The sequence below is a fragment of the Sinohyriopsis cumingii genome, chromosome 8, assembly GCF_028554795.1.
Source record: "Sinohyriopsis cumingii isolate HCF-2022 chromosome 8, ASM2855479v2, whole genome shotgun sequence".
NCBI classification, from domain to species: domain Eukaryota; kingdom Metazoa; phylum Mollusca; class Bivalvia; order Unionida; family Unionidae; genus Sinohyriopsis; species Sinohyriopsis cumingii.
The window spans coordinates 122,396,547-122,459,673 of NC_142968.1; the positions used below are offsets into that span (position 1 = coordinate 122,396,547).

A 63,127-nucleotide genomic window follows, 5' to 3' on the forward strand; every position below is an offset into this window, starting at 1 on the left:
CAATTTTATGTATGGTAATGTGCAAGCAATTATCACTAAAATAACAGCTGCCGTTGGGATCCCTCTGCACTTTTGACGGTTAAACCCTTAATTTTAAACAACAAAATTGTCTCTGTTATTACATCTCTGTGAGTTTAGCTAATCTTGTAAGCTGCTACCAAATGCTTCGTTTAAGTACATTTGGCACACACCGGAACGGTTCATCCTCTGATATAAACGTAGTTACGGCACACCATCTGAGTCACGGAGACGCTAGAATTAACTCCGGCGCAATCGATGAAGACAAAGAGTAAGTTGTCTATGGCATCTGTTGATTATCGTCACCCGTATCCTAAATTTGCATTTTTCGGTGACGCCACCATGTTTTTTGTAACATTTATTCATTTTTGCAACTAAAATTCGGTTACAGTTGAGATTTTTATGTACTCAGGTTGGAGATTAAGTTGTAAGTATCGGCGTTATCGCGAGCTCATTTTAGTTCCACCTACCGGATACAGCTCAACCCGTAGTCGTCAGGGACGTGTCTAAAACACATGTCATGTTTCAGATTATTGCTAGAGACTACAGTACAAGTAGACCAACATTGTTTTATCAAACATTCACATTCTCCTCAAGAAAAAACTAGCTTTTGCCTCAGTTTGCTTGGTTGTATCAGACATTGTATCCTATCTACGGGGTCTGTGAAATGCAGATGGACAGTTGTCTGTGGCTATAACGGGAGGGGGGGATTATAAGCTGTCAGTACGTGTGAACTTGATTGAAAAGATTATTCGTTTTGTGCTCATTCAGAATATGTATAAATATATATGTCGACTCTAATTGCTTAACATGACAGTTTGTAACAATCAGTTTTGTAGTTTGTTTAGTGACCCTTGAAACCCAGATAGTTACCTTTTCTCAAAATGTATACTTTTTTAATGTCAAGAGCAAGAACAGAAATTTGGACCAACGTTTAGGGTATAAGCCCACAAATGCACAACATGGGGCCATTGCTGCATCATAAGGATCAATACAGAATTATTATTTTCCATATTTCATGCTGTCTCCTTATTTTATTTGTTAATATAATTCAGCATTTCTTGTTGGAATATATGTTCAAAATTTCTAGATTCTACATGCATAACATCACATCAATCCAATAGAGTGTAATTTTATGCACAAAGCAAATTATAAGAAATAGTCACTTTCCTAACCACATTGCTCTCTATTAATATGTTAAAACATGAATCACATATAAGAATACTACATCTACATTATTAAATTTGGAGGGGTGTTCGCTTGAAATTTTCATCTCAGAATATTCAGGGTGTATGTATCGGTGATGAAATGCAAGCAATTTGTGTATTATACTGTTCTAGAAAGATTCATCAAATTTGATTATATGATTTATACAGTCTGCAGTCTACACAACTGTAACTAAATATTGGAATGCATATCTATATTCAGATGAACAAATTTAGTGCCTCTTACATGGTTTTAAGTTAGAACAATAACAGCGAAAAGATCACTGATCGCCATTACGCCGGTTTGCCTTGTCTGAAAATGGGCTGCTAACTATTTTTAGAAACTGATATCAATGCGTGTGATGTTTGTCAGAGGTAAAAAGTAAAAGCGCCATTGCCACCATATACAGTTGTGAAGCAGACTTAACAAAATTAATTTTTTATGTCTAAGGCAAGATATGTGTTTTCCACCATTGTCAGAACTTGGGGATATCTGGAAAAGGATGAATTGTAATCTATTTTTAAACAAAATAGGAATTCAGTTTGTGTTCTACAAAATTTGCATTTAATTTAGAATGGCCATGCTATTCTCACCCCTCATATGGTAGTTTCTTTTTCTCATTCCATGTCATTCTTTACATAGAGCTTGACCTTTTTATCAGTTGCAAAATGCCCCTTTTTGTTTCACAGACAGGTGAACAGTTACTAATGTACTCAGTTTAATTTCAATATTGTTGGTGCCCATAAGAGGCAGTATACTTATAGGTGAAGCTTAGGCTGTCCATTGCATAGGTGATCACTGCTGATAGCACCCAGTGATGCATCAAGAAAGCTTTAGTTTATTGTAACTGAACTGTTCCTGGCAGTATGCATCCTACTGGATAATGTTTTGACACACAATTAAATAGATATAAATAAAGGGATTATTTAGATATAATCAGTTTTGTGTATTCTAAATAATGTGCTGATTATTTCCACTTATCCAAGAAGTTACAATAATTAAATGTACAATTATAGGATAGCCTTTCAGAAAGAGTGTTCTTAAATTGTGTTGAAGAGGTCTTGGTAGTTTTCAGTTAATAATTTAATGACATATAGTTTATTGTATTAAATCAGAGCCAAACTCAAATTGAAAAAATTCTGCTGCAATTTTACTTTTAGTGCTTTATTCTTGACAGGACAAAATTGAAGCATGCCAATCTTGTCAAGCTGAGACCAGAATTTTCTTGACCATTTTCAATTACAGTCCATGGCTTGAATTCATGAACTTTATCATAACCCACAGGATCATGATAATAAACTTTTTACTAAAACTGCCTAAATTTCACAAATTGTTATGACTCAATGGTCCTAAACAAAATAACAACAAGGAGAGAAACCCAAAAAGTTTTGAAAATTCAAAATATAATTTATTTCCCTAAAATAGAAAGTGAAAAGTAAATAATAATATACAGTTGGTGAATGAAATTCTAAATAGTCAAAAAGTTCTGTCACAAATCCAAAAATATCTGGTGATCCAAATTAAGTTTACTGTATTGTGCTGATATGCCATTAGTCTTGATATATCAGTTATAATCCAAAATGTCTTTAAATGATGTGACTGTAGCTACTTAAACCAAAAAGTATGAGCACTTTGTAATTCCAATGAATAATTTAGATAAATTCATTTAAATGATCACAACTGTTTGTTTCCTCTATGACTGATGGTAATGCTAGGAATAACTAATTTCCAGTAAATCATCCCTTGTATCAAAACTGAGATGTAATACAGAAAGCAGAATGAGAGGCACATGTTCAGTCTATCTTGCAAACAAGGTCGAGTACATTAGCAGGTAGCCATTCAGAAATTAGATCCACTGGATTTCCCTTGGGGGAATGGATCATTTTGTGGCAATTTTGAATTATTTTTTTTTTATCCCTGTTCCATATTAAGGAATGACCATATAGACATATGGTTTACAATATACCTCATATCTCATCATGTATATGTAGTGGGTCCTAATACAATGATTCCAGTTTGATTTCCCAACATGTGACAGATCTTGTAATGATTATTTACCTAGATCTTGTAATGGTTATTTATCAAAATCTTGCAATGATTATCTAGATTTTGTAATGGTTATTTATGTAGATCTTGTCATGTTTACTTAACTAGATCTTGTAATGATTACTTATCTAGATCTATTAATAGTTATTTATCTAGATCTTCTAACAGTTATTTATCTAGATCTTCTAACAGTTATTTATTTAGATATTCTAACAGTTATTTATCTAGATCTTCTAACATTTATTTATTTAGATCCTGTAATGGTTATTTATCTGGATTTTGTAACAGTTACTTATCTAGTTCTTAATGTTATTTATCTAGATCTTGTAATGGTTACTTTTCTAGTTCTTGTAATGGTTACTTTTCTAGTTCTTGTAATGGTTACTTATCTAGAATGAATGTCCTTAACACCACTATTTTTAAAGCTGCATATTGTTTGCAATAGATATTTGTTCCTATATTAAAATTAAGCAGCTTACAAAATGGATATCATGATGGCTGTACTAAAAATATTATATGACTGCTTCCTCTGAATTGATGGTTATAACCACAAAGGGTATTCATTATAATACTAGAACAGCAGTAATCAAGTTCTGAATGAAAATGGTGCTCATCTGGCCTCTAACATGGCACCATAATCATATTGTTATCGCTACTTTTACTTGAATGATGTCACTGACATAGGTTTTTTACTAAAACACTTCTTGCAGTATTTAACTGGTTCTAAATTAAATTGGTGTATATTTGACTGCTAACAGCAAAGGAGTTAATGGAATTTTAACTGCCAGATCTATTTGACCTAGGGGTCAAGTCGAATGTCATTGCATTTTTATACCTCACTGAGCTTATGAACAGAGTGACTTGTACATATACAGGTTAATTTTGATCCAACTTTTATCTAGTTGCATTTTAATGAGCAGTTTGATTGTCAGCATTCATACATGAATTTTTGGGTCAAACTTCAATAATAGTACTTATGTTAACTTTTATCCATGATTGTAAATTGTACTTTAGATGATGGTCACTTGTAAGCAGAAAGTTTACATAACAGTTGAGTTCAAGGCCAGTCATATTTACAATTAGGCTGTTTTTTTCTGTTGGATTGCATCACATTCTCTTGTGTTATAGGTCAAGTGAAAGTGTGTATAAATAGGGATTTGAAAAATTTGATTACTCAGCCAGGCATCATTACACCAGTTGCAAGGACTGATGGAATAGTAGACTGGTTCCCCTGATGCCTTGAATGCATAGAAATACTGTTGTTTACCTTTCCTTTGCATTTTATTCAGTTTTGTAGAACGAAAAAAATATAATTTTCAAAAGCAGAAGATTTGAACTTTAAAATGGTATGGGGCTTTAAAAGCTGTATTTTTGTCCTACCAACAGTAGCATCACATGTATGTTAAAACGAAGTGAGCAATAATTATAGGCAATCAGTCAGTCTGTTGCCCATTCATAGGTCACAACCTTTGCTTTGTACACAACGTTTATTGTTTTCTATAGGTAAGTGTAATTTACAGGGATAAATACGAATAATTTACTAATTATTCAACAAAGTTGAAAATAGCTTTTATCAGCATGATAGAAGTTTTCTTAGGCAAATTATTTAAGGTTTTTTTCCAACAAACCAGGTGAGCACTTTGCTTAGAATACAGATGGGGCAAGATCTGAAATTGAGGAGCCCAGGGCGTTTGGCTGTCAGATTTATATAGCACTGGGCCAGCTAATACTAGTAAAGTTCTCAAAGTTCCCTCTTTGTGCCTTGGTTGTAACAGTAAAAAAATATTTGCTTACTTGTTGTTGAAAATTTTCATAAAAGTAAATCTGAATGTATGCTATCATTGATAAACAACTTTTATTATTCACATTTATTGTAGAAAATCAACTTGAACGGCACAAGAATTTACAATTTTTATTAGAGTTCCATTGATTAAAAATTAACAACCTTCTCATCAGAATTTAAATTAATGATCTTTTAAATATATTCTTTTTCAGGGTAGCTATCGTTCCTGGAAGGAAAAGAAAATAAATTCATATTTTTAGTCATCAATGATACTGCCTCAATATGATGTGGCCAGATGCACCCAATGATGTAAGCCATTATTCTTGTCCTTCGTTTTGTCTTTTTGGTTTAATTCATTGTTCTTTTTGTTTTTTTATATTATGATTTTCTTTTTTCTTTTTTGTAGAAGTCTTATAGATCTTTTGATAACATGCTCAGACCATTATCATAGTTACGTAATATTGCTTTAAGTAGAAATTTTTTTAGTAGGGAGGGCTATAGAGACACCTTAAACAATAGAGCCACTTTGCTTTGACACACACACACACACACACACATATATATATATATATATATATATATGTGTGTGTGTGTGTGTGTGTGTGTATATATAGTTTGTATAGGGACTGTATAATGGCAAGTCAGTATTATACTAGCTTTAAAGTTACAATTATACATTAAGATCTTATGTTGCAAATCCAAAAAATTGGAACAATATAGTTTGTCCCTTTTTTCAAGGAAAGGACATTTTGTTAGTCTTAAAGATCACATGTATTTGCAATCTAAGAATTTATCTGCTGCTGCCGATGTGTTGAAAATTGATGTATTCAAAATTTTAAGTATAAAATCATATTAAAATATTTATTACTGCATTAAATAATGCAGCATAAGAAAATGAGACAGACAGGAGATAACTTATTTCTGTTGATGTTCACTGATTTGTATAAGGACTGAGAAGAGGAGATAAAAGGTGGAGGGAAAGGCACTGATGGCAAAACTGAAAGCATTTGGAGCAGAATCGGGTGGGCATTTGGGACAGAAAGTGGCATGTCCCTTGGTTTCTATCTACTAGAGCACTGTACATAATTTTAAATTAATAAATCCAATCTCCACAGACCTACAGTATGTTGAGGTATGATAGGCACCTCAGGGTTAATATTCTGATGCCATCCATAGTATATGAAAACATTAGCGACTTGGTAGACAGCAATAGGCTTCTTCAGTCATTGTCCTTGAGCCGTAATGCAATATGGCAAAGCATGTCAATGAGCTGTGTTGATTTTCAGAATCGTGAGATCAGTGGAGATCTTACTTTTAATTATTAAAGTAATCAGTTTGGCAATTTGTAAATTATCCAGACTCGGTGGGAGATATACATTTTATTTAGATTTATCAGCTCTTCATATAATCAAACATTTCGCCTTGAGAACATGTTTTAAATTGACATGATTCATTTTACATTCATCTTAAGATGTATTCTTTTGATCTGTTGAGTAATATTCACATCTGATAAAACCTTGATATTGTTCTCACACTCAGACTGAACTGGAATATCTGACATTTGCTTGGATGACACCAAATCATTGACCTATCAAAATATCAGAACTTTGAGTTGAGTGTTAGTTTCTAAGTCAGAATTGACCTATTGACAGCTGAAAACACTGTTTATCATTGATCCCAATGGAATACTGATAAATTAGACAGGGCCAGGTGACACTTCTTACACAAGTATGTCCCTCCCTGCTACTTGTTTGTTTGAATTCTTTCTGATTAAATTCTGACGCAAGGAAATATCTTTCTGTAGCTGTGTGTTTTCTTGTTGTGCCAAAGTTTGTGTGAAATTTTCTGTACTTAGTCAGCATTGTTGTTAAACCATGTATGCCAGTTTTCTCTGGCATATGTAAATGAGTATGCACTGCTTTGTTGCGACTTAGTTGCATGAGTTCTTGGGGTATTAGAGTAATATATATTAGAGTAAGATTGCTTGTTAGGTGGAGAAAGCCATTCAACCAAGAGGCTTTGGACTTGGTACCCTGTGATTTCATAAGGTTATTTAGGGATGGAGTGTAGACACTTTTGTCAAACCTAAAATGATGTTTATTTTATCATTTTGAAATGAAAATTCCAAATTCAGAACAGCAAAGTGAGATGTAAAGTTGAATGTGTTCTTTAAATGCTTTCTGATTTTTTTATTTAATTAGGGAGAAAACATTATTTTCACAGGTACAGGAATTGATGGGGAGAATGCTATTCTGCACATCTGCATTTCAGGTTCTCTTTCACTCGCCAAGATGCATTATTTTGTTCAACAAATTAATAAAATGCATCCATATTGGCCAGTTTCCAGTCAGATTGGATGCCCGATTTCATGCCATCATGCTATTATAACTTCCTCAACATACGTTTTATATAGACCCAAATTGAACCAAATCTTTGCTGGCAGTCAGGTTGGTTCACTGCTGAATGCATTCCCTTTTTAGAGAGTTTGTGAAGAAAAGTGAAAAGTAGTCAGATTTCTAGAGCCAAGCATTAGTAATAATGAATACTGATGTAAGCTCTGCAGTACATCAGTACAGTGTGCTGCTCTTCATTTGTTTGTAGTGTAAATAAGCTGTTGTAAAGAATAAGATACATTGTACATTACAAGCAAACATTTTCGAGGATAGGAAGGAAAACTTGATTTTAGTTCTCTTAAATGGGCTAGCACATCAAATGATGTACAGTATTGATGGTAATGTTTGGGGAGATGACTTATTGTCTCATTTGAACTAGGACCATCAGCTTGTGATGCTGAATGCAATATGTCAGAGCCTGCTGAAGCAAAACCCCAAAATTACAAATTTGCATGTTCCCATGGACCTAGAAAATCTGGAAATGGATATACACATTTTTTATGGAATAATAGGTTAAATGGGTCCAAACATGATGAACTCCTGATAGTAGTGCTCTGACTGTAGTAGCCAAATTAAAAACAATACTAACTAAAATATACTCTACTGTATAGGTTTGTTAGATGAATCAAACACTTTAGTCACCAAGATTAACTAAGATATGCTTGACTGTATAGATCTGTTAGATGAATGTTCTCACTGTAATTGAGTATTTTTATTGTAGGCAGTTCTTGCTGCAATTGAATATTTTTATTTGACACATGTACAGTACACATAATTTATCCAAATCACATAGATTATATAGGTCAATTTGTTTTAATTAAATATTTTCTGTTGAGCATATTTAAAAATTCTTTATGTGAATTTAGTGAATTTATATACATATATACTGTTTATTTGAAGCACTGTCTACATCTTTTCAGAGGACCTAAATCAAAGTAAATAACATCTGGAAAAATTGATGTTTAACAATATTTGTTATTTAATCAGATCCTTTTCCATGTTGGCTGACAGGTGCTTGATCAATCATCATGAAAGTTTTTGTGAAAGATGAGCTGGTTGAAATAATGTTACTTATCACCATATGCATTTCCATAATATGATCTAGTCTTCTTTCTCCACTTTTAAGATCCAGCTACAATCTACAGTATCAAGTCGCATGGATATGTCCACCATGGTAAAGGCCATTACAGTTGATTGATTAATTTGCAAAGATATCATGTTTAATATCAGGAATATTTTTAAATATTTCTTCACAGCTGTAATATCTTGAATTGATCATGTAAAATACCTCAGTGTTAAAAGCATATTAATCTGACATGTACCTATATTGACAAACATTTGATGCTTTCTTATCTTTATATTTGTATATGTTGTCCATCTGTCCATTTGCATGCAAATTTAATTTCTTCATCATAACTCCAGTATTCCACCACCTACTTACTAAACTCTGTGGATCGCTTGCACTTGTGGGAAAGTAAGAATTTTTTTATTTCAAGTTCAAAGGCCAAGATCACCTGAGAAAAGATAAAATATTTTCGACACGTCAACTATAGTTTTTTTACTATCAACAGTTGCCAAATTTTATGTTTGCGTTGTGCATGGGATAAAGAAGAACCCTATCACTGCAACTGAAAGATGAAATATGGTTCTGCACAGCTTTTAAAGTTCTTCACCATCGACAGTTACAAACTTGTGAATAGCTGGTACTTTGGCTAAGGAAGAAGCCCATCTGTTTTAGAATAAAAATTTGAGTGGTCAAAAGTCACTATGACTGAAAGATGAAAAATGGTTTCTGCAAAATTACTCAAGGTGTCCACCATCTGTTGTTACTAAATATTTTGGATGGCATGTACATGGGGTAAAGAAGAAGCCTGTTGATGTTGGAGTCAAAAGATCAATGGTCTTGGTCACTGGCTTAAAGTTGAAACAGATTTCCATACATTTAAAGTACATTCACAGACCTTGATTTAACTTTGTGCATGGCTTGAACTTAGGGTAAGGAAGATGCCTATTGGTTTTGGGGTCAAAGATAAGTATCATTGTGTCTCAAAGAAAAATGGTTTTTGCAGAATAATTTTTGTTACAGTCAGTTCCATGACCAAACTATGTAGACGTCAGGTACATATAGTTGTAGAGAGACGTATAGATTCTTGGTTTTAAAGGTCAGAGGTTATGGTCATAGCATGTTCATTAAGAAAATAATGGTTTCTGCGCATTAAATTTAATTCAAGTGCTGCATACCATAAGTTGAGGTCACTGAATTTGTTGGGTATTAATAGTCAGCCATACCCATATAGTGCCTCACTACAGGGCTATTAAGGATGGGGCAAACATATAATGTGCTATTTGTGGTACTGTTTTTATTTTAATTCTTTTTAACAGAATTTAAAACCTTACATTTTAAGAGCATAATAAGTGATCTAATTTACAATTTGATACTCAGATAATCTAAATGCTATATAATTTTACACAATTCTAAATGGACAATACTGATGCCTTAATTTCTGATGAAGACTTAAACAAAAGTCATTTCATTTTGTTGTGAAGGGATGAGTTTGTGCTTTTATAAGCTTTGATATCACATGGTTTCTCTTTGATTTTTAAGGAGAATCCCTGTGTCTAAGACATCAGTTTTCTGAGTCATACCCCTTTTTTTCAGCACCAGAGGGTGGGAACCCCTGGGATTCCCTTCTCAAGGTTGATTGGACCCTTTATAGCTGGACAGGGTTATGCAGAACAGGATCCCTCACACGGACACCCCCATGGACATTCCCATGGACACTCTCATGGGCAGCAGACTGGAGGACAAATGACTATTCCAAACTACCAGTAGGTACAGTACACACATTGTGGATTTAGAAGAACTATGCCATCATGATGGTCATTTTATCTGTCCACATTGTGTTAACTACAGATTTGGAATAGTGGTCATTATGAATGTCCATGCCAGGGCACATAGTGAATGGATTAAGTTTTATTGGGCTTTACCAGAAAGTCACAACATTATATTTTTATTTAATGGTGGTTGTCCATTATGTAATGTGAAACTTACCTGTCAGCAGTAGCCAGTGCAGAATGCTCATTTAAACTTTTCAGTATGCTTTTTAATTTTGAGAGACTTGCTTGCTAAAAGACATTGACTGGTATTAAATGTATTAGAATATTCAGATACTGATTTGCTAACACATATTGATATGCATGCATCATTAGAATATTTAAAGACTTGCTTGCTATAACACATTGACTTTTTCATATTATTATAATATTCAAAGGCTTGCTTGCTAAAACATAGTGATATGCTTGTATCATTAGAATATTCAACGACTTTCTTGCTTAACTTATTCAGCCCCAATCCCACCTGTAGGCGTGATGAGGCTGTACCTTATTTCCGAGCTCTGCAGGATCAAGGTCATTTAAGATACATCAGAGTGGGTGGTATTACAAAAAAGCAGACAGATATAGCTCTACAATGATACCAAATATTCTGGAAGTTCTAGTTGCACTACAAAATACAGAGGGAAAAACCTAATTTTTTGGATGTTTTTTTTTTCTTCACCTAAAATTCGCTCGTGGTCGGAATGCGATTTTGTATCTTGATTTTAGACCTTTTGGCCTCAGATCGAAGGCAGACCGGTCTGAACTGCACATAGACAGGTGAACCTTTGCAAAAACTAGGATACGGTGGGCATTTGGAATAAAGAGTGGTCTCCATATGAAAATGATGGGTTCATTAAACAAAAACAAAAAAAGGAATTCCAACTTTTACCCTTCTGTTCATGCGCAAGCAAAATAACCATTGGAAAACTATGTTTCTAATACAACTAGGCATTAGTCTCATGGAAAATCTGTTGCAAGACGATGTATTCAGAAATGGCCCCCAAAATGTCTTTCCTACTCACATTTCAGGCAAAAACGACAAAAACCTCTGGGGCCGAATGAGTTAAACACATGGACTTTCTTGTATTATTAGAATATTCAAAGGCTTGCTTGCTAGAACACATGGACTTTTTTGTATTATTAGAATATTCATAGGCTTGCTTGCAAAAACACAGTGATATGCTTGTATTATTATGAATATTCAGCGATTTGCTTGCTAAAACACATGGACTTTTGTATTATTAGAATATTCAAAGGCTTACTTGCTAAAACCAGACTTGATATTTCTCCGTTTTAAAGCAGAATTCTGCTTTTCTTCTGACTTGAATCAGTTTTTTCTTGATATAGTCCGTTTTTTATATTATCTTTGATCTGGTTTTTTAAAAGCGGTCTGTTCGGTCCCATTCTGCAACAACCCTTGTAAATTATTCGTTCCTTATATTAGTTAGCATATTACTCTCGTAAAGAGTATTCTGATTTGTCAAAGGTTTAAATTCATCCAATGAATATTCATGTAATGGAAACTGATGGCAATGGAAAGAAGAAACATGCTTGCAAAACATGGTGTTCCAGATTGTTGAGAGAGAGACCATGACATGAATAGTTTAGATAAAAGTTTAAAAAACATATGGAAATGGGAATGGCTGGAGCAAAAAGTTGACGGAAATTTAGTTGGTCAGTTTATAAGAAAACTGAATGCTAGAGGTCAGGCATTTTGTGACCTTTGCAAGAAAGATCTGAATTACGGTAATCACGGTTGGAAGAGTTTGGAACAGCACCTACAAAAGAAGCTGCATACAGAAAAATAGAAGCACAGAAGGCATCTGGAAAAAAGTGCAGTTAATTACTTTAAGAAGAAAGATTTCTTGCATGAGAGAACAGATGTAGCCCTCTGTCAGAATATGTGCACTGCATGTTGCCAATACAAGCACCAGCTTGAAAGTTTAAAGGCTGTCATTGAGAAGGAAAAGAAATGATTGTTGTTGTTGTTGTTGTAGGGTTTAACGCCATTTTTCAGCACACGATAGGCTATACATGGCAGCCAGTATTAATGGTGGAGGAAGAACCCAGGAAAACCCCGGAGAGAACCACCGACCCACGAGAAGCTACTGGCAAGCTTTCTCACATACCCACATTGGCTGAATCTGAGACTCGAACCCATGCAGACAGAGGTGAGATGGCTGTGATCCTTAACGGACAGCGCTTTAGACCACTCGGCCACTCCGGACCCCAAGAAATGATTGTACATTGAGCCAAAAAAGTCAGTGGTGACTAAAAGGAAGGCTAAAGAAATTTTTCCAAAGCCGCAAAAAGAGCTCGACTGGCATATCAGCAGGTTGTGTCCATTGGAGAAAAGGACATCTGAATGTATGGGATTATTTGTATATAGTTGATGTACTTGGGTGTTTATTTTACAGATTTGTTATGAAAAGAGAGAAGTATAGTATATTTGCTGCAAAAATTGACAAATTAATGTGACTTAATTACGATGACATGCACATGAAATAACTTAAGCATCAATAGTATTGGAGAACAAATTATGTGACAATAAATATTGTGAAATTATTGAAGTAAATTTGAACATTTTTGGTAAGTTTATTAGTTTTTCAAATGATTAGTTTGGTTTATTTTATGATCATATGTTGCACCAAGAGCAGTTTTTTATGAGTTCTTGCTAAAATACAATGATATGCTTGTATTATAGAACATTCAAAGACTTGCTTGCTAAAACACATCAACTTGCTTGTATTATTAGAATACTCAAAGACTTGCTTGCTAAAATACATTGATTTGCTTGTATCATTATAAATTATGTTAACATGAAATCAATTTAAGTTGAAGATTAATCCGGGGGATACCATTATTATTAGAATATTTACAGACTCTCTTGCTAAAAACACCAACATGCTTATATTATTAGCAGTGAAGTACAAATAATTTCAAGCAAAGAATCCTATGAAAATAGTTAGAGATCTCCTAAAAGATAAAAAGTGTTGTGATATAATGACTTTCTTTGTGTGGCTCTGTAGAAATCTCAGGGGAGTTAATCTTCTTTTTAAAATTATAAAATATGCATCAGCATTAGTAGCTTGATACAAGGAGAATCAGTATGGAACATTATTGCAAGGACTGTTCAAATAATTAAAGAATATGGGAAACATTGTGATCATTCTATTACTCTGCCAGCCACTTTATGATCATTTGCTTAACATATTCCCACCCATTGAAATACACATACCAATATCCAGTGTAGATCCTTTAATCCAGCCTCTGTAGCACTTAAGACATTCCCCACACATTGAAATAAATGTACCAATATCCAGTGTAGATCCTTTAATCCAGCCTTTGTAGCACTTAAGACATTCCCCACCCATTGAAATACACATACCAGTATCCAGTGTAGATCCTTTATCCCAGCCTCTATAGCATATAAGACATTCCCCACACATTGAAACAAATATACCAATATCCAGTGTAGATCCTTTAATCCAGCCTTTGTAGCATTTAAGACATTCCCCACATATTGAAATACACATACCATTATCCAGTGTAGATCCTTTATCCCAGCCTCTATAGCATTTAAGACATTCCCCACACAATGAAATACATATACCAATATCCAAAAATGAATTATTTGAGCACATGATAAAACGTTTATTGCAATAATGTAAGTGTTCAATGAAAATATATTACAATGTAGATCACAAGTAAAAGTACCAAAACCTGTTGAAGCAAACAAGATTATGAAATTTTTTAGCTCGATTAGTGCATTATGTGCTATTTTTTCATTTGCCCCACAAAAATGTTGTCCCCGAAAATTTGGAGGGTGTAAGACACTGTCCCCTGCCCATGAGATCCCATGATCAACACTGAGCTGAATCATTTAAATATTTTCAGTTACTTGTTTTAAGCTGATGCAGATGCAGGTTAGTGTAAGTGGGGGACAAAAGAAGAATTACCGGAATGGAATGATGTGTGTTTTTGTTCTTGTATGTCCAGAACAATGATTTCAAACTGATTTTGCAGTTAATACTATGTATACTGTTGATTAACTTGTCTGTTATCTCAAGTGTAGAGCTACAGTAACATGCAAGCAAAATTTGGTTCACCTTCCAACATATGTACTAATTTTCCAATGGGTCATCCAGAAGTTACAGTTAATCAGTGATGCATTAGGCTTTACAGTCTTGCAACAGAGAATTTTGTAATTGTCAGTATTCAGTAACCAGAGCAAAACTCTAAATAATAGTAGTATTGGAAGTATGAGACAGGATTCTTGTATGAAATAATATTTTTGTGTGTGACAGTTTCTTGCAAATCATTTATTTGGATAGATGGAGTTTATCATCTGTATCTGTTCATTACCAGTTTGATCATGGTAAATGTATATCACAATGCTTGGGTAGTGGTACAACACATACGACAGTATGTATCATTCAGTTAGAAGCCAATACAATTTTCAAAGTTGTACCTAGTTTCTTAGCAGCGAAAATCCCAAATTGAAACAGCACTGTATTGAAAATTGCACTGAACTCCCAACAGTTTGAACACGTGAAACAGCACCATTGAAAATTGCACTGAACTCCCAACATTTTGAACATATGAAAGAACACAATATTGAAAACTGCACTGGCAACATTTTGAACACATGAAGCATCACTGTGTTGAAAATCGCACTGAACTCCCAACATTTTGAACACATGCTCTGGTTTTGCAATCATATTGATCATATCACCAATTGATGTAGTCCCATTGAAACTTTTTACTGGTTTGCATAATTTGAAAAGGTCATCATATTTTGAAATCAGACTGAAATGCCTACCATTATAATGATTTAGTTGTGAAATGACTTTTATGCAGAAACCAATATTGCTGTAGTAACTGTAAATTAAGGAGTCTCTAGGGATTTGCTTCTTATTTAACTTGTAATGTTTTATAAATAAGCTGAACACATTTTTTCTATCAGCAGTGCCTTGCATATTTTCCCAGATTACAAAGCCACATATTTGCCATGTCTATCAAATCTATTACTGCACTTGCTTCCAAAATGCCTTATATATTGCCCTGGATTATAAAGCCACCTGTTTGCCAAGTTTATAAAATTTATTACTGCATTTGATCAATAATGACTTTATTTTTACACAGCCACCTGTTTGCCATGGCTATAAAATCTATTATTGCACTTGCATCAGTTGCTCTTGGTCTGCAGTTTCATATTTTTTAATGGCTTAAAACAGGTACCCCTGGTTGGACTTTTTAATTACTTCAGTGATTGTATATCGAAATTCTTTCTTGTTTCTTGTGTACCTTTAGGATTAATTCTAGGGTTCTTGCAATTATTGTCATAATATATATTATATTATTCATTCAGGTCTGAGTTCATTCATTAACTATGTTATAAATGTTTTAGTGACTTCATAAGACATAAGTGCTGCTGATTTTCATAATAATTCTAGGGACATGCTTGAATTTAACTTCATATAATATCTGGAGGGGTCATCATAACAATTTATTTTCTACACAGAGAAACACGGTAATAGCATGTTAGTAAACTTGCTATTTTCATAAATTTGTTTATTAATACAATAATCATTTTAAGAAGCAATTTATTTATTTATTTATTTATTTATTTATTCAGCATAAAGAGAGGTATCACATTTTTACAATTTTGTCAATAGACATGTTCTGTAATTGAGATAATTCAAGCACATTTAGAAATACACTGTAATAATTAATGTTTTACATCTGAGTGCTTGTAGATAATGCTACAGAATTCACCTTCTATCACTGTTCGAGTATCTTTTTAATTATTAGCTTCCTAGCTAATGGCCAACTCATTGTATGACATGGAACTGTTTTAATTATGCATAGTGTTCTGTATGTATACCAACAATTTCTTATTTAAATATCTTCTCAGAAACTGTTGAACAGAATTTGATAAAATTTGACATAAAGCATTCTGGCAGGAAGACCTTGCACATGTGTACAAATTGATTCCAGTCAGCTGCCTGATCTGACCGCATTTACTAAATTTAGAAGAGCTGCCATTGTGAACAAAACTAGAAAAACTTTAAAAATTACTTCTTTTCAAAACCTGCTGAATAGAGTTTAACCAAACTTGACAGAAAGCATCCTGGTAATGAAGACTGGTTGGATTTATGCAAATAATGGTGATCTGCCAGCAAATGTAGCTAATGTTGTTAAAATAAAACAAAAGTTTAAACCACTTTGTCTCAAAAAACAAGTCAACAGAATTTGATATAAAACCTCTTTATATTGAGGGCTTGCAACTTTTTACTAGTGTTATTGATCCTCTATCAAATATGTCTGCCATTAAAAGGAAAAGGAAGAAAAGCAATTTGCCTGCTAATGCAAGCAAACCTTGAATATTTTGATTGCCAATTATGTTGTATAAAATGGAAATTAATTGCAGTCCTAATTTTATCACCATTGGGTGACTTTGGTCATTGCTAGCACCAACAAAGATATGAACAGCCATGCACTAGGAAAAAATTATGGGCAGGTTTTTCTCATTCTCCATTATGAAAAGTGTGACTATGGGATTACAGGATTCTTTGATTTTGGGGAAATATCATGAAAATAATAAGGAGAATTTGCATACTGACTAACAAATAATTCCAGATTATCTTAATGTTGTGACTGGATTTGATTTCATTTGTAACTAACAGTGTCAGACATCAGTCTTTTTTGCATGCTTACTGTTTTTTTAATATATTCCGTACCTCTGGGACATAAACTAAAAAACATGATTCAGTAATATAAAACATGATTCAGTAATTGTTGCATTCGCATGCTGTTTGCTAATTATGGTAAGTTCAGAATAACAGAAATTTATCACTGACTGATGTTAATTAAATAATTATATAGAGGGTACAAATGTATCTTTAAACATCATATTGTTGACTAATACTGACAATATATTTTCTTCAAGGAATAAAATTAGGTCATGCAGCTATGGTTCACTTTTAGCAAATAGACAGGGAATGTTAAATTTTTTTAAAAAAAATCTTATTTTGACGAGCCTGCCTCAAATGTTTCTTAGAATGGGACTGGAAACACTTATTCTTTTGCGCCTAATCGACAGTGTGGTAACTGAGTACTCCAGACTTTTCTTTCCAATCCTTGGTTTCACTACATATATCAATCTGCTTTCACAAGCTTATATATATACATATATATATATATATATATATATATATATATATATATATATATATATATATATATATATATATATCTTTGAGGTGAGCAATATCAAACCCACGTATGCCTCTTGTTTTAATGCAGGCTGCCTTGTTATCATTGTAAAGAATTATGACATGCATGTCTATATGCAATGTTTCCATCTTGGGAAAATATTTGTTAATGAAAGTAATGGCAAAGTCATGGGAAATGGCAACAAATTGAAATGTCATGGATTTTCAAAATGAGCAGCAATTTCAAGTTGATGGATTTTCAGAATCATGGCCATGGCAGTCTTCCAGTTTACTGATTTCTCTAAATCTTGATTTAAGTGCAGTTATCTCCCTTTACTTGTCAGTCAATAGTGTTGAAGTACTTGTATTCAAACGGCTGTATGGTTATCTTTTAAAAAAATGCGGAGTATGTGGTTATCTTTCCTGTTGTGTTGAATAATATTAAAATTATTTCCTGTGTACAAAATCCTGCTTTTGGAACTTTTTGCTGTAAACATTCAAGAATTTAGTGACAGAAATAAAAATCATATTTGTGTAGGAGCCCTGTGTATTTCTTTATGTACCGTGTACTTGATCATAAATGTATGCTATAAATGGTATGACATGTAATTTCAGTTTGTCATAATTATCAGTTTTAACTTACATCTTCTTATCAAAATGTTGTATATGGCTTTCAAAATGAAAACCGTAACTATGCAATTATAATAACAATGACAAAGAAGTCCGTATTAATGCAGTAATTGGATTTGACATGTTATTTTATTGTACTGGAAAACCTGACATTATTGCAGATTTTTCTGATGCTGAAGCTTTACAAAATAATAATTTCTAAGGGTTCTGAAATTTCTTTAGTATTTACTTAAATACGCTGTGTACATTATAAAGCTTGTTGTAAGTCTTTACTAAAGAATGAAAGCATCAAAATCACAGCTTTCTTATGACTGCATGAATGTCTTGTGTACATGTAGACAGTTTTTTTTTTACAACTGTTTATGCTCATTCATTAATGTGCTAAATTTGAGTCTTGAAAACTGTAAAGAAATTAAAGGGAAACTGAAAAATTAAGAATCTGTACAACAGGTACTTGTATGAAATATCATTTTTGAAAAAGAGCATTGGAAGTACTTTTTGATGCAGAACAAAATAGAGACTTCTGCTTATGCATATGCTAGCATGTAATCGATAAATGGGGGTTATTTTCTGATGTATGCACTGTCATAAGGCAACAGTGAGGGGATATCCAAGAAATCTTTATTAATTTTTTCAGTGTTATTCGCATTGTATCCATGCTTTTTTCAAGCTCGGCCAGTGATAAATGCCACTTGTTATCTAGATTGATAATAATTTAATAACACGAATTTGGAAAATACCAATTAAGTATCATAGTCACATGGATGAAAAGATTTCTGCTATGTTAATCTTTTGGGAATAAATTTATTGTTTTGTACCTTTTAGGAAAAATATTTAAAAGTTAACTTGACCAAACAAAGTAGTTGTTATTTGTGTATTTCTAATGCACACCAATAACCACATTATAGAAAAAATACTAACTAAAACCATTAGGTAAAACACCATAAAACCAAACCAGAAATGTTACATGTCTTTGATGAATACCAGTGAGTTTACTTAGAATTAAAGCTATGGAGGAATTGACAAGTAAGATGCATTGTAACCTCTGGGCAAAACAACTAAGTGGGTTTAGCCCAACTAAAGTACATACATGTATTGATTTTCTTGGCATACCAATAAAGGTAAATATCAGAATTTATTTACATATTATGTGTAAGAATTTTGTTTGGGGCTCTAAGGGTATATTTCTTGCAAAAACATGTAAAAGTTTATAAATGTATTTGCAGAGAAGTTTTGCTAAAATCTTGACAACTTTTGAAATTTTGTAGTAGTTTCATGCTAGTTTATTTGGCTAAATAGAGTGTCCTGTTTGCTTCTATCACCATATTAAAGTGCCCAAAACATTTGTTTATCTGTTATCATTTGGGCATTTTTTTAAGCATTTAATATACTCATTATCTTTAGTCACAACTTTATATATTGTATTTTTTTGCTTTAAATGAGTTCAGAAAGGCTTTAATTCAAAAATACTTCCAAATTGAATTGCAAATAGCAAAGAGATTCACGACCTTAAATTTAGGAAAATCAGGAGAACTTCATTATTGAACCAGACTGATCGAATGGTGAGAATCAAAGTGGCAACCTTCTGGTTATGAATCCAGTGCTAAACCTTAGAGCCACTGCATTGCTCTTGAGTGGGAATCTATGGTTCCCAAGTTGCAGATACAGGGGCAGGGCTACAAGTGAGTAAGGACAGACCCCGTCTAAGGCTGTTGACACAGATTATCTTCCTTGCAACATGAAGTCATTTTATATACTGTACACGTGAGGCTATGAACAGTTTCTAAGTTTTAAATTAGAGCCTAGTGCTCAGGATCATGAAGAGATTCAAGAGACAATGCTGGTTGTACAGATGACTTGCCCTTTTTAAGCTAGGAAGTGTTCCTGGATATATAAAGTCTAAGAAAGAAGGTAAATGGTGCCACCCATAACAGACATGGTAGCTACTGTGTGCTTCAAGCATGTCTTTACGGTTTCAATACATGTGTGAATTTGCCATCAGATTATATTAGCAAGCCCAGTGGGCAATACCAGACTCAATACCTCATGTGTTAAATGGTTATTGTAAAGATCTTGCAATATTTACTGTTATATGAAGGTGTTCAGAAATCTTCCTGTGATTATATCAAGTTTAGACCCACATTTGAAACTTCAGTAAAATATATATGCTAGTATATCCAAGCTCCCAGCTAGGTTCTTTCAACATACCGCTCCAGTGGCCTAGTGGTAAGAGCGTCTGCCTCGGATGCAGGAGGTCATGGGTTTGATCCCCGGCCAATTCATACCAAAGACTTACAAAAATGGTACTTATAGCTGCCTTGCTTGGTGCTCAGCATTAAGAGGCTAGTGTTAGGACTGGCTGGCCTGATGTCAGGATAATGTGACTGGGTGGGACATCATGCTACATGTCTGCGGCATGATGCCCCAGTGCTAGACATCACTATAAACTACCACACTGCATAAATCTTAGCAATATGACTGATTTTTTTTAAAGCTATGTTAAAAATCCAAATCACACACACACACACAGATATATATATATATATTTACCTGTTACGACTGACAAATGAGTTCCAATAACAGGATAACAGGTGCTAACTTAATGTCTTGGACACTGGATATAAGATGCCCATAATTAATCCCATCCAATAGTGTTATTTCTGAATTATTTAAACACTTATATAGCAACAAAGCACAGAAAAGAGAGGTGTGAAAGCTTATATCCAGAAAATAGTTCTCTATTTATTTAATTTGTATTCTGTGCTTGACCTTTGTTCATGATTTGAGAATATCATCCAGACTTTTATCATATTTTACAAGTTGTTTGCTAATATTAAAATTTAAGGTCTGGCCTTGTTTACTTACTTAGACTGTTCTGGAAGTGAACTTTTGGCCCACATCCTGGTCATGTAGTTATGTCTTATATCAGGCTGAAATGAACAAAATTAATTATACATCATAGTTCGGTCTGTGGAATAATTTACTGTTGTGTTCAGATATAATTTGAAAGGAATCATTATTTAAAAATTACTTATTGGAATTAAAAAGTGCTCATTGTCATTTTGAATACAAACACTACTTTGGGATTATTGTGAATTCATTCAAAGACATTCTGGATTATATCATTGTGATACATCAAGACTGTTGGTATTTCAACCTTTCAAGACTATTGGTACATCAGCTTATTCAAGACTATTGGTACATTGGCACATTCAATATTGGATTTCATTTGGAACATTCTTTATGCTTGACTTGTGAGAGAATATTTAGGATTATTTGTGATTTAATTCACAATACTGTTAGGTCCTCTTAAATTTTCACTGTAACATAGAGAAAATGTTTTTGTTTTTTTTTTGTACTAAACTTGTTTGTTTTGCTTCTTTCTGTTACTTATTGTAAAACCTTAAAGTTTTAACACTTACGAAAATCCTAAAACTTAACAATGGCCCCAGGTCTTGTCCACAAACATTCCATCATTCAAACTCTATTCCATGACCGTGTGTTAAAGCACTTATAAAACCTTCATAACATAGTATATGCAGCCTTAACAATAATTAAAGATAAAAAGATGCTAGCAACAAAAAAGTTAGATTGAATTATCTAAGACTCGATTGAAGACCTGGTCAAATAAAACTCAACCATAGACTTGACTAGAAAATGCCCCATAATTGTTATGTATCTTCAAGGTTGTAAATCTCCTGATTGTCATTTATTAATTAATTTTGAAAAAAGGGTACTGTGCTATAAAATACTGTTGTCTAGTAAAACTCTGTTTTCTGAAAGAAAAAATCATTGTTATAAATAAAAGAAAACAAGTGAAACATAACACAAAACCTGAAGCAACAGAAATCTGTAACTAAAATTGACAAGTTTTCTGGTACATTTATGAAGTATATACATGTTTTCTTTTTTTCTTGTAACTCATTATTTCTCTTTTAAATGTTTGTATATTTACTTTCACAAATATCTGGCTGCAATATTAATTTTTGTAGAAATATCTTGTGCAAGAATGTCTGGAATTTTATTATATATGTGGAGACTGACACTTTAACCAACTAATTGGACATGGGAGTTTCTGCTATGCTTTAAGAATCTCCTATTCAGACTTAATAAATGTTTAATTGATACTAATAAATGGGTATTGACCTCTTTTATATGTATGATGTACATTGCAATAACTGCTAAATGGCCATGTGTAAACAGTATAAAGTAACCTCTACCACTGCCAGGTACCAAGGAACTAGTTCCCTGCCTCAGCCAAGCTTGGGAGAAGACAATACAGTTACATGGGTAAAGAGGAATTCCCAACAACAGTTAAGTCATTTTCAAAAAGACATAGGAAAGGTAAAGTGCAATAATGCCCACATAAATTAAAATGTTGGCTGATGACTATTGCTTTCCACAAATGAACAGAAAAAAATGGAATAAATTTCTATTGTAACAGCAAACTCCTTGACTTAAATGGTTCTATTCTAAGGACAATGTCCAACTATAATAATGTAGTCTTTGCTTACAACGTAGACTGGCTGATGTACCGCTGAGTCTGCATTGCTGACCTTTAAGAAAATAAAGAAAAGGATTGCATCAGATTTTAAGGACATTGGTAGTTTTTGTAATGACTTCAGTACTTGAATTAAAGACAATGTGGAAATAAACTGTTGTTATCCTTTCTGAGGTAAGATAATTGTTGGAACAAAATGAATATCAGACAGAAGTTTACAGATTTGTTCACAGCTGTAAAATATATTCTTAATTACTCATCGAATTGACCTCTTGCTTACTGTAGCATTGTTTTATCCATATTTTAATGTATATACTAGGGTAGAATCTGACTGATACACTTGCAAAACCTGTATATTAAAGAAGATATTTTACCCTCCCCAACCATAACCAACCCGAAATGTACGAAAATCTGTCTACTTCTCTCCATTCCCACCCCCTCCCACACTTATGTGTGTGCAAGTGCCAGACGTAGACTGTAATTATCCCATTTGATATTGACAATGAACAAAAAGTATCCAATTAAATGCAAATTTGGGGAGAAAAGTACCAAAAAAAGTGTGAGCTGTTGAAGATTTTAATCCATATGGCAATGTGATATTGCTGCAAAACTGGTGTTATAAGAAATCTTTAAGTCTTATTATTGAATCTATGAAAAAGATATTCTCACAATCTCATTTCCTGTATTTCATAAAAAAAGCTGTGGTCTGGTCTCAAGTATAGCTGTACATCCTTTATATTCCGCTGGAAATTAAAGTCAAGGTTCAAGAATGCATTTTTGGCTTTTGCTATCAGTGAATTATTTAATTTATGTTCATGTCTTTTTCAGAGACAGCCACTCCCATGGACAACCAAATCACCCACACCTGCCTTCCCTACATCCCCCATCATGTCCCCATCCAGGACCTCCCATGAGCCAGCCCTCTGTCAGTCACCATCATCATGTACCACAGGCTGCTCATCAGGGACCTCATCAGTCATCGTCTTCACAGGTATTTTAACTTGGTTAGAGAATTCCCCTGACAGTGCAATTCCAGATTTACATTGTGAGATTAACATCATTTCTTGTCCACTTGTTAGTGCTGCAAAGGCATAAAATTACATTTTAGAGACTGCTTTATGACACTAAAAGTGAAAATCAAAGGGAGGACTTTGTTTTCTTCCTAATTTATAATGCATCAGTTTCATCATCATGGGGCATGTTTTGGACTGAACATTTTGATATATTTCTGCATAATCCTGTTAATGTATGAATCTGACATAGCAGTTACATCATTATGGGACATATTTTGGACTGAACAATCTGACACATTTCTGCGTAACGTTGTTAATGTTTGAATTAATGCATCATTTATATCATCATGGGACATGTTTTGGACTGAACATTCTGATACATCTCTGAATAACACTGTTAATGTTTGAGTCTTGACTCCAACTGTTAACCATTTTTACCTATACTGGTCATTGATCAGTACAGTATATGGGATGCTCTTTTGTCTGTCATCCATTTTCTGTCATCTGTTAACCATTTGTTGTCTATCCAACCATTTCCACAAGTGTTTTTTTTCTTCTCACTACTACTCCAAAACTACTAGAAGGATTGCCATGAAACTTGACACATATTTTCATCCCATGGTCTAGTTGGTCTTGAGTGACAATGGTGCTGATTGAACATCTTGAAAATCTTGTCATTGCTACTCCTTCCGAATGGATCATCACATCACCATGGAGTTTTGACGTAAAGATTTCATATGTCTATTTTGTCCTAAATGAAAATGGTGCCAATCTGATGTCCAATGCAGCACCTTGAAAGTACTTGTATCACTACTCCACCTACATTGATGGTCATATCAGCATGATGTTTTGCTAAAAGACTTCTTATGTCTGCTTGGTCTTGAATGAAAATGGCACCAATCAAATGGCCAATATGGCCACAACAGCAGCCATTTTTGAAAATTGTGTTGTGGCTACTCCTGATGAACAGAACATTATATTGACATGTACTTTTCAGAAAAAGACTTCCTATTATGTTGAGTTGGTCATAATGATATGGCACTGATTAAAGGTCCAATATGGTTGCCACCATGGCCGTCTTGGACATTTTGTTATCACTACTGTTTCTGATTGGAAATTCGTATAAACACATCGACAAAAGATTTTTTATGTTGTCTAGTTAGTCCCAAATGTCATTGGTGCTGATCTGATGTGAAATATAGCTGCCACGGTAGCCAGCTTGAAAATCTTGTTATCACTACTTCACCTGAAAGAATGGTCATATCAGAATGGGGTCTTCACTAAAGGGTTGGTACATTGTTTTGTTGATCCTAAATTGAAATGGCAATGATCCAACATCAGATATGTGGCCATCATGAAAATCTTGCTACTCCTTATAAATGGAAAGTCAATTTGACATGGGTTTTTATGAGAAGAGATTTTTTTTGGTGCAGATTGAGCCTTAATGAAAATGACTAACCCTCTTGGTGGCATGATCATTATGACATGGGGTTTTCAATGGTGCCACTCTGACATCCAGTAAATGCAGCACGGCAGATAATTTAAAACTCTTGTTATCACTGAAGAATATCAGATTGTTTCAACACTTGGCAGTCTAATGGATCTTGAATTCCTGGATATTGTTTTCCCCCAGTAGAGTGGCAGTTTTTTTTCAGAGACTCTTGTTTATAAAAACAAGTACAGTACACTTGATTACTTTTTTTCAGCTTGGATTTTTTCTTTCACCTGAGGATTTCCTGCCAGCTCCAAGCCAAAGATTGATGTACCAAAATCAGAATGAAGAACTGAGTAGGACTATCCCAACAACCTCAGCTCCTTCATACAACCCACCACCTCCTCCACCTGTGAAGGTTACCCCCCGAAAGCGAGAACCTGGTACTACAGGAGACCGGCGGTATAAATGTGACGAGTGTGGAAAAGCTTTTCTTCAGAGCAGCCATCTAAAGCGGCACAAGAGGTCCCACACTGGAGAGCGGCCTTATAGATGTGAGATCTGTGGTAAGGCATTTATAAAAACTGATGCATTGAAAGTCCATCTCCGCATTCATACTGGTGAGCGACCATACCTCTGTAAAGTCTGTAATAAAAATTTCATACAGGCGGGAGATCTCAAGAAACATGAAAGAACTCACAGTGGAGAAAAGCCATTTAAATGTGAGGAGTGCGGCCGACCGTTTGCAGAGATGGGAAATCTGAAAGCGCACATCAGGCTACACCGAGGAGAACGACCTTTTAAGTGTGATGAGTGTGAGAAAACATTCACAAAGTCGGATCATTTAAAGAAACATAAGAGAAAACACACAGGAGAGAGACCATATAAATGTGAAATTTGTGACAAAACATTCACGGAGTCCTCCACTTTAAAGGGACATCTCCGTATTCACAGTGGAGAAAAACCGTACAAATGTGAAGATTGTGGAAAAGCATTCACATTGGCTTGTTCTCTTAGGAAGCATAAAAATGTACACTCTGGTAAAAAGAGGGCAAGGTCATACCAATGTGACACTTGTAACAAAACTTTTAAGAAGGAAATACTTGCTCTAAAGGAACAGGTGAAATCCAAAAATAAACTTTTAAGAACCAATAAATCTAAAATACAGAAAATGGGAATGGAGGTTACACAAGCCAAAAGAGATACCAGTAATGCTAAATCCCGAATTAAAGCCCTGGAGAAGGATAAGAGAGATCAGGGAAAGATGATAGAGTCTCTCAAACAAAGGATTTTGGCATTGGAAGATGCATTAGATGAACAGCAGTTTTTGAGGCGGACAGCAAAACGGTCTTTCATGCGTCGATCTGCAAGAATGCCACCCATGGAACACATTCCATTGGTTGAAGATCCTGTTGAGGAGCCAGGAGAAAACAGTGTGCAGACACAGAATGAAGAAAATCATTCTTTGACTGAGGAAACAAATGATCAAGAAAATAACAACCATGAAGAAGAGGATAGGGAGGAGATACAAAACCAAGAGGAAGAACAGCCAAATGAAGTAGATGAGGACACAGAGGAACAAAATAAAGAGAGAAGAAAACGAATTGAGGTGGAAAATAAACAAAAGGAGGAATTCCATATCAAGACTGAGAACAGTTATTCAGATAACGATGAGGAAACGCTGGAAAATGATAGTGATGAGGAGGATAGTATGGAGGAGGAAGAGGAGGAATCAAACTCTGAAGAAGAGAGTGAGGAAGAAGATGAAGATGAGGATGAAGATACAGACTAAAGGGCAATGCTTGATGGATCATCACATGCCTCAAATTAGTTCAGCATTTTTCTTTTTGTTTATAACATCTGGAATACAAGTCTGTGTGCTTGGTGAAAGTGGTTCTTGGGACCAAATTCAGCAGTCAGATAGATGAAATCATAAGTTTTGTGTATTATATAAGAAGCTTTATGCATTAGTCCTAAAAATTCAACACTTCTGACTTGGGTTTTGTTTTCTTCTGTAAACAGAGTTATCTTGAGTACAAAGGTAGCAAATATTTACCACTAAACTGTACTGAAGTTGATGACTAACAAAACGGGACAAAGTGGAAAAGCCTCCATTCATTTTTAATTCAGATTTTAAGATATGTAATTTAAATGCTGATTGGCAGCAGACATGTCTTTAAATTAACCTCTTTTACTAGATGAACAAAACTATGTTCTTACAGTATGCACAAAGTGTATTGACCATATTTCACTCATGCTGGTGGATGGTGCAGTAGAGTGTAGTTCAGTGAACTGTACTTCTCCCTTCAGTTGTAACTTTTACTCAACTCTCCTTGCAGAGCACATTTTACCTGGCCTATTTATTGATTACTTCGGTGTTCTTCAAAGACTTGCTGAAGGTAGAAACATCATGGATCATAAATTAGTTGTCAGTTACCCAGAAGTACAGTGTAGTTCAGCCCAGACTCCACCTGTAAATACTGAAGATTTCACTGTGTATTTGGTTGTATCTGAGTCGATACTATGTAGGCGTCAGTGAAAAAGGGTCAGTATTATGTTGTGTCACCTGAACTTGATATTGTCAATGCCAGACTCTAGTCACACAGTCACTATGCCGTCTGAGTTGAAACAGACCAGTAAAGATCCTAAGTACCTCAAAGAGACAACTAAAAATGACTGAGATTCTGGTGTAGAAATCCTATCATAATATGAGGAAACTGCTGCAAATAGGCAACTTTCTGATGAGTTGTACATCATAAAATGTCAAACTGAGATACACCATTTTAGAATTCTTTACCAAACACCAAAGGCAGGAACAGTATAGTTGAGAGAGGTGATTGCTTACGGATGGTACATTATATGTGTAAAACAAGATATAGAAGAAAAGAAACCACTTCACGTCAGCTGAATGTGAGATTTGTGGCTGTGTTGAAGGGGTGTGAGAGTGGGGAGTGGCATTGATAATCTTTACATGAAAAATTCTTCAGTGTGAAATAGGCAATGTCTTGGAAATCTAAGTACAGGTTCACTAATATTTTTTACTTATTGAAATAGTTTTTGTACTTACTTGGAACTTCTCCATTCAGTAATTAAATGCACCTAGACAAAAACAGCAGTTCTTTTGGGTGATATCATCAGGCCAGCAATTTAACATAAATTCTATTGGGTGATATCATCTTTATTTGCTGCCAAAAGGACTAGTAGATTCAAAAATTTGATAGTCCTACTCAGTCATCACTAGTCCTTCCTACAAATTGCAGATTGGCAGTAGCTGAAACTTTACCAGCCATCATACAGCTGACATTATGAAAGTTTGTAATACAACAGGAAATTTACTTGCCTCAAGCTAAGGGACTACCATATTTTCCAGCCTGTATGTTGATGTGTAGGATAGATTGAATTTGATAATTTTGTAAATTATTCATCCCTCATCCATATTTAAGTCACTTTTGGTGTATAAAATGAAGCCATATCAAAACCTTGGCTTCATCATTTTTGCTAGTAACTTCTAGTTTCATGAATGTTAATGGCATCACTGTATGCTGTTCCAGAATATTTGGGAACTGCAGTCACTAATGCTAACATGCATTTTGTCTCGTTTCATTTTGGAGGGTGTTGTGAGACCATTGTTATCTGTAATGTTAAGTTATGTGACAGTTGTAATCTTCCTCATATACAAGGATACTAATATATTCCATTATCAATTGACACCTCAAAATAAACAGTTAATTTAAACAATGATATTCACTCTCAGTAGAAGTACATCGCTGTTCAGTGTTATTTACTATGTCTAGAGCTTTTGGCCAGGTTATTCCAATTGACACCTTTTTGAGGTCAAGATTCAGCAGATGAGATCAAATTATTGAGGTTACCAATAGGGAAATGAGGAAATGAAAACTGTAAAGAAAATTAACGAGAAATTGAAAAAGTTTCAAAGAAAGAGAGATTATATATATCATAATGAAATTATTACTGTTACTTGAAGCAATTTCATTGATAGAATCCAAATACAAAATTGATTCAGAGCATAAGACAAAGTCCAGACTTCCAAGTCAGAAAGTATCAACCTTTAGGCTGGAAAATACAGTACTACTAGTATTGAGCCTAGAATCATTGAACTATTTTGCATAGGGGCATGCATGCATTCTTCATCTGTGCAAAGAAAGAGCTTTTGTGTTGCGCTAAAGATTGATTTCTTTTATAGATATATTAAAAATATTCGAGTGATAAATTGGTATGAGGAGTAATTGGTCTTCTCTGCCATCTTTAATGTCACTGTTTTCATTACATTATCTGTGTAATTTATCATTTGTAGGCGGTGGACAAGTATGCAGCATTTATCATTTACACAGAGTGGAAACTACTTTAATTCCTATACTTGTAAGATTAATATAATTTGCTTTTTATTCTACAAAAGTTACTATATTATTTTCTCCATTCATGAAAATTCTTTCCTTGTAGGTAGAATTGTGAGTGAAAATTATCGATTTTTCTGTTATTGCTTTTTCATTTGTCGTGATACTTTTGTCCAGAATATTTTGTAACCGTCCTGTAAAAGAACAAAAGCTCCTTTCTTACATTCCTCAGAAAAGAGCCCTACTGTATTCACTTAAGGATTTAATCAGATTTGAGGATTGCTGCAACTTTTTTTTCCCAAAGAACTAGAACATCTTGGAGTGTAAATAAATGATGTACAAGTTTGATCATTTTTTCAGGACTCTAAATTAACTTTTATTCAGTACCAGCAAATGAATTTAGTATTTTCAGCTAGCACAAATCAGGCTCTTTTCAGTATCCACCAGCATATTTCTTATTTGAATACAAAATATCACTAGCAAGAAAGTTTTAATTTTCTACTTTGCTTGTATTACTTTATAGCCATGATTTTTAAGTAGATTTATATCTCATTAAAATTCTAATGTTTCAAGAGTATTATATATTCTCAAAATTGACAAGAAATTGTATAATTTTGGTAATCGGCTTTAACCTGTTCTAGATTCAGATTGTTGGATGTAGTTTTTTAAAACTATATATAAATGGATAGAAAAAATGGGCTCTGTTGTTGTTTCAGTTCCACAAAGCTAAAATTGTAGATGGCTTTAAAGAATACGTAATCCAGGTTGTTTTATGTACAGTACCAGCTTTATTTCAGTATCATAAAAGATGATCTGTTATAATTTAAAATTTTAAACAAAGAGAAAACAAAACACCTTGATTGGATAAATCTAGCACCTTTTTTTGTAACAAAAATGAGACAGCCATAAGCTCTGTTGAGGGAGGGTAGTCTGAAATCATGTTGTACATGTATGTCATGTAACCATCTATGATTTTATTCAGCAGTGATAAAAAACAAATGTTGTCAAGGAATTGATTATTTCCTGATATTATGTCATGTGTGTATACAGTTTGTGCTAGTATATTTTTCACATTTTTAGTGGTTTAATTTTTAGGCATATTAATTTTCAAGAACAAGTAGTAAAAGTCCATATCTGTACAGTTTAGATGTTGATTTACATGCATATAAGAGTTCAGATATCAATTACAAGTATCATTGTAATTAATGTTGTATGATAATTACAGTTAATTGGTAAAACATGCCTTTTTGTACGTGTAAATGTGCATATTTTTCATGAATGATGTATATGTTGTTTTATAAATATTTTATATACATATATATATATAAATATCATTTCCAAAGATCTCTTAAATGCAGCATGTTTTGGAACCAAATTTTTATTGAAGCATTGAGAACTTGGATAAATGCTTTTACATTTTAAGCCTGAAAAGCTGTGAGAACACTGACACTTGATATCACATTTTAAGCCTGAAAAGCTGTAAGAACGCTGACAATTGATATCATATTTTGAGTCTAAAAGGAATGAGAACTTGGATACATGATATCACACTTCAAGCCTGAAAAGCTGTGAGAACGCTGACACTTGATATCACATTTTAAGCCTGAAAAGCTGTGAGAATGCTGACACTTGATATCACATTTTGAGCCTGAAAAGCTGTGAGAACGCTGACACTTGATATCACATTTTAAGCCTGAAAAGCTGTGAGAACGCTGACAATTGATATCACATTTTGAGCTTAAAAGGAATGAGAACTTGGATACATGATATCAAGCTTCAAGCCTGAAAAGCTGTGAGAACCTTAAGCCATAAAGCAGTGCGAATTTTGGCCCTTGATATCACATTTTAAGCCTAAAAGGAATGAAAACTGGGATACATGAAATCAAATGTCTAGCCTGAAAAGCAGTGAGACCTTTGATACATGTCACATTTTAAGCTTAAAAGCTGTGAGAATTGAAACCTTAAAAATGCACATAGAACTGCATTTTCATTTTACCTACTGTTTCATTTGTGTGCTATAAAAGCAGTTTCTTATCAGCTTGTTTTTACAGAATTTAGCAGTACCGAAAAAAAGCATGTACGTTTCATTCAATACCTCAGCCTGATAGTAAGGTTTTTTTTAAAATATCTATATCAAGATAATAAGCCTTTCTCTTAAAGTTGCATTAATTGACAAAATCAGGACTAATTAGGTAATTGTTTTCATTGTAGCTGATGACTAGTTAGAAAAATTATGCGACCACTAAACTCCACCTAGATTGTTCAGATTTGCTACATTTTGTATCTGGGTAACCCTAGCAACAACCAAAATCCACCTAAATCATCCAGTTTGATATATTTAATATTTTGTTTACCCTTATGTTGCAGACCAAAATGGTATTAGAGAAATGAAGATTTTGAAAATAATAGTAACTTTTCCCAGATTGTAAGCATGCACTGTGCTCAGATGATTGTTTTGGTTTCTGATTGGTTGAGGTAGTACAAAATTTATTTTGTTTTTTGTTTAGGTGAGGTAGTTGCAGGATTTAGATGGGGCACAAATCTCCTGACACATGGACATTAAGGGTATGTGCTTGCACACTTTGCTTGGCCTACTTGCAAGTTGATTATGTGTTATGCCCTTTTTGCTGGTTTGATTATGCATGAATGAGAAGCCACATACTGGGAATTACCCTGGCTTATGTACATGCTCTCTCATTTTCCCAGTAGTGTGGGACCCTTTTCAGATAACCCCTTTTCTCTTAAATCAGGTTTACTATTTTGTTAATTTAATTATTTCTTCTCTAGACAGCCTCAAAATAATGGCTTGCCTTTATCTCAGTTGTGTGTGTGTGTGTGTGATTTAAACATGCAGTGGTTATGTGCATGTGTGTGGTTTTAACATGTATGGTAAATGGTGACTATTGGTGTATCTAATGCACTAGAATTTGTGCACCAGAAGCAGTCTTTCCAGCAGTGCATGTTTGTCATACTTTTCTAACTCTTTTTCAGACTCCTTATTTTTTCATACATTTTCTGAAAATGACCTTACTGTCACAACTTTCTTATAAAAATATTCACATATAAAAATTGCTCATGTTGTGAGGCCTATATTTTGTCAAAATAATTCTCTCTCATTACTTTTTCGTAAAGGAAAGATGGATGATTACGAAATGAGTTTGAAAGTAGTATCTGTGAGTATTAGGTGCCTTTGTGGGTGACAGGTACAAGTTGGACCCAAGAAATGTCAGACTCCTACAAAAGCACAATTCCCTGTGTTCTTTATTACATGCAAAAGCATGAATTAGGTCAGCCTTTAAGTTCTATGTACCAAAATTAAGGTCACTTGATCCATCATCAAATCAGGAAACTTCAAACAGGTCAAACACAATAGATTTTCTGTCATCCCATCATATTAACCCACACATTTTTTTTTAATGTTTGCCATACTTTACATCCTTGCTTGACTTGTTCCATTTGTTGGAGGGCCATTTTCCTCTCGGGGGGGGGGCAATGCTTTTGGGATTTGCCAGTGGATGCAAAAGTTGCATAAATTCATGACTCATCATTATTGCTAGTCATGTATTTTGGAACAGAATCATGTGCAAAAGTTGGTTCTTGCTTCAATGTTCTTGTTAGTGGCTAATTCAGCCATATCATTTACATATCAGTCACACAATATTCACAATCTTATCCATCAGGTATTACAAGTGTTGCTGAATAAGCCTTCATGTGAAACATTAGAATGTTCTCTTTCCAAGTAACAGGACATAATCTCTTTGAATGAGAATTAAACTGTATGTCTTGCAGTTTTGATATGCTAATGAATTGGTACTAAAATCTAGAGGAAAGAATAGCAAATACTTATTCTATGTTCGTACACAATGTACTGTACACAGCAAAACATTGGTACACTTTGAGTAACATTGATTGGATTGGACCTTTGCAGACATCTGTGTCAACATTTTACACTTATTGAAGTAACAACTTTGAGACTATATATATGAATACTTTGAATCTTCATTTTCTTAAGGAGGGGGAGGTTCAAATGACTTTTCACTGAGCTAACATTGATTGGATTGGACCTTTGCAGACATCTGTGTCAACATTTTACACTTATTGAAGTAACAACTTTGAGACTATATATATGAATACTTTGAATCTTCATTTTCTTAAGGAGGGGGAGGTTCAAATGACTTTTCATTGAGCTAGGAGGTCAGATGGTAAAAATTGCAGGATCTTGACCTTGGACCACTGCTATTTTCAGGCCCTGAGGAAGATATTGGAAACCTGGATTGAAGTGATAGCTAATACATACCTGCCAATCCATACAATTGAATTTACCTAAATGTCCCTTAAATTACAGGCTTGTGGAGTCAAATCCAGGCCGGCTTGTCTGTGTTTGATCTGGATTCAGGTTTCATATTAGATTCAATGGAGCTTCAGTTTTACTCAACCAAACAATATTTACAGAAACTATATTTTTCATGCTAAATAACTGCATAATCAGGCTGTTGTTTATAACATTTTCTAGAAGTGGCATCCAACAAACAAAAATATTGAAGGTGAACTAGACGATAAGCCTCATAAAATTTTTCAACTGTCAGCACAGAAGTATAAACAATTTTTAGATTATTAGAGAAAAATAAAGGAAGGCAACAAATACATTTATTGGACATATCATTTTGATTTGAGTATGTCTTGGCTGAAGGAATGATTTCCATCACCAGATGAAATTGAAAAACACCTCAAAGATTGTGTCAGGTTGAGAGATTGAGCAGGAATCCTTGAAGCTCCATGGGTTTAGAACTCCAGTTTCTCAAACAACTGTAGGTGATGAGTATACACTGTACTTCCCAAAGTTTTAGCAGAACATAATGTTTGTCTTTGCCATAGTAGTCTCTGATTACCTTTATGAACTTTAAAAATGTATTCTTTCCAAGTTGACAATAGCAGTAGATATTTTGGTACACCTTGCTGAACATATTCACTGTCTTACTAAAAAGGTCTTGTTAGGGTTAACAGGTCTGCTTATAAGAGCATGCTTTTGTTTAAGTTACAAGCTGAGTAAAAGATTTTATATTTCAGTAATTTACATAAATTTCACACAATTTGTCTTGATCAAATACCCCTATTTTTTCTCTCTACCTTTTCTGGAATTAGTTTTATTCCTTCATTTTCACAACATGTAGATGGAAAGACTAAGGAAGGGAAATAATTATTGGTCGCAAAAAGAGATACTTCTACAGACATGCACATCTCTATCATGTATAAAATTAATTTATTTGTTGTCATTATGACACACATCAAACCTTTACTACTGATGGATGCCTTTTCATAATATTGAAATCTTGTCTAATTTTGTATCAAGATTCTTGAACCGATCATTTATATCTAATTGAAAATTTTTATATGCACACTATTTATATAAACATTTATTTTAGATTTAACTTTTACATCTTTAATTGTATAGTAGTCATCATTACTGACTCTGTTGATTAATATTATTTTGGGCAGTGGATGATGAATGAATTATTTTGTGTGTAATAAGATATTTATGATCTGTTGTATGTATTGAAAATTTAGCTTGCATTTTTCCATTTAAAAATTCAAAAGTCTATTCAACATACATAATACCCAGTGATGGCACTTTTAAAAAAAAATGTATGCCAGGTTACTATGATTAAAGAATCAGTTTATATTTAAAGGATACAAAATTTTGAATTGCATCTTTGGGTGACTACTTCACATAAAATGTTCCTTTCCTGAGTCCCAAGTATATTTCACTGGAGCAGCCCTATTTATCTCTAGCTTCATGGTTTAATTTTTAATCTCTGTGATAGTACTGCCCACATAATGGAGCAAATTGTTTTGCCTTGCTGTCATATTGCAGCACCTATTCTTAGTGGGTTACAAATTTTTGTAGATTTCACAGTTACTCAAAACCACAATTTAAAGACACAACAAAGAATGATCCTTGTTTTGAATTTAAATACTGATGGAAATGGTTATTCTGGAAAACCACCAGACTGTATACCCTTAATAAAGAATGAATTCATCCCCATATTTGATTTTAGTTGATTGTTACAAAATATTATAGTTTTTCCAAGATATTTTAATTGACTTGGCTTTTGAATAATTGTTTTTTTATTATACACTTAGTTGTGTGTTATAGAGATTTATTCTAGGAATATTTTTGTTACCTTTTTTCATTATTAGATTTTCCATAATTTCATGCAATGTGCCTCCAGAAGGTCTTGCATCAAGATAAAGAGCAGTAAATAGAAACAGCTTTGCCATCCAGACATGGAAATTATTGTTGCCAAAGATAACTGACTTGCCACCATTCTCATCTTTGAAATTACGTCCTCTGTACTACCATGTCAGAAGCATTAAGACTGAAACACATGGTATGCTGCAGCAATTAATTTGACTCACTTTGTAGTTAGAGAGGATAAGACAGTTTGTAGAATGTCCCAAAAAATTTAATTTATTGGAGCAGATTTAGGTTATTGTATACCTATTGCTCTTTTAAATCACTGTTTTAGTTAGCCGCTGAATTTAATTCAAATTACTGGTAAGATGAACTTTTTAAAAAAAGGCAGGTGCTGGAGAGAGATTCGAATCTATTAAGCTTTGAGTTGGGAACAAGTTTATTATATAATAAAAAGATAATTGTATTTCCTCTATAACTAGTGCATATTGTGGTGCATCAGTGATATATTTTAACTTGTGGGTTCAACTATTAGCATAGGAAAATGTTTTTTCTATATATTGTTTTGCTTTCTATTAAACATTGAATTAATTTACTTTTGTTGCTGATATTGTGATTTTATCTGAAAAAGGCATTATCACTGATACCATAGTCTAATTCACAACATGTAATTTATTGACCACGGTCCTGATTTTTCATACGGTCATCAGATTTGTGGTTGTAGCTACAAAATCCTTGAAAATTGGTTCCCCTGATATAAAAATTTATTTGCAGTTACATAATAACTTTTATGTAAACTTGTACATGATTCTTCTGTCTCGTTAAGATTTTGCTTTGTGACTTCTCAGTTATCCAGCATTATATTGGAAACTAGGAGCTGGGTTTGTGTCCCATTTTACAATATCTTCTTGAGCATATCTATAGTTGTAGCTGTCACATTTTCGTTATTTTAAAAATATTCTTGCATAAGTCACAAATGTCTTCTGGAAAGAGTCACATTACCTGTTTTTCTGAAACCATTTTTACACTAGAATGCCAGCAGTACGATCTTTTTTATATTTTTACTTTTATATAATTATTTTTTTTAGCTTACCTGGCCATTAAGGCCTAATGGGCTTATGATGTGGCTCTGCATTCATCCAGTTATTTAGCATTAGTCAATCATCCATCAACAGTTGCTGTTATTTTCAGCCACTTCTGAAAGGTCATTTAACCAGTTGCAACCTTAGTTTACAGGAGGTATTTAGGATTCAAGATCTAATATCACAAATACTGCCAGTTTTCCATGAAGTATGGTCTCAGTTTCTAAAAACATAAAGACCTTGAAACAACTTCTAAATTATAAAATTTGTCATAATTTAAGAGAGGATTTTGCATCAAGGTTTTTAAAGTTTGCACATGTATAACAGTGCGAGTCTCCTGCCATATATTGGCACTTTTCTACAAATACACACAAATTTAAATAATTTTTTCTTTCAAAAACTTGATGGGGGGGCATTTTAGAATAAAGTCCTTTCAGTTTTGTACAGATGATATGGTTGCATATATATTGCATTCATTACTAAAATTACTTTGCTAACTGCTAATACATTTGGTTAATAGATCAATTTCAAAAAGGTGAGTAGTCATTGAGGCTGACATGGGCCTTATGTTTGTTTTTTCAACCCAGCCCAGGTTTCAGTTGAAGCTAAATGCTCTGTAATTTACACCTCTAGCAGGAAAATAGGGACATGATAATTTTGCTTAAATGACTAAAGTATTAGGACCAGCTTAAAGCTTTGTTTCCTTTGCAGATATGTATCTCAGTATGATCATGTCCTTGATAAACTTGATATTAACCTTTCATACATTATTTATACTATAGGAGGTTCCATCACAATGGCTACTTTTCTCACATGCACATTTAAGCTGTGCAACATTTAATCCTTTAATCTTGACTACTACATTCCATGCATGCCTGACAAGAATGACTTGTCCAGTTGAGCTTTTGGTGGAATACTTATGAGAACCTGATCCACTCACAAAATAGGCATTGGGTTACATACATGATGCTTGCTTGGTGTGCAAGAATAAGGCATTGGGTTACATGCACGATGCTTGCTTGGTGTGGAAGAATAAGGCATTGGGTTACATGCATGATGCTTGCTTGGTGTGGAAGAATAAGGCATTGGGTTACATGCACGATGCTTGCTTGGTGTGGAAGAATAAGGCATTGGGTTACATGCATGATGCTTGCTTGGTGTGGAAGAATAAGGCATTGGGTTACATGCATGATGCATGCTTGGTGTGGAAGAATAAGGCATTGGGTTACATGCATGATGCTTGCTTGGTGTGGAAGAATAAGACATTGGGTTACATGCATGATGCTTGCTTGGTGTGGAAGAATAACGCGTTGGGTTACATGCATGTTGCTTGCTTGGTGTGGAAGAATAAGACATTGGGTTACATGCATGATGCTTGCTTGGTGTGGAAGAATAAGGCATTGGGTTACATGCATGTTGCTTACTTGGTGTGGAAGAATAAGCTCATGTGTATCCATCATGTACAGTGCATGCAAACAACCAAATTTTTACTAAAGTGGAATATAAATTTTTACTTTAGGGTAATATACCCTGATGTCTGTTTTAAATAAATGTCAGACAGAAAGTCATTTCTGTCCATAAAAGCAAAGTTTCATGCTTTCATTGAGGCTATATCAGGATGTATTCTCTCTCTCTCTTTCTCTCACACACATACACACAAGAAATGAATGTGATATAATTTCATATCTTGTGTATTTTGAGTTTCAAAATGGATTCAGGCATATATACTTTATAATTAAGGATCTGAATGATAATATACATACTAAATGTGGGGGAAAGTATTTGAAAAAATGTCAGCAAACATAGAAGTTTGAGCTTAGTTCACGAGGCATCTTAAAACAATTTATCCATAGGCAGTTCATTAGTGAAGAGTCATTTAAATGTTGAGACATGGAAGGAACATTTTATACACATGGCCTTTCACTCTGAGCCTGATTTGGCACATGTAAAGACATGAAGGAACATTTTATACATGTGGCCTTTCACTCTGAGCCTGATTTGGCACACGTAAAGACATGAAGGAACATTTTATACACGTGGCCTTTCACTCTGAGCCTGATTTGGCACACGTAAAGACATGAAGGAACATTTTATACATGTGGCCTTTCACTCTGAGCCTGATTTGGCACATGTAAAGACATGAAGGAACAGTTTATACACGTGGCCTTTCACTCTGAGCCTGATTTGGCACACGTAAAGACATGAAGGAACATTTTATACATGTGGCCTTTCACTCTGAGCCTGATTCTGCACACATAAAGTATTTTAGAGAGTTATTCGGTAAGATAAGTTTTTATGTGATATCTGTATTATATACAGATCTTCAAATTATTCTTGGCATTCTACTTCCCCTTGATGTACAGACGTTTTTTATTGTCACCTCAGATGTAACATTTGCTGATTCATGTTATCTTACAGTGCATAGTATAAAAAATATTGTAGTTAACAGTTTGTGAATGTATCCAGCAATGTAACATTTTCTATTTGTCTGGAGGTTTTAGAGAAAACATAACAAAAGTTGTATATGATACAGTTGAAGACTTGGACCTCAGTGTGTTACTGAATAAAATTGGAATATATTGTGTTGAATAACTGTTAAATCTGTACATAAAAAAATATAGCTTTTATCTAAATGAATGATACCATTAATAAAGAAGATAATAGAGCTTGTTCTTTGTGTGTTAAATTTTCTGTCTCTTACATAAAGCTGCATTTCTTTATGTTCTTGTCGTGTTCTGAAAATGGCACCAAATCACAATAATGCACTCCATAAGAAATATCACAGTAAATATCAAACTTGACAAGTATGTTATGTCAGTAGTATAGATATTGCCAGCAATAGAGCTGTATACTTTTGAACACAGATATGACAAAACTAACATAAAAAATACAACATTTGAGCACCAACACAAAAACTGAGATTCACTAGTTCAGGCCTACTGTCTATGAGATGACATACTACAGTTGTAGCACAGAAAAATCCTAAACATACTGAATAAACTGCATGATACTAGCACAACTGCTTAGTCTAAAGTGAGGTGCAAACTCTAGTGCAGCAAAATCATGAACACAGGAGAATGAACATAATTTTTAATTTATGTCATTCATGTACATATAATGTTGCTACATTGTATTTAATTAAATTGTTTTCAGAGAAGGTGATATAATTATTTCATAAGGTTAACATGAAAGCCAGTTTCTTTACAAGTTTGGACAGGATAAAAATGGTCAAAGCTACTAAATGTTGGAGAATAACATTAAATAAAAATAAAACTTAATTATTAAATTACAAGCATGAAAAAGATCAACTCCAAATTTCAAAAAAGATGCAGATATAAAAATTACTTCAGTGATGACAACATTGTAATAAACTGCATGTGACCAGATAGCAAAACAATTAAAAGAAGAAATATTACGTAATTAATGTGGGTATATATGCAAATATGTATTTAGCTAAATTTACAGAACAACAACATTAAGATCTTGAAATATTACAAGGCCAGTCTACAATTATTCATGAATGACTTTATAGATAACATTTAAAACAGTACATGGGGCCTGAATGTGAAGAAGGCCAGTCTACAATTACTCATGAATGACTTTATAGATAACGAGTATTTAAAACAGTACATGGGGCCTGAATGTGAAGAAGGCCAGTCTACAATTACTCATGAATGACTTTATAGATGACAAGTATTTAAACAGTATATAGGGCCTGAATGTGAAGAAGGCCAGTCTACAATTATTCATGAATGACTTTATAGATAACAAGTATTTAAAACAGTACATGGGGCCTGAATGTGAAGAAGGCCAGTCTACAATTACTCATGAATGACTTTATAGATAACAAGTATTTAAAACAGTACATGGGGCCTGAATGTGAAGGTCAGTCTACAATTATTCATGAATGACTTTATAGATAACAAGTATTTAAAACAGTACATGGGGCCTGAATGTGAAGAAGGCCAGTCTACAATTACTCATGAATGACTTTATAGGTAACAAGTATTTAAAACAGTACATGGGGCCTGAATGTGAAGAAGCTAATTTAGATTCAACCAGATGAATGGCAAAATATGAAGTAATAATGTGTTTGACATAACTCAAAAGACTATTGCAAAAGCTGAGAAAAGTACCCATTTATTCATCATGTTGGCTTTTGATAACATGTTAAGCCAGTTGATGTAATGTATTCTCCAGATCATTTCATTTTGTTTTAAATGACTGACAAACATTTAAGACTTCTTTACTACGATCCAGAAAGCCAAGTTGCTTACACATATATCAATTAAATGGGGCAACAACTTAAACATGATTGAAAGAATCATCAAGGGATAAGTTTACTTAAAAATTACATAAGCATGCAAGGAATAAATACCTATGAAAAGTGTGCAACTCGTGTTGAACACCAGTGCCAAACAGTTGCAATGGATACGATGCCAATACTGACTGTCTTTTTTAAATGTACTTAGGCTCTACAAGTGAAGGGAAGATGACATACACATTGTGGTTATGGAAAGGAACAAAAACTTGTAAAGAATAGTTTGATGAAAAGTTTTACAACCAAAAGTTAAGAACTTGCAAGAGAAAATTGTCATAACAAGCATGTAATATTTCTCAACATACTGTGATAAAAGACATTTGTTCTGGAAAGGTGTAACTCTAAATACTGCAAAGTGGACGATTTTCACACAAACTGAAATCAGACAATTATCTGGCATTTTACCAATTTGTTTCACACAGCAAAGCTCATCGTACATCAGTAGATACGTTGCTGGTTGAAGCATACATGGAAGGAAACGGATCAAAGTATGGACTAATAACCTGAGAAATAATACATTTGGAATGCCTAAATTAAAAGTAGTGAAACAAAATGTATAATTACAAACAATTTTTGAAAAGGGCTACTTTCCTCACTTTATCGAGGAAAAACTAAAAGTCAGGCGATTTTTTAACGTGATCCACAAAATTGAAGACCACAAATTGTGGTAATCTTCTCTTCACTTATATAATTTAAGCACATTTAGAAAAGACAGTCAAAATGGCATTGTATCCATTGCTTCTATATCATATGCTTGCCTTTTAGCTGCTGTCTGGCACTGGTGTTCAACAGGGACTGCATACTTTTCATAGGGATTTATTCCTATCTAGCTGTGTCTGGCACTGGTGTTCAACACGGAATGCACACTTTTCATAGGGATTTATTCTTATCTAGGCTAGCTTTATTGCGATATGACAAACAAGGTGACATCTGCATATTATGACTAACTGAAGACCAATCTATATATATATATATATATATATATATATATATATATATATATATATATATATATATATATATATATATATATATATGTTGTTACGCATATTTGATTTAATTTATATTTGATTTGATTTGATTGTTTGTGGGTTTTGGAGTCTTTTTATTTTCTTTACATGTCAATGTAATGTAATTTCGTTTACTAGGAATTTTATATTCTCCAGAAAATTCAGTTTAACCTGAATTTTTCCTTAGATAACTAATAATAGAAAAAGTTTATATTTTTGGCTTAGTTCCTGGCCTTGATTGAGGGTCAAGTAAACAACTTTTATTCATGGAGTAAAATGTTTGGTTCTTATCAAGGACATACAGGGGCTACATAATTTTTTTAATATGTAAACATGATCATGTGATCCTCTATTTTGCAATTAGGCATTTCCAAACTTGCAAAATACTTTGTATTTAGTATTAATAGTGATGTTTAGAGAGAGAGAGAGATCTCAGAGTCCAAGCTTTTAAACACTTGATGTCAAGTTGTTTTCTTCTGTTGTGACCAGTATTGAATTATTTTTGTTTTTTAGTTATTTGTTAAGTTTTCATCAGATTTTTTTGGACTCTAAAAGATTAATTCGTTTCTCTGGAAATAGTATTGTATTCATACAGAATTCTTGAACAAGGACATTTCTTGAAAATTTTATTTGGATTTCCTAGATCGGAGGATTAATTATTGGCGTTTCTACAAGGAACTGTTGACTCCAACACAGTACAAGTTACAGCATACGTCATCGCCTTCCATCTTGGATTCTTCGTCGGGACTCGAACTTGAAATCATTATTTGGACTTCTAACATTTTATTCGTGGATTATTCTTGGATTATTTTTGGATTTGATTCTTAAAACCATAAGTTCATATTTGTTTCATTTTTACAGTATTTTTCCAGGAAAATAAATTATTATTTTTTTTATAAGCTTGTTGTTTTCACCCTTTCTTGTGTTACTGTTTATTTGAGCATAACATAAGAATATATATATGTACATACATACATACATACATACATACATACATACATACATACATACATACATCACTTGTTGAACGGAAATGATGTGATGGATCATTTAAGAGATAGAAACCAGCTGAAGATAGTTTGCAATTTAAATAAATGCAGCAAGCACACAATGTCCGTGCAGAATAAAAAATGATGTCACTAGAAATTGAATGAGATAACGTTCAAGATACGAAATTAATTCCAACAACGTCTTTTAAAGGCTAAAATTAAATCAAATGTACAAGACCACAGCTTGTCTATGAGACAGGAGAGACCACAGCTTGTCTATGCTTGTCTATGAGACATGAGAGACCACAGCTTGTCTATGAGACATGAAAGAAAATAACTGGTCATGAAAATCTTTTAAATTTAGTGCAATCATTGCGACAATTGAACTTCTCGAATTTCGTTCCAAGAATGTCCAAGCAACTGTGCCAACATCATAAACTGTAATTTTCCTGGAACATTTATACCATTTATTAATTCATAAAACCTGTCTGCAACAATTATCACAAACTGAAATCGCCGTAAGAAGAGCTCTTACAAGATATACATGAAGACTGTTTGATGTGTTCAGTAGTTTCACTGGATATACTGATTTTGAATATACAATTTTCATAGAACATTCTCTTTGAAATTTAACTACACAATAAAATTATGTAATTGTGTAACAAATTTCACGTTTATATCATGATGCGATAATTTCTGTGTTGCTATAAAATACAATTATAAATAAATTTAATCAACAATACCATGGATAAGAAGAGGAAGAAATTTAATTTGATCTGCAATGTTAAAATTCCATTAAATCACTATTAGATATATCGCAAGGAGAATTTTTTTTATCACTGACAGCAGGTATTTGCAAAACTTTGTTCAAATATTTAAGAATTACCGACTATAGTTTTAATTACAGTAGTAAAAATATGGACATGAATTGTTTTAGAGAAGTCATTACAGGGTAACAAAAATGGTTTTTCTTTGAATCCGCGTCGTTTTTGTTTTTGGTTGTTCTATTCTAATGAAAGCAAAGAGAAAAATTTCCTATTGAAAGAGGGGCCTCGGGTGGCCGAGTGGTCTAAGGCACGGAGTGACCGAGTGGTCTAAGGCACTGAGTGACCTAGTGGTCTAAGGCACTGAGTGACCGAGTGGTCTAAGGCACTGAGTGACCGAGTGGTCTAAGGCGCTGAGTGACCGAGTGGTCTAAGGCGCTCACCTTTACAGGTCACTCACGTCTCATTTTTGTCAGCGTTAGTTCCAGTCTTTGACCCGTCAGCAAGGGTATGACAGAAAGTTTGCCAGTAGCTACTTCTGGGACTGTGGTTCTTTCCGGGGCCTACTAGAGTTTTCCTCCACCAAATATACTGGATGCCATGTATAACTAGCCTATCGTGAGCTGAAAATGGCGTTGAACCCGTCAAAACCAACCACTATTTTGAAAAGCATCGGTCTGACATGTTAGGAAAAATGTAGATTTAATCAAAGCAATTTTGAAAATAGGACATCTAATAAACAGTCCAATACACATTTGAATAAAATATTATTTAAAGAACAACACTCAATGAGCAAAGTTAAGACTGGTATGAAAAATTATAATAGGATTTCATCATTACATGAACGTTGTTAGTTCTGACAGTTAATAAATTCAGTTAAACTCAGTTTAAACTATACTACCAATACCAACGTCTTGTAGAATATTCTTCTGAAAGTTAATTCACACTCTGTGACAGTACGACGAGAAACTGTACAGGACAACACAGACGAAGTGAGTAACAATTATGAGGATAAGAATGAATATGATAATGATAGTCCCACTGTAAGAATTGCTGAGCATGTTACGCAGCACTTCTGCTAATGTAATTGTGAGTCCGGCGAGTAAAGAGCGCATACTCGTACCTTCATTAAAGAAGGTCTAATTGGAAGATATGAAATAAATAAAGAATCGTTTATACTGAGACTAACTGAAGGAGCCACCATTGTTTACTTGTTGAGACGGTATTTTCGGATACAGCAGCAATTTACAAAACTCCAATCACTCTTCACCGTCTCCAGCATGTATTTGGCATTCATGATACAGCCTTACTGTGGTTCAAGTCCGACTTGGTCAACAGGACACAAATTGTGTCTGCAAATGGAATACACTCTAGCCCAGTTGATCTATGTTGTGGTGTTGCACAGGGGTCTGTTCTTGGACCTGTTCTCTTCATTCTATATACTCAGCCGCTCTTAAGTGTCATAGATCATCATCCAGTGTCTCACCAATTGTACGCTGATGACACCCAAATATACAAATCTAGCCACCCAACTGAAGTTGATGCTACCATCCAATGTGTAGAGAGGTGCATTTCTGGTGTGAAATCATGGATGACAAGTAACAAGCTGGAGATGAATGATGATAAAACTGAGGTCATTCTGATTGCAACACAAAGACTTTCTCATTCACATCCTTTACATCAAACAATAAATATCAGCAACACCAACATTAAATTCACACAATCAGAACGAAACCTAGGTGTTACTTTGGACAGTACTCTCACATTGCACCAACATGTCATGAACATATGCAAGGCTGCATATCTTGAGCTGAGACGCATCAGATCCATTCGCAAATATCTTTCAGCTGATGCCACTAAAACACTTGTGTGTTCATTAATACTTTCAAGACTGGACTATTGTAACTCAATTATGTCTGGTTCATCTCAATATCTACTCTAAAACCTTCAAAAAGTTCAAAACACAGCTGCTCGGATCATACTTAGAGTACCACGATCAGAGCACACCTCCCCGCTGCACTGTAACCTACACTGGCTATCCATTCGATCCAGAATCAAACACAAAATTTGTTCTCTGTGCTACGTTTTACTGACGGACTCTAGTCCAACATACATATCCGACCTCACCCATGTGTACACACCAGCAAGATACTTACGCTCCTCTTCTAATAATCGTATACTCATCATTCCCACTATGAAAACAAAGTCATATGGACAGCGTTCTTTTGCATACCAGGGCCCAGCAACGTGGAATGAATTACCCACTGAACTTAGACACAAAGACACAGTGATCACATTCAAGAGTGCTCTCAAAACTCACTTATTTCGACTGCAAGAACAAACTTAAAGACCTAATAATGTTTCCTACCTTAAATATTCTCAGCATGTTTTTTCTTCTTCTATGTTTTCTAATTTCATGGTGTTTGTGTTTGTAATCATGTCATTATATATGTTTTTTATCTTATAGGTGTTGTCTAATGTTGTAAAGCGCTTAGAGCTTCTAAAGATCAGGCGCTATTCAAAGTCATTATTATTATTATTATTATTATTATTATTATTAAAATTGAGTTAAACGATTGGGTAAAATACCTGTAAACAAGAAGGAGTTTGATGACTGTCCGGTCCAAAAATCCTATCCGATTATTGGATGTTAAACGGATAGATAACAACCACGAAGTGTGGAAAATGTTGAATTTCAAAAATGCCAAAAGCAATATAAACCTCAGTATGCAAAGTCTGGCCATGAAATAAACGATCATTTATTTTTATATTAATCCAAATGTTTACATTCGGCTCATTAATACAAATATGTTAATGAGGGCTGTGTGTGAACAATGCATCCGAAGTACACAGTTTATATGCGTGAGCAAAGAAAAATAACAACATAAAACGTCTCATGGTAATGAGGTACTATCACATTCAATATATGGATGTTATATGAAATTAACAATAAAAATTTATATTTATTACAAGAAAATGTTTAATTTTCATCAGTTCCAATTTTGAAAAGTTATATTGTAAATAATTAAACGATACATGGTACACATCTCTGCTGTAGATATACTTAGTACAAACTGTAAGAGTAACATGTTGCATTAGATTATCCATGGGTAATTAGAGATCTGTGTCACTATCTTTTATACTTCTCCTTTTCCTTGGAGGAGGTGAAACTGTTTGTGACATACTTGTGTTGTAATTAATATTGATTGTAAAATCACCCCCGTGTATGAAAGACCCTCCAAATACGGACCCTAGAGGATAACCATGTGCTGAACTATCACTGATTCTTTGAAAATTTATTGTTCTGTCTTGGAAATATGGCAAGTGCTACAGTGAAATTTGCGTTTGGATTAATGTGTGGAAGGATAAATGATTCTTTCTGGCTGATAAGTGTATTATTTGTCATTAAAGATTGTAGATATATTTTGGATACAGCTGGAGCACCATGGATACGCTTAACAAAATTAGAAGAAAGCCTGTTTGACATAACACATTTATGAGTTACTAAGTTTTCTATAGTTGTTGAGAGAGTTGGGACTTTTGTGGCCGGTAATGTGTATAGCCTGAGTGTCCCTTGATTAAAAGAATCTTTTTTGGTATTTTGGACCAAGACAAGGAAATTTCAGTCAAGGGGTTATATCAGGGGTCTCAAACACGCGGCCCGCAGTCCGCATGCGTCCCTCCAAGCAGTATCCTGTGGCCCGCATAATGATTGGCGTAACAAGGTGTTATGAGAGATAACAAATGTAGTGCGGCCCCTGGGCCATCGAAAATGCCCTCATGCGGCCCTCAGGGTGGTTTGAGTTTGAGACCCCTGGGTTATATTATTTGTCTCTCCACGAGGCTTTGAAGTGTATATATCAGTTTTTTCTGTCATAGTTCATTCCACACATCATTGAGACGTTTATCCTATCTGTAGCACAGTCAATTTTAGGTCATCGTCATTAAATGGTGCTAACAGTATATAATTTGTTTCACACGAAGTATTTAAACCTAGTTAAGTAGCTTTAGCTACATTGAATGACGCTGACCTGAAAATGTTATGAGTTACGCCTGCATATAGGATAAAATTGGACATGCTGTGTCAAACTAACAAAATACCAGATAGCTAGACATCGTGTGCGTGTGTGTGTCTCTCTCGATAAATGTTTCGTATGGTGTGTTCTCAAAGATGGATTGACCTTAAGTTATTTATGCTTTGTGTTATAAATTTGTTATTGTTATTGTTGTTTGTTTTCAAAACAACTACGTCAGGCCACAGGAGTCTGACGTTTTATCAATAAGGTGATTTCATGTTGTCAGAGATTTCCTCGTACTTTATTGATAAAAGTCAGACTCCTGTGGTCAGGCACAGCAGAAGACAACAAGGTTTTCTCTTTTTCTGAAAGTAGTTCTGAGCGTGTGGACACCTTGATTGAGACGACTGGTCTGAGATTACGAGACTGAGATAAGAAATGTTAGGTTAGCAAAACAGCTCGATTTATTTGGGTGAGAAATCGCTGTAGCTTAAAAAGCTGCTTGAGCCTCTCTTCCCCATAATGTTTGAGTGCATCATCTTTTTTCTCTAAACTTTGCCCTCCAACAGTATTTTATGTTGAAATAATTGCGCTTATTTAGTTCAAAACTTTCCAATTATTCCAAAACAGCGTTTTCTTTGTGTGGCTATGTTTCGTTGCTAATGTTTTCTTGTAACGCTTTTACCCGTTTTGATATGTTTCAATAACAGATTTCATATATTCTAGTTTTGATGTGACAGTTTCTATAGGAATTACGTAGCCCCATAATTTTCATTCCTTTTTTGGAATTAACAATCATTTCAGCGCAAGTGGATGTTCTCCGCCTTTAATTCTTGGATAGCAAAACGTCAATTATAGACTCTGCAGTTCTGTTTTTCTTTTTCCTGCCTTTATATAACAACAAGCTTAAGCAAATATCCTCTTTTCTCTTTCACGATCCTACGCAATTGAAATTTGCATATTCTCGACCTTGGAATCTTGATGCGCAATATGAATAAAAATACCCTCTATCACCTTGTTTTGTCCAGCCTTGTGCAATTCACAAGCTCCTAGTAGCTTTACTTCCTATAATGTGTGAGCTAGCTTAGACTCAGTGTTTTCTTACTTCAAAATCTGAACAAACTTTCCTTCAAGTTATTCATATTAGAGTACCTTGTTTTGTAATCTAAGGTTCTTTATTTCGCAGTTTCATTATAAGTCATTCGTAATAAGACCTTTGTTTGGGTCTTCATCGTACAGATTAAGACATTTGGTTAAAATACTTTATAAATTTGCTTTCAGCCACATCTTCAAACGTCCTTTACCTTCATCTGCAAAACCGCTTGCAAAACATACACTGCCATCAACGTCTTCAAGGTGTTAGCTCTCTTCTTCTTCATCATCTTCATAAACAGGATTTTCGCATTACTTAATTTAAAATTCTCCACCACCCTCAGCCATATTTCGGCTATATAAATAGCAAAGAAATGGATAAGTGACAACGTGAATTTGAATTCGGATTTATATAAGACAAAAAGCAATGACGTATTATCACCAAAGGAACTGGAAGAGTACAAACAGGAACTGAACATAGCTATTGAAAATGGAGACTGCAAAGAGATAACTGGTAAAAGCGAGAACAAATCAAGAAGTTGGACAACATATTTGTAAATGGTAGAGCTGCTTCAATATCCAAAATCGTTATCAGAAGTTGTAATTTGCATTGTGGTATTAATAATTAGTAAAATTATTCCATTCGACAATTTTTGGGCTTCTACAAATTGAACTGAAAGGTGTCTTACTTGACTTTAAACGGAATTAGATGCTTCACAACGTTTTGTCATTTAAACTAGACCTGTCACTGTTTCAGCGGAGTGCTCATATAATAACTTTCAAACAATTACTGTTCAAAACGCCAACTGAAAATAGATAACCTGACAATACTGGGGAAAATGCTTGACAAATTAAATGTTTTCTAATTGCTTTTAATTGATGCATTTATATCTTTAACAATACTTGCTGAAGCATTTATTATTTCAGGAGGTGCTATACTTTATTCAGCTTAACACATATAACAGACCAGACAATACCGCTAGAGTTCTTTTCTGTTATGGAGTTGGCCATCTTTAATGATTCAACTTGTTTATTCTGACCTGACCTTCTACCTCATTACTTGATGGCATTTTAGCATTGTTAGACCCGTATATACTGGATATTATGGCTCGTATTTCTCTATTGGAAACCTTTTTTCTCTACTGTTTACGATTAGATCGATCAAAAGAGGTACGTGACATTACATGGTCAATGTTTAAATCATTTTTTTATGATGCCTTCATGTTTATTGGAATTTAGCCAAACTCAAGTGTATCGAATATTTGGAATTTCTAAACGTTTGATTTAATGTTTTGCATTAGTTTTTTTCAGAATTCCACTTCCTGTAGGGTGAATTAATATGTAATTATCGTGATATATGTGCCTCTTATATTCATTAAACTATTTTGTTGTATTATTGTTTTAGCTGTACTTGTAATACCTTCTTTTCTGCACTCGTGTTTGAAACACATCTTCGCAACGGATAAAGAGGCATAAAAATGAGGTTTGTAAAATTATCTAGCGTTGATAGAGTTAAAACAAACAACAAAAGCTCATACATGTTCAACACGGAATTTGAACTGTGTAAGCGGCATAAATGCTTTTGCGTTTCTTTTACTGAATTAGAACACTGGAAAAATAAATTAAGATAAATAAATAAATAAATAAAGGAGTTTTAAGAGACTCAACACTAGTGCAAGGATGTATGCTGCTTAACGTCTTTGGCGTTGCCTCGAGTCTGAATGGCAAGATTTTTTCGTCTGAATGGCATCAATTATTCGCATTTCTAACAGCTACTTTCAGTATTACTGTAATCATTTAAGGAGATGATAATTTTCAAGAAATAAGAGGATTGTTGATATTTATTAAGCTGAAATTGCACCAGAGACATTAGTTAGTGGAAACAAACTTAATAATGTTCCATTACCTTTTGTTCATTACAAATTACACATAATATATTCTTTGAAACAATGTTCTTTCATTTTATTTTGTTTTAAAAAAATCGTGATTATTCGAAATTATGAACTTGAGTTTCATTTATATACGACGTTATCCTGATGAACAAATTCCACTTCTCATTCGATTAGAGGTAAAACAACGTGTTGCTTGCTCATTAGATAAGTATATAAGAACCGTTAACATGCTCTCTGGAAGGTATCGATATTTACAAATATTTTAACAAATGGAAAATCGGAGCAAGTTATTCTAGGTCATCCTGCAAAGCAAAAGCTAGAATAGTACTAAAACATGTTAGTGAATAATACAACCCAGATTTACTGTAATCTTAATTAGTGTCACCACCAACTTTCTCAATTTACGTGGTTCCTTTAATTACATATTGATTTCATCAGCTATCTTTAAATAATATAAGCCCTTTCTGAGATTCTTTATTTTTGCTACTTTATTTAATTGTCTAATTCATTTTTAATGTTTTGAAAACTCTTTTAAAAATCAGAGTGACTTTGCATCAGACCTGACAGACAAATACTATTAACATTGAAGTAACCTGAAATAACATAACCTATGCACTAGGATTAATCTCCTCTGACCTCAGCATCTAAAGTACAGTGTGTTCTAGGAACTAGATAGATTTGGATATGCGTCTGAAATTTACAACTCTTCAAAGAAGAGTCTCCTGGCGGAATTTTAGAGTAGTGAATAAATTGACAGTATTTGTATTTACATTTCGGTAAAATTTGTACCTTTGTTCTAGATGTTGTATACGAATAGATGGATGTATACACCGAAGTTCATAACAGTCCACTTCAGCAGCCGGAGGAGGGAACAGACCAGTTCCTTGAAATTCCATTTTTGAAAAATAAGTCTTCCTACGAAAACGAAACAAAATAAGGTCAGTAACGTCAAACCAAGCCTCTAACTAACCGAGAGTTTCTCTAATTGGGTTTGTTTGGTTTTTTTGCTTACTTTATTTTTGTCGTTAGTGTTTTTTTAAGAAGTATGCACGCTTATTTACACACCGTGACGTTTCATTGAGGCCGTACCCACTCTGCTGCTGTAATTAAGTCAGTCTGTCATCCAAAACTTTTATCAAGGCCAATACGATATCGTGATCCGGGATCATATACATTTATTGTTATAAATCCGTGCGAGGTTGACTGTGCTCGCGAAAAGAAATTTTTAAATTTAATTATATCCATGTCCACGCTACACCAAGTCTGGTGAATATTTCTCAGAGTATGTGTATCAACTCCGTTAAATACAACTAAAATATTACAGTTGTATCGGGTCACTTTTGGTATTTGTGTATATCGTTGAGTAACATAAATCACTTATGTGTTTTTGTGCCTGCCTCGATAAAATATTCTTGCTGGATTTGATTGTTTGTCCTGCATCACATCATCATAAACTACTAAATTATTAATCAATCCATCAATGTCATCTGCCGATGGTGCTTCATCAATATCAGTAATAAATTCAATTATATCATTGCCATCTTCATTTAATAATTTTGCATTTTCATTGAAATCTTTAAACACTTCTTATCATCGCTGATCATCAACTCACGGAGCTACTAAATACAACTTATCCCATTCGATCCATCTCATTATCAAATTAAGTAGCAATTTGTTTTACCAGACCCAGATGGACCTATGATAATTACTCTGATAGAATTTGGTAACGCTGGATGATGTTTGACTGGTTCTTGCTTTCGTGTCGCTGAGAAATCAATTACATCCATATACTTATAATATGAATCTATATTGTTGTCGATACAGAACATCCACCTCACACAAGTGGATTAACAACTACGACAACCAAAAATAGCAAGCGTGCGGTTACAGGCAAGTGTATACGATGTGGTACAAAAAATATAAATTTATTTCCCTAACTGAGTTAGGGACACAGTCAGGACACAAAGTGTCTAGTGGTGATATTGCCAATTTTCTAGAAAAATTACCAGGAACATCATGGGCTTAATACCCAGGAAAAAACATCTTCCTGGATATAATTACTGTGGTCTTAATACCCGACTTGATATCCGACTTGATAAACAAGATCAACCAAGACTTGGTGAATATCCAATAAATGCTATTGGTCAAGCATGTCACGTTCATGATGTAGCTTATAAAAGTAAACATCTTCAGTAACGACATATTGCAGATGTGAAATTAATTCATGCATTAAATTCCATAAAAAATAACTTTTTCAGAGAATCAATAGCTATTTTTGTTTTTGGTAAGATCTGCAATGAAAGGTAAATTATTATTCGGAGCCGGTAATTAATCAAGCGATTATTGAAATAATAGAATCGATATTTTATAGCCCAAGAGGATATTGGAAGGGTAGAGCAGCCATTAGTAAACTCACTGATGCAGCAAATGTTACACGTGTTGCTGCTGAAAATTGGGTAGCACGACTGGCAATATGGCAAATTTATCTATCACCGCCTAAACAAATTCAGCATGCACATTTTGATGTCAGCGTTCTAAATGAACTTCATCAGGCGGATATATTATTTTTACCACATGATACTAGTAAAATTGTAAGACGTCAATTAACATACAAATACGCGTTGACTGTCGTTGACGTTGCAAGTAGATATAAGGAAGCGGAACCTTTATAAACTAAAACAGCAACTGAAGTTTCATCTGCGCTTGAACAACTTTTTCAACGAGGACCCTTACAATGGCCAAAACGATTACAGGCTGATCATGGTAAAGAATTTCAGAGTGCAGTATCGTCCTTGATGAAGCAACATAACGTCACAATTAGACGAGAGCATACCGCAATTCATCGTGATCAGGCAATTGTTGAACGATTTAATCGAACGCTTACTGGGCGATCATTTGGAATCAATACGCGACTGAAATAACGCAGAAAGATATGAGATCTCGTGAATGGGTTGCAAGAATACCAAGTGTGATAGTTGCGTAAAATAATGAAATCACCCGAACAAATGCCATGAAACCCGTTAGCGCAATCACCAAAAAAATCATATACCACTAAAACGACATGAATTTTCAAAACAACCAGTATTAGGTAATGTGACTGTCAGATATGAACCCGGTGAACTTGAAGGCGATAAAAAGAGCGACTGATCCTATTTGAAGTATTACCACACATAAGATTCACGGGTAGAACTGCAATATACAGATTAGATTCAACTGCTCCTCAACGTGGATTTGTACGCGAGCAATTACAAATAATTCCCGATGATACACAATTACCACCGCGATCACGTTTGTAAGCAGGCACCGCTACGTCGATTACACTCAAGACAGGTCAACATTGTATTTCTCGTGTATGACCAAGACTACTATTAATTCTGTCTACGGTAAATTGTTTTGGATTATTAAGAATATTGCTCCACAACATTACTGTATTACAGCTCGTACAATGATATGTTGCTGTTAAGACTGTTAAGATAATTAATAATCTCTGCCGCTCATTTGTCGTTCATTGTAGCATCGGTCATAGCAGCGGCGATGACTTTGTCATTGCGCATGATTTTGAATGTCGACCACACGTAAGACGCACCATCGTTGCGAAATTCATTTTTAGCATTTTCAACACTATTGATCAGAGTTTTCGTCAGATCAACCAAAGCACGCATCGGTAAGCCAGGGGTTCTTCTGTCAAGATCGAATCTCTATTCTGAAGGTTTAATCTATATATAATGATTCAAACAAAGAAGAAATGCAGGTGGCTAATGATAGGCTCTACAACTCCTTGTAACAAAGCTTGCGTAACGAATTCTGTCGAATTCTTTTACAAAGCGTGCGTCGTGGAAGCCTATGGAATAAACCTCGCTTACGGTGAGGTGTTGGAGTTAGAGGAGAAACGCAGTTGTGTGTACAATGTGATGGTAAAAAATACAGAGAGCTCAAATGATATTATGATAGAAAAAAATAACATCGACTATAAAGTTGTAAGAAACGCCAAAGACTATCGAGCTGGATTTCCAAAATAATAATTTAGACAAATAATATTACATATAAATGGAGCATAATTAATTTGTGAGACACCCTATCATCAAGAATTATGAAGCATTCCGTGATATTATCATTAGACATTGTCGACTAAAAAACTCAGTTGGTACTGTTAATAATCGTAGTTATCTCACGTATGGTATTAATACGGATTTTTTTATCTTTGTCATATATTTATACGAATGTTTCTGGGGAGTACTCGAAGACGGTCTTGTGATCGATCATATTGATTCAGGTAAGAAAAATATCTCTTTGGATAACTAGAGAGCTGTCACACTCAGCAAAAATTGCAAATTTGGAAATATTGGAAGGTATAAATAAAACTCCCTAGGGTCGTTAAATCCGTAAATACAGGGAGTGGTGAAGAAATAATATTTCAAACAAAGAATGCTACTGGCAAGTATTTTTGATATTTGCATACCTTCAGTACCATCAGTCGCAAATAATATTACTAAATCAGCGTAGTCAAACATTTTTAAACAAAAAGTATTATTTCAGTATCTCCCGATTGTGTCAGATAAGTCTGTCAAGGATGCGAAGGGCGGTTAAAGAGTTATCTCGATTATGCTACTATTTATTTAAAACAATTTGTCTCATCATAATCATGGTTTGTTTACGGCGCCATCATATAACATTTATTTTATCGATCAGAGGACTCTATTTGTCTGGAGTTGGAGAAAATCGCATTATCATATATTATTATAGATTTTGCGAGTTTTCCCACTCGTAAGACGTGTAGGTCGGGTGAAATCATCATGCAACGGTTATTTAGTTATTCTGAGGTCTCTATTGTCGATGATGAGTATATCGCATTTGTCTGTATCGGTGAGGGAAGTCGCATAATCATATATTATTATAAATTTTGTGAGTTTCTTCAGTCGTAGAGCGTATGGAGATATTTTTGCCGGGCGAAATGTCATGATAGAACAGTTATTTCATCGCCCCGATGCTGAAGGGAGATAACTGTGTCAAGCTAAGTTCTCTCTGGTAGATCAGTTAAGTAGTTATCTCGTTTGGTACTGACCTCTCCGGTGGCCTAGTGGTTAGAGCGTCCGCCTCGGATGCGGGAGGTCGTGGGTTCGATTCCCGGTCGAGTCATACTAAAGACTTATAAAAATGGTACTAACAGCTGCCTGGCTTGGCGCTCAGCATTAAGAGGTTAGTGTTAGGACTGGTCGGCCTGGTGTCAGGATAATGTGACTGGGTGGGACATCATGCTACATGTCTGCGGCATGATGCCCCAGTGCTGGACATCATTACAAACTGTCATACTGCAGCCATCGTAGCGATATGACTGAAAAATTGTTAAAGCTACGTTAACAATCCAAATCACACACACACACTGGTTTGTTACTGCGTAGTTATTTTTTTGTGTCATTATAGCTACTGTGATTATACAGTTTAGGTGTCTATGTGATAATTAACATAACACATTGAAGAAAATGTTTCACTTATCTCTGCTGTTCTGCACTTCAGTCTGACAGGGACAGAAAAATTCTCCGTCTTGTATATTCATGCATACGCATACAGAGAAGTTTCCAGTGAATCATGTGAATTTCCAGAATGACTAATTACGTGATTAACTTGAAGTGTATTTACGACTATAAAAACCATAGAATATTCCAGAAATGGGATTTCCAGAATGACTCATTACGTAATTCACTGGAAACTTCTGTGTAGCGTATGCATAACTATAAAAGACGGAGATTCGAAACCTCTCAGTCAGTCTGGAAGTTTGCATTCTGAAGTGGACAAGGTAAGTGAATATTTTATTTAGTAATGTAGAGGTTGCGTTTTACACAATGGTATTATATCATCATGGTTGAAGAATATAATTTAAATACATATTTATTGTATAATGAACTATGAAAATATTAATGATATTATTTCTGCAATTAAAATATTAAAAGATGACGGCATCAAGATAATTAACTAATTCCTGAAAATATTATTTGTGATTTTGAATCATTACAAGAGCGCAAATACGAAGGTGGATATACAATACCAGCCGAGGACAAATTCATTAAGCAATTTCAGCAAGCTACGTTCCAATCCTTGATTGCGATCAAGGAATCAGAAATGGATAAATTCGTCTTACTTTCTCGCGCGATCGTACAAATTAGATCAGAATTGTCTCACGAATACGAAACAAATTTTTTTTATGAACACACGTATAGACAATTAAGAAGGATTATGTCAGAAAATGAAAGCGAAAGCGCTGTTAGTGACTATAGTAATGAAAATAAAAGTTAGGACCTTGTCGTGACGCCTCTGTGTGGTATTTTGTGTCGGGTGAAATATCATCATCATTTATTCTGAGGTCCCTATTGTTGGTGGGGAAACACCATAATTATCTGTATAATATTAATTTTGTATAGTTTTCCCAGTCGTGGCGCATGTCTATCTCGGTGGGGAAACTCATCAAAATCAGTATTAAAAAAATAATATACCTACCTGATTTGATACTGTCAAGGATTAGACAATGTTTTATAAGCCGATCAAATTCAGTACAAGTCTGTGCATAATTTTGAATCTGATCTCTGTCACACGTAATCGTAGTAATATGTTCTCGCTGCAGTTCAATTATTGTTCCTGCGTCAACAAAATGTTTCACTGATGTATTCATCAATAATTATATTAACACTAAATTATTCTGTATTGGCTGGGGGCTGTATCATTATTATCATGATGGCATTTTCAAGTACGTGTTTGTCATGTATAAAAACTCTCACATGTTGGAACATTATATAATACTTTTTGATTTAATTTGTAAAACACTCTGCACGATTAAAAATCGTTATGATCTTACATATAAATTTATACTCAGAATTTCAATCCTTAAATCAAGCAAGTGGCCGGTCTGGTGAGTTAGTTTGAAATGTATCCTTGATAATAGTGGATTATGACATCGTAGATAGACCGGATTGACCATTTCTTGTACGATCAAATATCCGGGAGGGACTTGAGGCGTAAAGGTATAAAGAATATATCCATGCTAAGATTGATTTGATTTTTTTCAAGATCTGTTTGATAACTACCATATATTGCATCACATACGAGATTGACCGAGATCGTTCGAGATATATTTACAATTCCCGGCAAAATATGACGACCTTCGCCGTATCAATTGTTGTTATATCGAAGAATATTATCTTGCTGTGCTGTTATTTTTTTCTCCACTCTTCAAGTATTTGAACAAACATACTATTGATAGTGTGTTTGGTGTCTATCAATGTCAAATCCAGGAAATTCACAATTTAGTGGATCTGTTTCCGTTATTGAATACCTATCATTAAAAAGCTGCCTTAAATGGTCCTCCGGCGTATTTGACAGTGATAGTTTAGCAGTTTCGTGAACAAGTTCACCATCAGATTCAATTTGATTTAATATTTCTACTTGTTTGATTATATATATTTTTCTTAATGTCTGGTAAGTTAATTTATTCTTCAGATTGCAACGAAAGCAAATACTCAAAAAGCAAATGAAATAATTTTAGTCGATGCTTTTCATAAGTGATTGATAAGTCCAAGAACATCATTTAGATTGACTTCACGCAATTCATCCTTGACAAGGAATCCGGCCCAGCCACGAAAATCAGGTATCCCTTTATAAAAACCATCCTATAGTATCATTGTGTGTATCAGCATACCACGTGGATACTTTTTTGCTGCTATAAGAAACCAACATCTTTAATACTTTGGAATAAAGTCATGATACGAGCGTTTATCCGAGGTAAAATCAGATCGCACAGGCTCAATTATTGCTGTAGGTGCTGGCGGTGCTATTTCGGGCCATCCTAAAACGCTTCTAATCGACGAAGAATAAATATCAACGTCGTAATCTGGTGAAGTTATCTCTATCGCGGCCGACAAGGATGGTTCATAAACTGCTATAGCTATTTTTTATTCTCTTCTTGTTATAGATTTTATTCTGCGCGGAAATTAGTCGTTTATTTGGTCGATTTATTAATTTTCCGTTGGAATGCCTACAACTTGCTAGTCAGGAGTTCCATCGTCAAGATTTCTATTTGCAAATACAAGAGAATTATTTACTGGTAACCCGACAAATGATTTTGATCTAATATTGAGCCAGCTGTGGTTTTCAACGATGCTGTATTCGTTGCGATCTGTCGAAGTAGTTCTGTCATTGCTATTTAAATCTCGATTGTTAAAATCGGATTATTTAAATTCACTTCGTTGTAGGTTTTAACCGTCGCGTCAAATTCATAATCTGATATTGCGCTGTCGTTGAGGCTTGACGCTATCAGCAAGGATAATTTAGAATACGCTTACGTCGCTATATGTAATTTTACTACATAATTGCGAAATTTTGTATTCGTGCAGGTGGATACTTTTTTCGCGATGATATTAAAAAGACAAGCAATCGTTGTTGACGCTGAAACACAAATTGTCACAACTGCCGCTGGTAACGCCAGCGCCATTGATGTTAACGCCAACAAAATAACAGCAGACGCTGAATTAACCTCAATGTCGATAACAACTGCGCGTCTACGATATTTTTTTACCTTAATTGTATACTCGTCAACGATGTCTTTAAGCCCTGTTTGCCATTCACGCACTTGATTATACCTAAAATTCTGCACGTTTGGAAGGCTCATTATACTTTATTTAGTGATCAATTGAGGTGTTTCAGCGACAATTTCCAGACATCACCAGTAAGACGCTGCGGTTAATCTTTTATCAGATGATTCCTGTATAAATAGTTCCTCGTCTCCGCTATTTAACACAACAGACACGGTTCCAGAAAACATATCGGTTGAATGATACGTAGTGTATATACTAAATTTTTCACCGCTAAACTCAGGCAGCCTGTACACACCAGTGACTTCCGCGGTATGTTAGATAGTGTTATTTTGCTGTGACCATGTTGAGAATCTTGACGACACCGTCTATGAGTTGTTGGTAATCTGCTTGTGAGGAATTTTAATCAGATTATTTTTTTAACGATATCAGGAATTCCACTTTTGACATCTTCGAGTTTTTTTTAATCGTTTCAATATATGATATAGCTGTTCTAATATCACCGAGTTTTGTGTTAATATCAGAGAGTTTAACGTCAACTGTCAACGGAGTGCCAAAGAAAGCATCTGCGATTTCATTAAGTTTTCGAAAGTTTCTACGGAGATTTGTTGTCACGGAATTGTGTATGAGTTATATCAATATGTATATGTTGTCAAAAATGTTTCGGTTCTAGTTATTTCGAAATACTGAGCGAAACTCAGACCATGTTGCACGTACGAATTGCCTGCAGCGGAAAAACCTAAGTACCTAGCTGGGCATATCTGTCACAGCTAGTGTACATATAGAGCAAATTCTCTATAACCAAATTACATTACTACGAGTCTTGTCAGGAAGCTTACCCCTTTACGGGAGCAAATCTCCAGCTGCAGAGCTGCCTTATGCCATGCCTTGTACATGGTTTGATGTGGAGTCACCAGCTGTAGGGATGCCTTATACATGCCTGCCATGCCTTATACATCGTTTGACGTGGAGTCACAGAACTCTCTGTGGTTTCGTGTGACGTATACTCTGTGTTATGGTGACGTTGGATCGGAAGAGTGTACTGGTTGTCTCGATGCGAGGGATCAAGGCTTCGCGACCATCGGGTGTGTGTTAAATGTGAGGGCTCTCGATGGATCCTTCAGCAGACTGAGAGGGGCGGACCATGCGTGGATGCTTCTCTGACCATTGACTAGAGCGAGTGGAACGGGCGTTACATCTTGGACGTCAAATGGGCGCCACGATAGTTATATATAGTGTTCCATGTTATTTCCACTATTGCTATCTCAGCAGATTTTCATTCCTATTGCAATATCGTTATACGAACGATCGATAGGTTCATAATTTGATTCATTCCTATTTCAATATTGGTTTACGATCGATAGGTTCATAATTTCATTCATTCCTATCGTTATATGAACGATCGATAGGTTCATAATTTCATTCATTCCTATTTCAATATCTGTTTACGATCGAAATGTTCATAATTTCATTCATTCCTATTTCAATATCGGTTTACGATCGATAGGTTCATAATTACATGCATTTCAAAATCGTTATTTGAACAATACATTCAAATTTACATTCTTTTCAATATCGTTATATGAACGATACATTCAAATTTACCTGCATTTCAATATCGTTATATGAACGATACATTCAAATTTACATGCAATTCAATATCGTCATATGATCGATACATTCAAATTTACATGCATTTCAATATCGTTGTCTGAACGATACATTCAAGTTTGTTTATATTGGGATGTAGATCAAACACTTTTATTTTGTTGATTGGTGATAGGACTTAATTCACGTTTGTTTGAAATTCCATTTGTTAAATTCATGTTTGAGTTTTTTCTCGTTGAGTTAATTGTTGTTGATAGTTCCATGTTAGGAACTTTATGATTTTCCTTATCATTTTGCTTATAATGGTGTCAGATTTGTTGATATTTAAATTGCGTTTATAAATAAACATCTCGTAAACGCAGTTGCTTTTGGTGTCTTCCCTAATTCAGTCCCAACCCGGCTTCATCCTGTGACATTTGTAAACATATTTACGAGAACGTTATATTCAGCTCGTAGCGTGGATAATTTAGTATCTACGGTGTCTACATATATTTTGTTATTGCTGCATCTTCATCAGATGTTGGATCTCTTAAAACAACTATTTTATTTCCATTCATGCTTAGTTCACCTGTCATTGTATCGCCGGTGGTCCGCAAAGGATTAGCAACACTTTTTGAAATTTCATTTCTAATAGTTCCGATTGATATGTTTGAGTCTCTGATTCTGCCACCGTCAGTAAATACTGGAATATTATCAGTGGTAGTACGGTGAACTCTACGAACTATGTTATTCCATTTGATATTTCTCGTCTTTAAAACACCGTATTTTTCCTGAAAAATAACAACTTCATCTCGGTCAACTCCAGAGAGGTGCATAATATCAGCGAGTTCATCTTTAGTCGCGTAATTTGACAAATCCACTTCGTCGAATTTTTTCTTACCTTTGAGCGAAGAGGATCTTCCGTAAATATCTACCATTATAAGATCTATTTAAGTCGTCTACTTATACAATTGTGCACGATTTTGTGAGGTAGTAATGTTGATTTTGATATAGCGTCTAACATAGCAATAGCTTCACACCCGCATATTGGCAGATCGGTAATTGTCTGTGTTGGTAATGTTGAATATCAGATGAGCGTTTTCAACGCATGAGTTTTCATTGTGTTTACGTAATTCATAAATTCTTTTGGTAGAGCCAACCCATACGAATCAAAATAAATAATTCCACGTGGATGAATCGCGCATGCCCCCCAATGAGTACCAACACCGGTACCTTTATCGAGATTAATAATATATGTTTCAGTATTGTTTGGTTTGAAAGGTAACTGATCGCGCTTAAAAACACCTCTAAAATTGTTGATATTTAATTTCTTAGCAGCATCAAATAAATCAAAATTTGCCATCGGTGACACCGTCACCGGTGACACTAACGCGGAGTTCCTAGAAGTCTCAGACCTTTTACGCATCGATAGGGAGTTCCTGGTAATCTTAGGCCTTTCCCTCTCATTGTATTCCTTGTCTTGTCGCCTTTTTTAATACCGTTCCAGCGGTGGTTCCAACAGCACATAACGCGGCCGCTTTTTCAACGGATGGAGATGCGAATGCTATTAATGCCGGTATCGCTGCAAGAAGTGGAAATATACCACCGGTTTAAATGGAGTCTTTAATGGCACCCGCAGAAAGATTGAGTTTAACACCGGTTTTTGATTGTTTGGCGTCATTGAAATGCTTGAATTGACGTTCGGTCAACGATAACTTATTCTGACCACCAGTGATCTGATCTCGCTTTAATGATATGATTATTCCGGTACGTTTTGCTGATTCTGATTGAAGCCTTTTAATCTGACCTGGAGTCAGACTGACACTAACATGATGATATGACACCATAATATCTGTGACTGATCTAATTACGCTACATGTTTTCTACAGGCGCGTCAATCACTCTCATTCTTCCACCAACACCCTCGAGTAACATTGCTTTGTCGCTAGGTATAACTGCAATTGCTCTGTAGTTAACACCAGCACCTGGGTTCACATGAGCTCAAGAATGAATATCAACAACAGATTCTCTAAATAAATAAAGATGTTCCTGTGAAAACTAATAAATCGGATAAAGATTTCTAACATATAACTGCGATATTTGTAAACCTGTGTCTACGTTTTAACCACGT

At 34.4% G+C, this 63,127-nt stretch overlaps 1 protein-coding gene across 2 annotated transcripts; it reads left to right on the forward strand.

Moving 5' to 3' along the window:
• Positions 1-244: 244 nt before the first annotated feature.
• LOC149794547 (uncharacterized) lies at positions 245-39,412 on the forward strand. Of its 2 annotated transcripts, XM_089968811.1 has the most exons (7): positions 245-289; positions 5,266-5,362; positions 8,573-8,620; positions 10,106-10,275; positions 22,400-22,483; positions 23,500-23,662; positions 25,391-39,412. In XM_089968811.1, the coding sequence occupies exons 2-7, from the start codon at positions 5,336-5,338 to the stop codon at positions 26,906-26,908; spliced, it is 2,010 nt and encodes a 669-aa protein (XP_089824937.1). In that variant the 5' UTR covers positions 245-289; positions 5,266-5,335; the 3' UTR covers positions 26,909-39,412. The 2 variants fall into 2 exon arrangements, with proteins under 2 accessions (XP_089824937.1, XP_089824938.1); XM_089968812.1 differs by lacking the exon at positions 22,400-22,483.
• The last annotated feature ends 23,715 nt before the right edge of the window (positions 39,413-63,127 follow it).

What these genes read in the sequence shown, in the direction of transcription:
- LOC149794547 (XM_089968811.1), top strand. Translation starts at nt 5,336, where the DNA reads ATGATGTGGCCAGATGCACCCAATGAT. An exon ending in GGCCAGATGCACCCAATGAT is followed by an intron (nt 5,363 to 8,572) that starts GTAAGCCATTAT and finishes TCCACTTTTAAG; the next exon opens with ATCCAGCTACAATCTACAGT. An exon ending in ATCAGTCATCGTCTTCACAG is followed by an intron (nt 23,663 to 25,390) that starts GTATTTTAACTT and finishes ACTTTTTTTCAG; the next exon opens with CTTGGATTTTTTCTTTCACC.